Source organism: Coptis chinensis, chromosome 2 (genome assembly GCF_015680905.1).
Source record: "Coptis chinensis isolate HL-2020 chromosome 2, ASM1568090v1, whole genome shotgun sequence".
NCBI lineage: Eukaryota > Viridiplantae > Streptophyta > Magnoliopsida > Ranunculales > Ranunculaceae > Coptis > Coptis chinensis.
The window spans coordinates 100,330,649-100,397,076 of record NC_141457.1 but is presented as its reverse complement, the minus strand read 5'-3'; the positions used below and the strand labels follow the sequence as shown (position 1 = coordinate 100,397,076).

Below are 66,428 nucleotides of genomic sequence, written 5' to 3'. Positions count from 1 at the left end.
ATAGAAACCCACATAACCAATAAATAGACTACTTATAGAAAACATTTAAAACATGCAGGGTTTCCATAAAAGTATTCAAATATCGTGACTATATACATACATCACTAACTAGCAGAAATTATTTCGACATGCTTCGTTAATATTCAAAATATAGTTTTCACAATCATCATACAACTATTGTGGCCGCTGCATCCTATTAGAATGGTGAGGGTGCGGTACGGTACCGGCCCAGATCACGAGCAAATCTCGGTTCAAGATTTTTCGGTGTGAACCATGCACTATTGTTTTCCTGATTTTACCGGCAGGGAGCTGAAATGCCGTTGTTGTGTTCGTACACACAAAATCCCCAAAGCTTTTAGGGCTTAGGTGGGCCCTGTGACCACGACCCCCATACGGGCTGTCACCTAACTTACGGTGGTCAACCGTTCAACGACTATGGTAGACGGGATCCTCGACACATCCCAGGAGTGGACTAAACTCTCACTCCTCGCGTCTAAACCTCATCGAGGTAACATGTAACCTCACACAACCTAAACACCATACAACGTGTCACATACAAGCATGATTATCTAAAAAGTAGAAAGGGAATTCCCGGACTACATCTTGTGATGCATCCTTTTAAAGGTGGCCCACCACCTCGAAAGGTATACCCCACAGTTGGAATCCTAGAAGCGCTGTTTGTCTCCGAAATGCGACAACGGTTCCTTCTTTATAGGAATTCACCAATTCTTTTCCAAATCCTTTAAACATAGTATATATATATATATATATATATATATATATATATATATATATATATATATATATATACTGTATTACGGTTATTTCAAAAATACTATAATTACATATTTAGTTTTCCTTTTAAACTGTTGATTCTGTAGGTGTGAGTTCCTAAATTTCCCACCATCAAGTAAAAGCAACCTATGACTCCCAAACGAGCCAGTCATAGTAAATAACAACCAATGATTCCCAAATGGCGAATCATCCTAAATAACAACAACCATCCCGGGAACAATCCAGGACCTCAAACCTAGTTATAAACAACCGGGTAATCCTTACCCGCATTACAAAATCCATCTCTTTGTCTCCTTACTGAGACAAGAGACGAGAACCCTTCACTCTTTTAACCAAGAAAATAAATCCCCACTACCCCGATTTCGCAAACTCATTTTTCACAAAAAAGCTATATGTATATTTAGTTTATATCGCGGAAAAATACAAATGCAAAACATGAATACCATATATACATGCATGGTTGATACGCAAACTATCTCTTCACAATTTTACCAAATCAAATCATGCATGAAAATAAGCATGCTATATATTGGTATGTAGGTTTCTACCTTAGCAAGCTCCGTTCTCCTCAAGCCCACTTAACCGAATCAAGTCCACTTAACCAAATCCACTCGAATTCACTCCTACAACATCAGATGTATACGTCGGTCATTAGAGTTTATCAAACTAACGAGGAAATTCTTATCTACGAAAGTTGAAAAGAATCTCAACATTAAGAATTTGGTTTTGTAGATAGCATCAAAACCAAATTCTTTCTCAACGTTAATAATACTAACGTTGAATATTACTAAGTGGGTTGAATAATACTAACGTTAATAATACTAACGTTGAATATTAAGTGGGTTGAATAATACTAACGTTAATAATACTAACGTTGAATATTACTAACGTTAATAATAATGCTAACGTTGATAATACTAACGTTAATAATACTAACGTTGAATATTACTAACGTTAATAATACTAACATTACTAATAATGCTAACGTTGATAATACTAACGTTAATAATACTAACGATGAATATTGTAGATAGCGTAGTAATTCTTTCTCGACGTTAATAATACTAAGTGGGTGTTCTTTCTCACTCACTCGATACTCAACGTGATCTTAAACAAGTGTGAACTAGCATCAATGCTCTAAATTAGATTGAATATTTATAATTCTTACCAAATCGGTAGAATAGCTCCTTAGCTTTCGGTTCCACTAATTTTCGCTCACTCTAGCTTCTCCTCCACCAATTTCGCAAGCTTTACTTCTCCAAACAAACTACTGCCGAATACAACACCACCCCATATCAATTATCTCTCATCAATTACAACCAATTAAATCGAAATCGAGTTTACACTATTGATTTGAGAGGAATTAACTCACCTGTCGCTGCGATTTCACTTTGGTACGCTGAAAATTCGAACTCCCATACTTGAGGTTATGGTTTCTAAGGATTGGGTGTGAAGAATTCTTGGTTTGAATCGATGGAATTGGGCGAATTTGGATTTTCTCTCTCTTAGGTTTTGAAATTGGCAAATTGGGGGAAAAAAAATTTGGGTGCGATTTTGTTTTGTTTGGGCCGATATATTAAGGCTCAAGCCCAATATATCCCAATTAGGCTTAAGGTCCTAATTCACTCCTAACCACTAACTCATTTGACGTCGCGTCGTAATTATTTTTCCGGCCCATCCCGCTAAATTTAATCTCCTATATTCTATCTCACTGCAGGCTATAACGATAACCCACTCATGCATGTAAGTTGTTAACTCGTGCTAGCTTCGAACGCAGAAAAGCCGCTAACCGACATTTTCGTCAAATTTTCACATATGAGTTGCTAACCTAACGTGGTTTATGAGTCGGTGTTAAGTTTCATTAAATTACGTACGTTTGAAATATAAACCCGATGACCAATTTACATAAACGACCCTAGATTTGATATGAAATTTACAAAAATACCCTTAACGAGAATTTAAGTCTTTACATTTTCATCAAATAGGCGTGGAGAGATCTAAAGATGTGGGCGACACATTAAATTTTCACCGAACACTTTTATACCGGATTTTAATACAAGAGTTCTCATTTATTATAATATTTTCATTACAAAACAAACATCGCCTCAAACAATAATTCATTACTAAATATTCCAAACATAATAACTAATCAACTCACGTCATTATCAATTATATAAATCATAGATATCAAAAGATTCAATCAAGAATAGCACATTAGTTAAATGTCTCGTGAATACATTTTAAACAACCACAATCACGTACACAATTAAGCACTAACATTGTTCACATATAATTATCACAATAACTAATAACTAATATATAATATATATATATAGTGTAGTGGCTGCACTTTTGCTCAAAACTGCCTACGTATTCAAATATTTCAAGATTGAAATCAAGCCTTCGTAGTTCTTATCAGCCACATAGTCAAAGTCAAAGAACAATAAGAATTCATGTTTTAAGGTTGCACACTTCATTTCCCTTTTATTTCTTAATTATATATATATATAAACACAAACTTTAATGTAACATGTCACGTGATATAACAAAAATCTATACTAACATTTAGTGTATATGCAACAATTGTACTTGGAATATAATACAAATGTAAAATTAAGCAATCACGATTCAAGACACTCGTATGTTTAAGAAAAATCATTTATCTCATTACAATAAGAAAATTAATTAGAGCTCCCCTAAAAAGAAAACATGGTAGGTTATCTAGGTAACTTGCCAAAATAAAAACATTTCCTATAGCCATCCAAATTATACCCTACTTGATTATTTGAAAACTAGGATAGCTATACTTACTTTTTCATGTAGAACTCGAAGTCCCAATGTCATTCTATCTCGGAGTAAAAATAGTTCAAAGTTGGTAAAAATCCTAATTTTTAGCAAACTAGATTTCTGATGGACTATCTTCTGAATGACATAACGCTTTCTATAGGTGTCAAAATGCATCGAGGCTTTTTGCGTTGAAAAGCTAACACACAGAACTTACTTTCTTATGTTTGACAAAAATACTCAATCTTATTCTAAATGTTCAAAAACTAGGCTCGAACTCAGTGCGCAGAAACTGATTTCTGAAGCATTGTTTTCTGCCAGTCAAACTTCCAGACACCATAATTAATTACATGGGCCTTCGAATGCGATGAGGACAATTGTAATAGAAAGCAGACTTCCAAATCTTACTTTTTCATGTCTTCATAAAAATCTAGTTCAAACTCTAACTAAATTAAAACTGGATTTAAACACAGTGCACATAAACTATTTTCTGACGCATTGTTTTCTATCAACCAAACTTCCAGACATCATATCTACCACCACAGACCTCGGAATGCGATGAGGCCAATTGGGTTGGAAAGAAGACTCAGAAAACTTATTTTTCATGTTTTTGCAAGAATGCGGCCAAAACAAACTCTAACCCAAAGCCCATCTAAATTAATAGCCAATTGGGTTGGAATTTGATCTTCAAATTCGCCCAAGCCATTAACAACCCATTCATAGCTTCAACAAAAATCATCCACCAAACCATTAACCCATTCAATAACACCAAAACCATTCAAATCAACAACCAACCAACCAACAGAAACCAACAACCCAAATCAACCCAAACAAATAACCCGACAGTAAACTACCCGGTAGTTCATCACATATTATTATAACCCAAATAATAAATATACATCTACATAGATTGATGACAGTTAAATCGAAGAACAAAGGAATTACATTCAAATCTCTTAAATAGAATTTTAAGAAAAACAAATGATACATTAACTCCATGAATTTAACGAGATCTAAAATTGTTTCTCTGAAGTTGTCTGTATTTAATTGTGATGATAATAAATCATAAGTATACTAATTATAATCGGCAGACACGACAATATATAATCATCCAACATAACATATATATTCACGACAGGCTATAAATATAATGTTTCATCGCTAGTCATGTAGAAATTTACACGTATACAAAATATCTACTCACCTCTGTTATGTTTACGAGCGGCGTGAAGGAATAAAAACTTGAGAACGAATAACGCCCCGTAACAATCGTCAAAAAGCAATCCCCCTAATTTTTCCATTTTTATGTTAAAAATCTCCATGTAAACTCCTATGTAAACTCTTTTTTCTTTTTCTTTTTTTTCAAACCCCCGAAAACAGGGATGAAAGTTTATCTCTTTACCTTTCCTATCTCCACTAGTCTTTATCCTTTTTATTTTTATCTATTTTTATTATTTATTGTACTTGGAAAATAGACCAAAACGGGGTGTTATAGGTACTCTGGAAATTTTGTTAAAACTTGTGTTATTTGTCTTGAAGCAAGCTTTGTTGGGAATGTTATAGACGTTTAAGGATTTAGCATGTTTGCATATAAATTAGAAATACACTTATCTTTTTATGACATTTACATTTTCAAACTGTCCAAGAACTGCTGCATACAAGAATGGCCTGAGCCAATTGTAAGAGTTTCAAACGGTCTGGCCATGTCGTGTATATTGGTCTCGAATGACACCATGAGGCCGATCCAATGTGCAAGGTTTCAAACGGTCTGGCCATGCCATGTATATTGGTCTCGAACGACACCAAGAGGTCGTTCCAATGTGCAAGGTTTCAAACGGTCTGGCCATGTTGTGTATATTGGTCTCGAACGACACCACGAGGTCATTCAAATGTGCAGGATTTCAAACGGTCTAGCCATGCTGTGTATATTGGTCTCGAACGACACCACGAGGTCGTTCCAATGTGCAAGGTTTCAAACGGTCTAGCCATGCCGTGTATATTGGTCTCGAATGACACCAAGAGGTTGTTTGAAGCATCCATATTTAAATCGTTTGTTTTTGAAATACACGTACAAAATTTGATCAAAATTACATTAAATGAAAAATACAAACAAAAAAATTGATTTCATTACATGGGATAATCCGTGAGCGGAGCGAACATTTTGGGAGAAGGGGGGGTTATCGCGGACAAAACCAACTTGGTTGGTTTACATTGATCTCATCTCTTCTCTCTCTTTTTTCTCTTCGCATCTCTCCCTCCTTTTTTTTTCTCCCGACACTCTAAATCTCCACTCCTCCATCTTTTCCCATATATATATATTGGTGTAATTTTATTACTTCAGCCAACATTTTTAAATATATATATATGGTGTAGTGGAGGTTGCAACCCGTGTTAGTGTGTGTGTTTTTTTTTTTGAAAGTGTGGTCTTTTAGGGTAAGGGCAATAGGAGGTTGCAACAAGTTACCTTTGATCAAGTGAGCAAAGCGAACGATCTTGGGCAGGTGGGGGTACGTGGTCCAAAAATGTGTTTGGTTGGTTTTTGTCTGTCCGCATTCTCTCCCTTTCTCTCCACCAAGCTCAAAACTCTTTTCTTCTAAAAAAAAACTCCTCTCTCTCTCTCTCAATCACTCGACCGCCTCAAAACTCCTCTATCTCTCTCTCTCTCTCAATCACTCGACCGCCTCTCCCATCTCTCTCAATTACTAGGGTTTGCTTTGTAAACGCCCCAACATCACAGTTCTTTGCATTGAATTGTTTCACTTTTTGTATAGATGCTTGAAAAATTTGTTGAGGGTTAAATTGGTTGCTTTTCTGTTTGGTGCACAAAGTTATCAATCCGTGGATTCTTAGAGAAGTTGCCTGAACTTTTATTGAAGAAAATCTCACGTGAGTATTTTTTTTTTCCGATTGATTCTGTTATGTTGGATAACTTAAGTTTTCATCCTTTCGTGATATTGTTACTTGTACATGGAATGAAATTGGTTTCTAAGAGATGGGTATGTTTGGTTGGGTTTTTTTTTTTTTTGTTGGAATTTTTATGAGTTCTTAGTGTGATTCATTTTTCGGTTATGTTAAATCACTGTTATTGATTAGTTTGGTTGGGGGTTTTTTTTTCCTGTTGTTTTGATGTTGGAATTTTTATGAGTTCTTAGTGCGATTCATTTTTCGGTTATGTTAAATCACTGTTATTGATTAGTTTGGAAATGGTTTTGGTTTGATACTTTGATTAGTTTATCTGGAATTGTGACTTAAGTTATCAGTATTTCACGATCCAATTATTTATGAGGAGACACAAATGTCTGGTTTTTGTGTGGCAACTTATACTTGTTATGATGTTAACCGAGATTCATTTTGTCACCCTTTAGTGATTAAATACACTATTTACGTTGAGACCATTGGTTGCATTTGTCAGACCACGTTTGATCGTGAGTCGGATTGAGATTGGTATGATTACATTTCTCACCATTGGTTGCATTTGTCAGACCACGTTTGATCGTGAGTCGGATTGAGATTGGTAATATGATTACATTTGTCATTTTTCATTTGCATTTGAGATTGCGTTTGTCATTTTTTTGTTGGGTGAGATTGAGATTGAGATTGAGAATTTTAAATTATGACAGATCGAACACGAGCTGAGAGTGACATTCAATTGAACAACCATGGCATGCTCAGGGGCTTCGCTCACTTCCCACTGCAATGCAATTAGTGTAGGTGGGGGTCCCCAACACAAATTACAATTTTTTTTGTCAATAGTAAATTTGTAAAATAATATTTTTTTGGGGTCCGCCCAATAGAAAATGGGTTGTGCCACAGCGAGTACCAAAATTTATCGACGTGGGAGACGGATATATTTTGCGAAAATTGACCAAAATTTTAATCACCCTAGTCTGCGACAAACCCATTTGCTTCTCTCCCTCTCATTTGATTTTATTATAAAAAAATAAATTTTAATTGGTTAACTGTTATTTCAATTTCAATTCAAATTTTGGGATAAATGATTCATCTCTTTCTTCGTTTGAATAAAGGTGAGAAATTCTCGGCGGTTTTGATTGATTGTTTGATTGTTTGATTTTAGTTGAAGTTCAAAAATGAGTATCTGTTGCTTGATTTTCTGTATGGTAGAAATGTTCACATGTATTCCAGTAAGTGCTATTTGAGTTTTCTGTATAATAGTTTTCCTTGTGAAACTAGACTTTGCTTTGGTATTGATGAAAACATATTTAGAAAAAAAGAAGAATAGTATAACGTTTTAGTTCTCCGAATAAGATGATGGTTTCAATTAAATGTGTAAAAGTGAAACATTGATTCTGTCTTTAAAGAAATAGATTAATCGAAGTAATTACGAAGAGTCAAAAGTAGTAGATGAAAAATGGCATATAATATTTAGTTTTAAATTGGTAACTAATGTCTACTTAATGATATATTCATGCGATGGGCATGTCCTAATTTCTCTATTTGAATACTTCTATATCCTCTTTGTTTTTCCTAAACTAGTTTGATTAGTTTCACCTTTGTTATGAATGTGGGGTGTGGGGATTCAACAGGGAGGCAGATAGGGTGATGTAGAGAACCCGACTAGAACCATTGAAGGAGCAGATGATGGTGTGGGTACAATAGTTGTTCTTGGAGCGGGTTCACTTCTTTGGTGGTGAAGCCATTGGGGGTGTAGCAATTGGTGGTTGGACCTTGTGCTATAACAGATCAAGTCAACATTGCAAAGAGCAAGAATAGACCAATGCTAGAAATCCATCTTGGTGCTTGTGTCGTTGGTGGGGTGTGGTGCGGGTGGTGTATCTTTGTGTGTGTCAGCCCCCATGCAAGTCGTGGTGCCTTGTTGGTTTTGTGTGTTGGAAATGGTGATGTTGAAGGTTTGGAGACTTGTTTGGAAGTGAATAGATTGTTTAGTTGTGTTTGTTTAGTTGTAGTGTAACTGTGTGAAAGTGCTTTTAGTTGTGTTGTTATGTTCCAAGTTAAATTTTGCAGGTGGAGTGGAGTGTGTGTGTTGTGCAGGTATGTGGGGGCTGCTGCTGCTGCTGACAAGTGTTGTTGCTGTGACAAGTGATGTTTCTTTGCTATCTTTGCCAGTCTTTGCGAGTGGTGCTCACGTGTTGGAGGTGTTGGTGGGTGGTGTTAAGGTGTTGCAGGTAGTGCGTGAGTGGTGCTCCTGAGAAATGCGTAAAAGTTTCATAAAGCTCGTGAGAAATTGTTCGAGTATAAACTGTAACTGTGCGACTTTGTTTTGTTCATGCTTTCTGATCCATGCTTGTATTTTGTAGTAGCTGCGCTCCTAGATCCCAACACTGTGAAGTGTTTTTATCTATCTTTTTAATCAACAGAACAAGGATGGGTGCAAAGTAAGAAATGTAATTTTCCTTCATGAGATCACAAGTCAATGTAAAAATATTCAGTGGTTCTTACTTGTAGACACGTTAGAGCATTTGCAATGCAGGTGATAGAGGGGGGGAAGTGATAACTCATCATCTTCAACCAAATCAAAACCTTCAAAGAAACTCATCGCCGTAGTAAAAACCTCTAAAGTTTCATCAAAAGGAACGGCATCTCCATAACCAATTGGGATACCCGTGAGCATTGTGAAATCAAGAGGGGTAATCCCAAGCTCACCCCATGGGAAATGAAATGTGTGGGTAGTTGGCCACCACCGCTCAACTATCCCAAACAACAACGCCTGATCATTTTGTCCCAAATTAGAATTAAAAAAACTCCCAAATGGTGTGGCTGATATAATATCGGGTAACCGTGACAAAATTAGGATCCGTTTTGATTTCATACAACGCCACCACGACATTAACATTTGAAAGTGCACAACGACTTTCCATAAGTGTACTTCCTACATTCAACAAACACGCAATACGATAAAATTCAAACTAAAATAAACTAATATAAACTAATACAAATTCAAACTAAAATAATACGACAAATTCAAACTAAAATAAACTAATATAAACTAATACAAATTCAAACTAAAATAATACGACAAATTCAAACTAAAATAAACTAATATAAACTAATACAAATTCAAACTAAAATAATAATAATGACAAATTCAAACTAAAATAAACTAATATAAACTAATACAAATTCAAACTAAAATAATAATGACAAATTCAAACTAAAATAAACTAATATAAACTAATACAAATTCAAACTAAAATAATACGACAAATTCAAACTAAAATAAACTAATATAAACTAATACAAATTCAAACTAAAATAATAATGACAAATTCAAACTAAAATAAACTAATATAAACTAATACAAATTCAAACTAAAATAATAATGACAAATTCAAACAACAACAAACTTGATATAAACTAACATAAATAATAATAATTAACTTAAAAAAAAAAATCAAAACTTACTTGAGATTCCGCCACTCGATTTGCTCGTGTCGGACCGATGTTGACGCTAATGGTGGGTGGTCCTCGATTTCAATAACGCGGTGGAAAATTAAACCCAAGTTCAATTTAGTCCTCCTAAGCCCACATTACGCCGTTCTCGACGCACGATCCTTTTGCCCCTTTTTTTGAAAATTTTGACATTTCCAAACCATCGGGAATGCTCTTGATGTGGTGAGGTTGGTGGGGATGGGTTGGGGGGTGGAGAAGTCATTATGAATGGAAATTTGTGTTCAAAGGTTGTGAATGGAGGCTACAAAATCGGAATTTTGGCTGGAAATGAAGTGAAAATGGAGCCTGTTCGCGTCTGTTGGTATTGAGCCATCAGACGGGATGTTACATCCCGTCTCGTTATAAAATATCAGACGGGATGTTACATTCCGTCTCGTATAAAAAAACTCCAGACGGAATCTAACATCCCGTCCGAGATGTTTTTTATCACCTTTGCATTGCACAGCTTCACCTTGTTTATCACCGGGTTGGTGATAGAGGGGGTGAAAAGTGAGGAGGTGGCGGTGATAGAGGGGGTGAAAGTTATGACTTGCATTGCAAATGCTCTTACAATTTAACTTTCAATGATATATCACTCTTTCTATCCATATGAACATTGAATAATTTAAAGACATGCACTAGTTGTTATGTGTTTTATCTTTTTAAAATGTATGAACCATTTTAAATACAAAATAATAAATTTTAAAATTTATTTGCCAGTGGAAAGTTGTGTTATCAAGCACTGACAAATGTCATTTGCCAGTTGATGCAAATTGTGCAAACAAGCAACGGCAAAACAAAATTTTCCCACTAGGTATTTGTTTGGCAAATTTTTAAGTGAGAAATTATTTCCCCATTATTTATTTGCCCAACAAATGGGAAAATTTATCAAGCAGCCCTTAAAGTATTTTTCCTACCAGTGTTTATTTTGAAAACCCAAAACAGTTTGCAGAATTTTGGAAATCATAATTTAAACTTTTCTTATCTTCTATGGTTGTTGAAAATTTTAAAATTCGAAGTACAGCTTTAATTTCTTAAGCAATCGGCGGAAGATTCTTATGCTGCCTCCCTCACACCTTGCTTTCTACGAAACACGCCTGCGAGTAAATGAGTACTATGAAACACAGTATGTGAATTTTGATTATCATCTCTCAATATGTAGAGAAGACAAAGAAGAGTCATGGGAAACACAACCAATACCTCTCAGACCTCCACCCTTTACAGAGGTATCCTTGTGGCCGATCAGACAAAACTCTAAACAACAAAATCCTTGTTTTCATTTATATATATATGAAACATACAACTTTACCAGCCAACGCACTGTTCTTGGAGCGTGAAGGGTTTTTTTTTCATGGCTTTACCATCCCATATGCTCTTTCATGCATGGCTATTCATCACTCTGCATTTCGTTTCCTCCTCAGTCCAAAGGTCCACCTATCTTGTCCACATGAACAAGGCAGACATGCCACAGGCATTCTCCAGTCATCAACACTGGTATGCATCAACACTTCAATCACTTGGTGCCACCACTACCACGACTAAGCCTGCTCTTCTGTATTCCTATGACCACGCAATTCACGGTTTTAGTGCCAGCCTCTCTCCCTCTGAGCGAATAAAGCTCAAGGAATTAACTGGTTTTATCTCTGTGCAGCCTGACATTCCTGCTTACATGGAAACGACACATACCTACAAATTTCTCTCACTTAATCCAGACTCTGGCCTTTGGCCAGCATCAGATTACGGAAAGGATGTCATAATTGGTGTTGTTGACACTGGTATATGGCCGGAGAGCAAGAGCTTTAACGATGATGGAATGACTGATGTTCCCATGAGGTGGAAAGGAGAATGTGAGTCAGGAAGTAGTTTTAATTCTTCCATGTGCAACCGCAAGCTCATTGGAGCTCGCTTCTTCAACAAAGGCCTTATTGCAAGCCATCCTGGTATTAGTATCAACATGAACTCTACTAGGGATACAGCAGGGCATGGAACACATACTTCATCCACGGCTTCCGGAAATTATGTTGAAGGTGCATCATTTTTCGGCTATGGCCTTGGCACGGCTAGAGGTATGGCACCTCGTGCAAGGGTGGCCATGTACAAAGCCCTCTGGGATAATGGGGCATATGCATCAGACATACTTGCTGCCATTGACAGTGCAATTAACGATGGCGTTGATGTCATTTCTCTTTCTCTCGGCTTTGGGAGAATCCCTCTTTATCTAGATCCTGTTGCTATAGCTTCTTTTGCGGCAGTGGAAAAAGGTATAATAGTCTCCGTTGCTGCCGGGAACAAAGGGCCAGATTCTGCAACAGTACAGCATGGAGCTCCCTGGCTATTAACCGTTGGCGCAAGCGCCACTGACCGCAAATTTGCAGGAACATTGAGACTTGGAAATGGAGTCACCATTATAGGCATGTCTTTATTTCCAGAGAATGCAATAATTCAGGACATTCCCCTTGTTTACAATGACACCATCTATGATTGTGATTCAACACAGAAATTATCCCAGGCTGCAAAGGACAAGATTGTCTTGTGTGCCAACACAAGAGATCCTACCATTCAAATATTCAATCTTTGTGAATCAGAAGCAGCAGGAGGAATACTAATCACCGATGTCACTCTATTTCTTGAAGCTGGAGACATCCTTTGTCCTGTTGTTGTGCTAAGTCCAAATTCAGATGAGGTGGAGACACTGATGAACTATTTGAACAATAATAGTAGTAACCATAGTGTGAGTATGAAATTTCAACAGACCATATATGGTGGCAGGCCAGCACCTGTTGTTTCTACTTACACATCAAGGGGGCCTTCTATGGATCTTCCAGGTGTGCTGAAGCCTGATCTAATTGCACCAGGGTCAAAAATTTTGGCAGCCTGGCCTCCAAATGTACGTGCTGCTGCACTCAGAACAGGTTTAGCTTTGTCAAGTGACTTTAATCTAGTGACTGGGACTTCAATGGCTTGCCCTCATGCAGCAGGAATTGCGGCACTTTTGAAGGGAGCACACCCTGAGTGGAGCCCTGCTGCCATCAGATCGGCGATGATGACAACAGCAACTACATTGGATAATACTTCTAGTTACATTCGTGACATGGGAAATAATTATGAATTAGCTACTCCTTTAGCTATGGGAGCAGGACATGTGGACCCTAACAAGGCCCTTGATCCAGGTTTGGTTTATGATACAACTTCAATGGATTATGTGAAGTTCCTCTGCAGTATGAACTACACCGAAGAACAGTTCTTGACAATTACTCGTTCCTCGACTTATGACTGTTCAAGTTCCTCTCAGGATCTCAATTACCCATCATTCTTTTTTGCTATTAACTCAAATGATTCTACATCATCCCAGAATGGTATGGTTGCCAGAGAGTTCCAAAGGGAAGTGACCAATGTTGGAGATGGTGCAGCAACTTATAAAGCTAACTTGACACTTATGGACGGATTTTCAGTTAGCGTCACACCAGATGTCCTTGTTTTCGTAGAGAAGTACCAGAAGTTGACCTTCGCCTTGCATATGGAGGGAGGATTAGGTGAAGGAAAAATAGTTTCATATGGATTTCTCACATGGGTGGATGATGGTGAAAAGCATATTGTTAGAAGTCCTATAGTAGCGACAAATATATAACCTGAATTTCGACAGAGAATTTAGTTGACTAATTTCTAAGAGTAGTGCCAGTTTCTGTTCATAATATAATTGTTAAGTAACATAGACTCCAGTCTTTCTTTATGAAGTATAATATTCGAGCCAGCGAAGAACTCAATTTACTTAAATTTGTCACACAGACAGTTCCAGAGACATCCTGTTTATTGTGCTAAGTTTGCATCTCCCAAATTCCAATACCATGCCAAAGAATATAACAATGCAGACTACAAAGCTAAGCTTCACTCTCACCATAAAGGGTCCTACAAGACTAGATGGTCTACATGTTCATGGTTCTCTTACTTGGCTTGGTGTTAAGGGTAAGTATGTAGTGAGAAGTCCTATAGTTGCTACAAGACTGAACTCGTATGACACAGATGACTGACAACCACTACTCAACATCGAGACTGCAGTTTTGTTTCAATGTTCATTCAATTCTAACGGTTTTAATAAGTATAATCAAGCATGTCTATTTAAGATAATGTAATCAATGGAACTGATTCAGTGTAAATGTTCAAACCTCAAGCGCGTGATTATCCTTTTTTTCAAAGAGAGGGGGAGGGGGAACTGGGGAAGAGACAGACACCACACTTCCAGCCAATCACAGACAAACCTTTCCCCGTCTTCCCCATATCATATTCCAACCACTCAACATGGTTTTAGATATTCTGGATATGCCACAATGCCCACATGCTACAATGTAACACACTTCAGCACTCTTGTCCTGATCCACAGAATTGTGGGGACCACCTATGACTTTGAGGTTTGAAGATATGCTGAAAGGTTCATCATTCTTATTGATTCCACTAGTTCACAGTTCACACATGCCGCGTATCTCTGAAAAATAATCTCTCTTCTAGAATAGAATATATGACAAGAATGCTAAGTAGTTTGTAGTGAACATTGTAAAACATAGTTCATTCCTCATTCATGGCTCCTCAAACTCCACTGTGTCTGAGTCTCTTACATGTCACCATTTTAAGCCTTATGTTCAGCTTGGTTCAGTCAGAAACGTATATCATCCACATGGACTTATCCACTATGCCCAAAGTCTTCTCCGATCACAAAAGCTGGTACGCATCAACTCTCTCTTCAATATCCTTTGGCATTCACCAAACAAGTACCACGGCCAACATTCCTGAACTTATCTATACCTACAATAGTGTTACTCATGGCTTTTGTGCAAATTTATCTTCTTCTCAATTACAATTACTTCAAAATTTCCCTGGGTTTATTTATGCGATTCGAGATGTACCTCTTAAGGCCCACACGACCTATACTCCGGAATTCCTTGGCCTCAACTCTAAGTTTGGAGAATGGCCAGAATCCAGTTATGGCAAAGGTGTCATAATTGGGGTGATTGACAGCGGAGTTTGGCCTGAGAGTGAGAGCTTCAGAGACCAGGGGATGACAAAGATTCCTTCAAAATGGAAAGGAAAATGCGTAAGCGACATTGCATTCAATTCGTCCATGTGCAACAAGAAGCTCATTGGAGCCCGGTTTTACAATAAAGGTCTAATTGCTAATAGACCTGATTTAAATATCACATTGAATTCTATCCGTGACACTGATGGACATGGAACTCATACTTCATCCACGGCGGTTGGGAACTATGTTGAAGGTGCATCTTTCTTTGGTTATGGCCAAGGAACTGCCAAAGGCGTGGCACCACAGGCCCATCTAGCCATTTACAGGGCCCTCTGGGATCACCACGCATACGCATCTGATGTTATTGCTGCAATAGATCAAGCAATTGAAGACGGTGTTGACATATTATCTATATCCATGGGTTATGGTGGAGTCCCTTTGTATGAAGATCCAATTGCCATAGCCTCATATGCAGCAGCGCAGAAGGGTATTTTTGTAGCAACTTCAGCTGGAAACGACGGTCCTAGTCTGTATTCTGTTGGTAACGGAGCACCGTGGATACTAACTGTAGGTGCGAGCAGTGTAGACCGCACATTTAGTGGAACTATTACTCTAGGCAATGGAGTTTCAATCATTGGAGAGTCATTGTACCCTGGGAACTCTTCACTGAGCAGTGTACCTTTGGTGTACATGAAGGGATGTGACGATTATGATGCCTTGGAGAAAGTTGGATACAAGATCGTGGTATGTGTAGGAATCGATACTTATAACCTACCGGATAAAATTTTTGAACTAAATCATCATCCAGTAGCTGGAGCAATTTTAGTGGGCATAACCAGTCACGCAGAGGATGATATACAAACAATATTTCCAGCAAGTTTGGTGAATCCTAAGGCTGGCCAACATATCCTACACTACATAAACAAGAGCTCTGATCCAAAAGCGAGATTGGAATTTCACAAGACAAACATTGGTACAAGGCCAGCACCAATAGTGGGAGATTACAGTTCAAGAGGGCCATCTGCAAGCTGTCCTGATGTATTAAAACCAGACCTTATTGCTCCTGGCACCCTGGTGCTAGCAGCATGGCCTCCAAATATTCGAACAACAAACCCTCCATCAGATGTAATGTTGAGTCCCTTCAATATCTTATCGGGGACCTCTATGGCATGCCCACATGCAGCTGGAGTCGCGGCACTCTTGAAAGGCAAACACCCAGAATGGAGCCCTGCGGCCATTCGATCAGCTATGATGACTACTGCCTATACATTAGACAACACTAACAAAATTATCGAACAGCAGGGCGATTTTTTAAGGCCTTCCAATGCACTTCATATAGGAGCTGGCCATATCAACCCCAACAAGGCTCTTAACCCTGGACTTATCTATGATGCGAATGCAGAGGATTATATGAGGTTTCTTTGTTCCATGAACTACACCAAGAATCAGATCAAGATGATAACAAGGTCTTCTTCATTAAATTGTTCAAACCGATCTTCAGATATTAATTACCCATCTTTCATCGCCTTCTTCAATTCTAGTACGCCATCTTCAAGTACCAAAGCTGTGCAAGAGTTCCGAAGGACAGTAACAAATGTTGGAGATAATATGCCAACTTATACTGCCAAGTTGACACATATGGAAGAAGTTAAGGTGAGTGTCGTTCCAAACACATTGGTTTTCGGAAAGAAGTATGAGAAGTTAACCTTCATTCTCACAATAAAAGGTCCAGCAAGGCTCTACAATCAGGTAGTTGATGGTTCTCTTAGTTGGACTCATGATAAAGGTAAATATATTGTGAGAAGCCCTATTGTGGTTACCAGAGCCAACTTGGAGGACTTCAATGAATGAGGATCGATACTCTATCTCAAGGCTTTGTGTTGATTAAGGACTCGAGATCTCTACAACCGGGTACAGAGATCATCTTTGTAACCGTGTTATCTCGCCGTTGATCCGAATCCGAGATGTGTGTGTGTGCCTCGATACTTGTGTGTGTGCTCCGAAATGTGTGTGTGTGGTACAGAGATCAATCTTTGTACCCGGTTATAGAGGAACCGGTCTCTTGATTAAATACGATAGAAAATTCGCTTCTTCCTTTTTCCTTGTGTTATGTTCTTTGATTTCATAAAGGTTGTTCTTCAATAATTGGAATAGATTTGTGGTGAATATAACACTGCGGAAACAACGTTATCCACTACAATAGATCAATCCTACACAAGGATCGATCATTCTTACTAGATAAAACTTCAACACCCTCCAAAGTAATCCCAATACTTCTCAATATCAAATAACAAGGATCTAAAGTAAAACAATTAATATAAAAGAAGAATAAACCATAAGACGAGATATATCGTGCTTCGACAATTTGCCTACGTCCATACTGCGAGTTCCAAACTTTACTAGATGTCCGGAGTAACAGATTACAAGTCTCTCAATTCACTCACAAAGAATGAATACTCAACTCACAAAGAATTGCTCACTTATAATCTCTCTCTTTTTTTGTTTTGGAAAAGTTAGGTTTCTACGAAAAACCTATATTTTTATACAATTTCGTAAAACTTTCGAAAAAGGGCAAATTCGCGGCTTTGAAATAAGGTGGAGTGGGTCGGGTCGCTACCCTGAGAAAAGTTAAGCGCTGGTCGTCAAGAAGAGCATGTAAGTCATCAAAGTCATGAGCGCGGGTCGCGCCTTGACTAGGTGTAAATGGAGCGCGGGTCGCGCCCTTCACATCAGAATGAGAAAACATTTTTTTTTCTCTACAATTCTCCACCTCGGTGAGGTTTTAACACATAAAACCGAGCCGAACACATTCAGCAAGAACACATCCATCCAGAAACTCGCAATCTATCCTCCCCTAAGGGCCATGCCCACAAAGGGCTCTATCAAGCATGTAGGATTCGGAGCAAGTCCAAACAATGTAGGAACTTAACTCCGGTGACAACCTTAGTCAGCATATCAGCAGGATTGTTATGGGTGTCCATTTCTCAAGTGCTACATCACCATCTTCAACGACATCCCGTATAAAATGATAACGGACATCAATATGCTTAGTCCGAGCATGATGAACTTGGTTTTTCGCCAAATGAATAACACTATGACTATCACAATGCAAAGAAACACCGTTCTGCTAAATACCCATATCATCTAGAAGACATCGAAGTCATAATGCCTCTTTCACTGCCTTTGCCACTGCCATATACTCTGCCTCAGTAATAGATAGAGCAACTGTAGCATGTAGCATAGACCTCCAACTAACCGGTGCACCATGCATCATAAATACATAACCAGTAGTTGATCATCGTCTATCTAAATCACCTGCATAATCTGAATCCATATATCCACTGACATAACAAGTGCCTCCACCATAAACTAATCCCACATCTAAGGTACCCTTCAAGTACCTTAATACCCATTTCACTACCTCCCAATGCTGCTTCCTATGATTAGCCATATACCTGCTTACAACACTAACTGCCTGTGAAATGTCTGGGCGTGTGCACACCATACCATACATCAAATTGCCCACTGCATTAGCATAAGGAACATGTGCCATATGCTTTTGTTCCTCCACCGAACTAGGTGAGAACTTAGCTGAAAGCCTAAAATGCTCAGCCAAAGGCGTAGAAACTGACTTTGCATTCTCCATACCAAAATGCGAAAGTATTTTCTGAAGGTATTTCTTCTGAGATACAACTATCTGTCAATTCTACCTATCTCTGTCAATCTCCATGCCCAGTATCTTCTTGGCTCCACCTAAGTCTTTCATCTCAAACTCAGAGCTAAGTTGAGATTTCAACTTTTCTATCTCCACCATGCTTTTGGAAGCAATAAGTATGTCATCCACATAAAGCGGAGATAGATGAAGTCATTACCACGGCTTCGAAAAGTAAACACAACAATCATACTTACTTACGGTGTACTCATGTTGCATCATAAATGTGTCAAAGCGCTTGTACCATTGCTTTCAATTGTTTTAACCCGCATGGTGACCGATTCAATTTGCATACATGATCTTCTTTTCAAAGAACGACAAACCCTTCAGGTTGTCTCATATAAATCTCTTCCTCCAAGTCCTCATGCAAGAAAGCAGTTTTCACATCAAGTTGCTCTAACTCTAAGTCGAAATGAGCAACTAAACTCAATAACACACGAATGGACGTATGTTTGACCACCGGGGAAAATACCTTATTGTAGTCAACTCCTTCATTCTGTGAAAAACTCTTTGCTACCACTCTTGCCTTGTACCCAGTACTGTTGGACTCATGAAGGACCTCTTTCTTTCTGAACACCCATTTACTACCGATAGTCCTTTTGCCCTTTGACAATAAAACAAGGTCCCATGTGTGATTTTTATCAAGAGATTCCATCTCTGCTTGCATAGCTACCAACCAATATCTGTAATGAGCATGTCTAACAACTTTCTTGAAGCTATCTGGCTCATCATCTTCGATATTCAGTGCATATGCCACTAAATTCACTTGACCATAGTGTTTCACCGGCTTCTCATGCCTATACTTGTGTACTTCTTTAACTTGTCTCTTTGGCCTAGGGTCAGCCACTACAAGTTGCGGATGCTCTTGCTCTTCTTTCTCATTTGTGTGGTTCCATGATTTGATACCTCATCATAATCTAACCAAATATCATCACAGATCGAGCAACTCAAGCTCAAGAGCTTGAACTTCTATAGACTCACCATTCTATCCAAATTTCACTTCCGGCTTCTCGAAGATAACACCTAAAGTTTCATCAAAGGTAACATCTCTGACCCGGGAACTTGTGGTCTTCTAGACACCACAATCAGATCTTTTCACCCCATTTCCATGAAACTTTAAGAATATGGCCTTCTTAGCTCTAGCATTTAGCTTGTTTTCCCTCACATGGTAGTAAGCTGTCGATCCAAACACTCGCAAAATACTATAATCAGTTGGGTTACCTAACCACACCTCATAAGGTGTCCTGCAATCTATAGTTGGTACTGGTGACCTATTGTACAGGTAACATGCCATGGACACTGCATCTGCGCAATACTCTTTGCCTAGACTGGCATTAGACAACAAACATCTCGCTATTTCAAGCAAGGTTCTATTCATCCTCTTTGTTATTCCATTCTCGTTTGTATGCGTGCCCCTTGATCGATTCAAATGTTTCACAATTCCCTCATTGCAAGACAAAAAACTCTTGAAAAGGTCCATAGGTATACTCAAGCACTACCATTTAATCGGGAATGTCTTTACCTTTTATATCGTATGCGATTCTCAACCATTGTCTTCCACTTCTTAAATGTCTCAAACACTTCATCTTTCGATTTCATCATATACACCCACACATAGCGAGTATGATCATCAATGAAAGAGACATAATAGTGGTTAATTACCTCCCTTTGAAGCCACCCTGGAGGATCCCCAAACATCCGTATACACATAGTCAAGGATGCCTGTTGTCGTGTGCTTGCTTGACTTGAACTTGACTCGCGATCGCTTCCCATAGACGCAATGCTCACAGGGAACCCAATACTTGGCTTCTTCAAATTCTTCAAGAACCCTCGTTATGCACAACTCAGACAAACCCTTTTCACTCATATGCCCTAAACGCATATGTCATATCTTAGTGCACTCAGAATAATTACTACATGCACCCACTGCTATATCGCCTATCACCGTACTACCTATCAGAGTATATAAGGTTCCATGTTTTTTACCCTTCATAACAACTAAAGAGCCATTAACAATATTTAGGACTCCACCTTCGCCCACAAACTTGTGGCCTTTGGAATCCAAGGTACCAAGAGAAATAAGACTTTTCTTTAGCTCAGGAACATGTCACACATCGGTTAAAGTCCTCACTACACCATCATACATTTTGACCCGTATAGTTCCAATTCCTACCGTCATACAAGCAACATCATTACCCATCAAAATGGAACCACCATCAATGCTCTCATAAGAAGTAAACCACTTTCTATTCGAGCACATATGATAGAAACATCCGGAATCAAGAATCCACCTTTCGGTCATATAGTTTTGTGTGGACACACAAAGACTGAACTCATCCCCTTCAGAGCCTAAAGCATAACTTGCCTCAATTTTTGCCTTACCTTTCTTTTGACCATCTCTCTTGTTCTCTTTCTTAGGGTGAAGACAATTACTTGCGTAATGTCCATTTTCATTGCAATTGTAGCACTGCACATGTTTTAAAGGATTCTTTGACTTGGACCTAGAATTCTCATTGGTTGTAGAATTTTGTTCATATGAATTTCCTCTTGCCACTAGCCCCTGTCCTCCATCAATGTTATTCTCAACTCGTGTCTTCTTCATCAACTCATAAGAAAGAAGCGCATTTTGAACTTCGTCAAGATCTACATCTTCTCTGTTCATAAAGTTAGTCATTAGATGCTCATAGCTTTCTGGAAAAGAGAATATTAAACATGTTGCTTGATCCTCATCATCCATCTTCATGCCAACATTCAAATAATCCGCTAGGCGTCAACGGAACTCACTAACATGTTTTTGCATCGTTAAACCATCCACCATCATGTATCGATAAAGACGCTTCTTAAGGTACATCTTATTAGTCATGCTCTTGGTCATATACATAAACTCTAACTTGAGCCAAATATTGGCGGCGATATCTTCTCCCATCACACTATACATAACCTCATTAGCAAGACGTAACCGGATTGATGAACAAGCCTGTAGATCGAACTCTTCTCAATTATCATCACTCATACTTGCCGCCTTAGATTTAATCCTCTTTAAAGCCTTATGCAAACCTTGTTGGATGAGGATGTCCCTTATTTGGATTCTCCAAATCCCAAAATTATTCTTCCCATTAAACTTCTCTACTTCAAACTTAGCATTTGACATCTTAGGAGCCATTTTTTCAAGTTACACACAATAACCCAAAAAAAAAAACTTTAACTCAGGAATTTAATCGAACACCTTGTCTACACAAATTCCTAGGTTGTAAACCTACGCTCCGATACCAATTGTTATGAATATAACACTGCGGAAACAACGTTACCCACTACAATAGATCAATCCTACACAAGGACTGATCCTTCTTACTAGACAAGACTTCAACACCCTCCAAAGTAATCCCAACACTTCTCAATATCAAATAACAAGTATCTAAAGTAAAACAATTAATATAAAAGAAGAACAAACCACAAGACGAGATATATCGTGCTTTGGCAATTTGCCTACGTCCACACTGCAAGTTCCAAGCTTTACTAGATGTCCGGAGTAACATATTACAAGTCTCTCAATTCACTCATAAAGAATGAACACTTAACTCACAAAGAATTGCTTACTTATAATCTCTCTCTTTCTTTGTTTTGGAAAAGTTAGGTTTCTACAAAAAAAACCTATATTTATACTATTTCAGAAAACTTCTGAAAAATGGCAAATTCATGCTGAAATAAGGTGGAGCGCGGGTCGCGCCCTCGACCAGGCAAAGTTGAGCACGGGTCGCGCTGAAGAGCCTGTAAGTCATCAAAGTCATGAGCGCGGGTCGCGCCTTGCCCAGGTGTAAATGGAGCGTGGGTCGTGCCCTTCACATCAGAATGAGAAAACATCTTTTTTCTCTACAAGATTCAATCTTGTGAATAACTAACAGTGGAAACAATGATATTCACTACAAATAAATCAACCTTACACAAAGATTGATCCTTCTCTCTAGACAAGACTTCAATATCCTCCAAGTACTATCTCAACACTTCTCAATGTTAATTAAACAAGCATATAAAGTAAAATAATTAATGTAAAAGATAACAAACCATAAGACACTGATATATCATGGTTCGGCAATTTGCCTACGTCCACACAGCGAGTTCCAAGCTTTACTAGATGTCCAGAGTAACAGATTACAAGAGCTCTCAATTCACTCACAAAGAATGAACACTCAACTCACTAAGAATTGCTCTCTTACAATCTTTCTCTTTCTTGGTTTTAGTTAGGTTAAGTTTTTTAGAAAAAAAAACTTATATTTATATTGTTTCCAAAAAAGATCGAAGTCTGAGTGAAAACGGTGGAGCGCGGGCGCGCCTTGAGCCAGGCATAGTTTGAGCACGTGCGCGCCTAACAACCTGTTCACCAGAGAAAAAAAACTCATTTTTCTTTACATTCTCCATCTCGGTGAGGTTTTAACACATAAAACCAAGCCGAACACATTCAACAAGAAGCACAAGTCCCGGAACTCGCCATCAACTGCCCCGAAGGGCCATGCCCACAAAGAGCTCTTTCAAACATGTAGATTTGGAGTAAGTCCAAACAATATTGGAACATAACTCCGGTGACAACCTTCATCAACATATCAGCAGGATTGTCATGGGTGTCAACTTTCTTAAGTGCTATATCACCATCCTCAATGACATCCTGTACAAAGTGATAACGGACATTAATATGTTTGGTCCGAGCATGATGAACCTGGTTCTTTGCCAAATGAATAGCACTCTGACTATCACAATACAAAACAACACTATTCTGCTCAATACCCATATCATCCAGAAGACCTCGAAGCCATAATGCCTCTTTCACTGCCTCTGCCACTGCCATATACTCTACCTCTGTAGTAGATAGAGCAATTGTAGTCTGTAGTATATACCTCCAACCAACCGGTGACCATACATCATAAACACATAACCAGTAGTCGATCGTCATCTATCTAGATCACCAACATAATCTGAATCCACATAACCATTGACATAACAAGTACCTCCACCATAAACTAATCCCACATCCAAGGTACCCTTCAAGCACCTCAATACCCATTTCACTGCCTCCCAATGTTGCTTCCCAGGATTTGCCATATAGCTACTAACAACACTGACTGCCTGTGAAATGTCTAGACGTGTGCACACCATAACATACAACAAACTGGCCACTGCACTAGCATAAGGAACATGAGCCATATGCTTTTGTTCCTCCATTGAACTAAGAGAGAACTTAGCTGAAAGCCTAAAATTCCCAGCCAAAGGAGTAGAAACCGACTTTGCATTCTCTATACCAAATCGAGAAATTACTTTTTAAAGGTATTTCTTTTGAGATACAACTATCCGTCGCTTCTTACTATCTCTGTCAATCTCCATTGCCAATATTTTCTTGGCTCCATCCAAATCCTTCATCTCAAACTCAGAGCTAAGTTAAGATTTCAATTTGTCTATCTCCACCATGCTTTTGGAAGCAATAAGCATGTCATCCACATAAAGCAAGAGATAGATGAAGTCATTACCACGAAGCTTACGAAAGTAAACACAACAGTCATACTTCGGGTATACTCATGTTGCATTATGAACGTGTCAAGTGTTTGTACCATTGCCTTGGCAATTGCTTTAAACTATACAATGACCGATTCAACTTGCACACATGATCTTCTTTCTTAGCAACAACAAAACCTTCAGGTTGTCTCATATAGATCTCTTCTTCCAAGTCTCCATGCAAGAAAACAATTTTCACATCAATTCAAATTGCTCTAACTCCAAGTCGAAGTGAGCAACTAAACTAATAACACATGAATGGAAGTATGTTTGACTACCGGGGAAAATACCTCATTGTAGTCGACTCCTTCATTTTATGAGAAACCCTTTTCTACCACTCTTGTCTTGTATCCAGTACTGTCAGACTAAAAAAGGACCTCTTTCTTTATGAACAGCCATTTACTGTCGATAGTCCTTTTGCCCTTTAGCAATAAAACAAGGTCCCATGTGTGATTTTTATCAAGAGATTTCATCTCTTCTTACATAGCAACCAACCAATCTATGTAATGATCATCTCTAACAGCTTCTTTGAAGTTATCTGGCTCATCATCTTCAATATTCAGTGCATATATCACTAAATCCACCTGACCACAGTGTTTCACCGGCTTATCGTGCTCATACTTGTGCACTTCCTTCACTTGTCTCTTTGGCCTAGGGTCAGCCATTACAAGTTGCGGATGCTCATGCTCTTCTTTCTGTTGTTGCGTGGTTTCATGATCTGGTACCTCATCATGAACCAACCAGTCATCTGTTGCATCAGACAACTTAAGCTCAGTAGCTTGAACTTCTATAGACTCACCATTCTGCCAAGCTTTTTCCGGCTTAATGAAAGATAACATGGAAGTCTCATAAAAGGTTACATCTCTGCTGACTAGGAACTTGTGGTCTTCTAGACACCACAATCTGTATCTCTTTACCCTATTTATGAAGCCCAAGAATATTGTCTTCTTAGTTCTAGGATCTAGCTTGCTTTCTCTCACATGGTAGTAAGCAGTCGATCTAAACACTTGCAAAATACTATAATCAGCTAGGTTACCTGACCACACCTTATAAGGCGTCTTGCAATCTATAACTGGAACTGGTGACCATTGTACAGGTAACACGCCATGGACATTGTATCTACCTAATACTCTTTGCTTAGACTGGCATTAGACAAGAAACATCTCACTCTTTCAACCAAGGTTCTATTCATCCTCTCTGCCATTCCATTTTGTTGAGGCGTGCCCCTGACTGTCTAGTGTCTGGCTATTCTCTGTTACGCACAAAACTCTTGGAAAGGCCCATAGGTATACTCAGTATCATTGTCAGACCTTAGTGTCTTTACCTTTCTATCTGTGCGATCCTCAACCCTTGCCTTCCACTTCTTAAATATCTCAAATACTCCATCTTTCGTTTTCATCATATACACCCACACATGGCGAGTATGATCATCAATGAATGAGACATAATAGCGGTTACCTCCTTTTGAAGCCACTCTGGAGGGTCCCCAAACATTCATATGCACATAATCAAGGATGTCTATTGTCGTGTGCTTGCTTGAACTTAACTTGACTCTACACTACTTTCCATAGACACAATGCTCACAGACCCCATACTTGGCTTCTTCAAGAACTCTCGCTTACACAACTCAGATAAACCCTTTTCACTCATATGCCCTAGACGCATATGCCACATCTTAGTACACTCAGAATCATCACTACATGCACCCACTGCTACATTACCAGTCACCGTACTACCCATCAAAGTATACAAGGTTTCATGTCTTTGACCCTTCATATCAACTAAAAAGCCACTAACAATCTTTAAGACTCCACCTTCTCCCACAAACTTGTGGCCTTTGGAATTCAAAGTACCAAGAGAAATAAGGTTCTTCTTTAGCTCAGGGACATGCCTCACATTAGTTAAAGCTAGTCCTCACTACACCATCATGCATCTTGACCCGTATAGTTCCAATTCCTACCGTCTTACAAGCAACGTCATTACCCATCAAAACGGAACCACCATCAATGCTCTCATAAGAAGTAAACCACTTTATATTCGGACACATATGGTAGGAACACCCAGTATCAAGAATCTACCTTTCGGCCATATAGTCTTGTGTGGACACACAGAGACTCACATCGTCCCCTTCAGAGCCTGAAGCAAAACTTGCCTCAACTTTAGCCTTACTTTTCTTCTTACCATTGTTCTTGTTATTCTTCTTCGGGTGAGAACAATTACTTGAGTAATGTCCATTTTCTTCACAATTGTAACACTTCACATGTTTTAGTGGTTTCTTTGACTTGGACTTAGACCTCTCATTGCTTGTAGAGGCCTGTTCATACGACCTTCCTCTTACCACTAGCCCTTGTCCTGCATCAATGCTATTCTCAACTTGTGTCTTCTTCATCAACTCATAAGAAAGAATAACACTTTGAACTTTGTCAAGATCAACATCTTTTCTGTTCATAAAGTCATTAGATACTCATAGCTTTCGGGTAAAGAGAATATTAAACATGCCGCTTGATCCTCATCATCCATCTTTATACCAACATTCAAAAAATTTGCTAGGCGTCGACGGAACTCACTAACATGTTATTGCATCGTTGAACCATCCACAATCATGTACCGATAAAGACGATTCTTAAGGTACATCTTGTTCGTCATGCTCTTGGTCATATACATATATTCTAGCTTGAGCTAAATATCGGCAGCGGTATTTTCTTCCCATTATATTATACATGACCTCATTAGCAAGACACAACTGGATTGATGAACAAACATGTAGATCGAACTCTTCCCAATCATCATCACTCATACTCGCCGCCTTTGATTTAATCTCCTTTAAAGCCTTGTGCAAACCTTGTTGGATGAGGATGTCCTTTACTTGGACTTGTCAAATTCCAAAGTTATTCTTCCCATTAAATTTCTCTACTTCAAATCTAACATTTGACATCTTGGGAGCCATTTTTCAAGTCACACACAATAACCCAAAAAATATCTCACTCAGAAATTTTATCGAACACCTTGTCTACGCAAATTCCGAGCACTATAGTTATTCATCAAAACTCAAAATCCTAGATCGAAACCTAGCTCCGATACCAATTATTATGAATAACTAACAGTGAAAACAATGTTATTCACTACAAATAGATCAACTCTACACAAAGATTGATCCTTCTCTATAGACAAGACTTCAACACTCTCCAAATACTATTCCAACATTTCTCAATGTCAATTAAACAAACATATAAAATAAAACAATTAATATAAAAGATAACAAACCACAAGACACGGATATATCGTAGTTCGGCAATTTGCTTACGTCCACACAGCGAGTTCCAAGCTTTACTAGATGTCCAGAGTAGCAGATTACAAGAGCTCTCAATTCACTCACAAAGAATGAACACTCAATTCACTAAGAATTGCTCTATTACAATCTATCTCTTTCTTGGTTTTGGTTAGGTTAAGTTTTTTTAGAAAAAAAAATTTATATTTATACTGTTTCCGAAAAAAATTGAAGTCTAAGTGAAAACGGTGGAGTGCGGGCGCGCATTGAGATAGGCATAGTTCTAGCACATGCGCGCCTGACAACCTGTTCGTCAGAGGGAAAAAAAAAACTCATTTTTCTCTACATTCAATGTTCATGCCCAATCCTAGATGTTTTTACAATATTAATCAAGCATGCTCTGTTAGTATTATGTGAGCATTGGAACGGATTTAATGTAAACGCACAAATAAGCCTTAAGTATTGATTTTATTTGCGGATGGTGATCCTTTCACCCTCGCGTTAAAGCTTCTACAACTGAACGGAAAAAATAGATAGAACGGTAACTGAAACAGACAATCTTTTGTTGTTTCAAGTATGAACACAAGGCTCTCGTGAGCTCGCAATTCAGTATTATCTGCTCTCGTGAGCTTGTACAAAATGTATACTTTAAAGTTTAAACCTCAATGGGGAGTTCAAATATGCCACTGAACAGTAAAGGTAAAATAGACCCTATACCCCAATACCAATAAATAAATAAATGAATGAATGAATATTTCTCGTTTGTTACTACACATTTACAAAATTCTAAGAAGAAATCAGGACCACCACTTGGTGTATTTACTGGTCACTTGGTTTTCTTCTGATATTTCTCTACATCTACTCCTCAAGGTAATTAAGAACCAGAAAAGGTCTATTGCCTTACAGGGATCCAACTATGAGAAGTAGACCAACTTGGTTGTTTTGCCACTGTCAGCTGTCCAATTCGATCAGCAGGGGAAGCGATAGCAAACTCTTCCACTTCTCCTTCAAAACAGTTAGAGGAAGTCGACATTGAAGTCCATTCAGGGAAATCAAAAGCACTTTTTGGAGATGAAGTTAAATATGCTTTGTCGAATTCGGGCAATGAGACCGTGTCTTCAGTTATTACGAAAGGATGACTCAAGAGCATCTCAGCTGTCCATCTCTTTGTAGGATCTCTTACAAGACACTTTCTCAAGAAATCCTTCCCTTCTGCTGAAATTTCTTCAGGAATTTCAGGCAATTCGTCACTGAAACCGATTCGAAACAACAAAGCACTAACATCAGTATCAACCCCACATCTCCATGCAGGTTTTCCAGTAATCATCTCCAATACAACACAACCAAGAGCCCATATATCAGACGGGGTTTCATGTTCGTCTCGCGCAATTGATTCTGGAGACATATAAAGAGGAGTTCCACTCAAACCAAAACTTTTCTTCTCTCCAACCTTCTTTGCTAGTCCAAAATCACCAATCTTAATATCTGAACAAGAACAAACAAGGATGTTTTGCAACTTAATGTCACAATGAACATAATTTCTCTCATGAATATAACATAGACCTTCGAGTATCGATTTCGTATAATGTCCAACATATGATTCTTTCATTTTTCCTCCAGACTTCTTAACCAACTCAGCTAAATTCCCTCTTGAAGCAAGCTCAAGAAAAACATTATAAACCATTTCCCCGTTTTCCAAAGTCGTATCGTCTCCCAAACAACGTAGAATTCTCGGGCTATCGCTAAGATCACATAGTATTTCTCTTTCTTTTTGAAGCATAGATGATTTAGCTTGTGATGCTGATTTCACAGCCATTAATGAAGGAGTTTCAGTACAATCATTTCTTGGGGTAGCTAAGTTTATGGTGCTAAAGCTACCTCTACCAATAACTTCACCTCTAATCCACTCCATAACCTTGATTTAGATTCAAAGCCTTTTTTCTTGGTTGTTGGTGTTATATGTTCTTCAAATGGAACAGAGAAAACAGAGTAGTTTGAAGAACTAACTGCCTAACTACTTTGTCTGCAGTCTTCTATATATAGTGATTGTTGTTGTGTGTTAGTGTTTTAAAGCACGTGAGACTAGTCAATGGGAAAGGTGGTTTCTTATCCCTTTCTTCTCCACAAAACTTTGAAACAACGTTCTTCAATCTACACACGTGTTATTTGTGTAAGTTGTGCAAATTAGAATGATGAATATCTTCTCTTCTCAGAATCCTACTATCTTTCCCCCTTGGGGAAAAAGCCAACAAATTAGTGACCCAGTCCTAATCTTTTTACTAAACAATTTTCATGTTTAGTTGATAAACAAAAAGTAGAAAAAGAAGATATAATAAACTTTTTAGCTTGCATCATTCAGTTCATCACGAAATATTTCCTAGATTCATCGTATTATATTGTGCAAAGTTTATTATCTTGAGTTAGATATTCGGTAAATCGACGCCTGTATCAGCAGATTACAAAATTTAGATATTATGTAGACAATTTATGACATACAAAAAGATCGACAGCTGAATATTTTGGCAGACAGCGCAATATGAGAGGCGTTTTGCAGCTCAAACAGACATGAAGAATATCAAAAATAAATAAAAAACATGAAAATACTAAGTTGATAAACTATCCCTCTAAATTAAGACTCGATATTTCTCGAGTTATTGAAGGCAGCCTACGGTGCCAACCCCAAATTAAGAGTCAAGCTTATCTTATCTATTTCAAAGATAAAACTCAGCGACCATCACGTCATGTGCTCATGTAGCAATAGTACACATTGGGATCTCACTTGTTTCAAAGATTATTAATGGATTTCTGATTCCAAGATTTTAGTGCCTAGTCAACCGACAAACTAAATTATCTAACGTTCTTCTAACTTCAGAGCACAATGTGTGGAAAGTGGAAACATTATCCCCAGTTAGAGCATTCCCAATGGGAGTAGACTATTATTCACCTCTGTGTAGACAAAATTTCTCCTATTTTTCACCGTTTTGGTGAAAAGCAAAATGAAACTACCCAATACAAATGTGAATGTTAATCTCGGGATGTTAGATTCTGTTAGTAAAAATCGAAAAAACGCTCCGGACAGAATGAAACATTCCATATGAATTTTTTTAAAAAAAACCGAAAAAATTTGAAAAATCACAGGAGACAGAATGTTTCACTTTCGTTTTGACTTGGGAAAATAATCACTACCATATTCACCTTTGCATTGGACAAAGGTTTTGAACAAAAAAAAGATGAATAAAGTCACAAACCTACCATATCCACCTGCATTGGGAATGCTCTTAAAAACAGTTTATTTCTAGAAGCCACAAATCTAACTTGTAAAACCGCATATGTAATAATATTTTAGAAGTCCCTTTTCACTGAAGGAAAGTAATTTGATTATAGATTCTTGCAATTACGATTTTAAAGTTGTAAAGATTTATGAAGAAAGGATTAGTGCGAAAAACTAAAATAGTTGTTGGATTTCCTCACCAATTGCCTGTGCAAATGAAATAAAACAGTTCTTGCCACATAACAGTACTATTTGGTCAAGCAGGCACCGAAAGTAGCCTCAACAAAGAGATTGGGCACGTAACAGTTGACAATGAGATTGCTGACTCAATCTCCCAAGGAAAACGAAAGTACAGAGTTGGTCCGGGTCAAAAAAAAACAGGAGATGCACTTAGACTGGTGTTGGTGTTCTAGTCACTTGAAAAGATCCTGTCAAGGTAATATACCAAGAATGAAATGGCTGCTGCAATAAGTTCAATGACTCAATCAGCTGGCCTCATGTATGACACAAGCGTGATAATTGTTGCCCACATAACACGCATAACCATAGGAGGATCAGAATTTCAGGTTTCTATCACATGATGTCATGATCCTCTCAAAAATGTGACCAGAAACATCGAAAACTTCCACACAAACATCTCTAGACCAGCTTATGGTGAAAAATTGGGCCTACTAAACGATCATCTTGTTGATTTTAGGATTCTATTTGTCAAACCCATGATATAGGTGAGTACTCCAATAGTCCAATGTGCCAATGTGCCAATGTAATAGGTAAATAGATAACACTTTGGGACGCAAATAAGAATTAAGCTACGAGGTGAAGGCTCATACTCATCTAGACATCTAGTGATTTTAGATAGAATGTAGTCTGAGTAATCTATTAGGGGGTCAGTGGGATTGCATTCATTTGTGTGAGTTGGAGTGTTGGACATAGATTACAAAATAGAAAATGTGCACGTTTCTGTCCTGGCAGGAGTGGCAGCTACTGTGAAGCACATGTTGATTGCCCAAGTGAGGACTTCGGCCGGTTACATCACGCGCACAAGATTGTCATTGAAGTGGCCTTGCATGCATAACGTGCGAGTGTGTGACTGTTGGCATTTTTACAAACGAGAAAAGACTGAAAGAAAACAGTAGGTGGTGGTTCTATCCGTCTACATCAAACCGTTTGGGTTGTTCACTGACCATCCAACAAACAAGTGGAGAACACAGAAAAAGGCCCCATGCAATGCAGTCAAAATTATTTATGTCTCCTCGGCTCCTAGCTTCACTAAAATCATATGCAATAGACTCCCACGAATCATAAATTTGAAGCTTATGCTTTTATATATATAGTAAACAAAAGGGTGGGGAAACATCTACTAGATCAACGAAACAAACAGGATCAGCACAGGAACTCGTGGCAGAAAAAGTAGAATGGTGACTCAGAATGAATAACCTGGTGAAACATTCTGATTGTGCTATGGCACCTTTCACTCTAAGTTGTCTACCCCGAGAATGTCCTCATAGGGATGAGGTCCGCAACTGTTGGATCACGGTCTGGAAATGCAACATCCTCTCATCCTCTTTGTTCTTATTTTCAGACCGTTGGATCACACATTCCAACGGTCCGCGGACCCTTATCCCTATGAGGATATCCTCGGGGTAGATGGAGCCCTTTCATTATCAATAAAGACTACTTATCAAAAATAAACCTAGTGAAACATTCACGGCATCTAGCATGTATGCAAGAGATGTGTGAAGAACTAGATATCACAAGTGTCTCCATTGTGACAGTCCATACTAAAGAGTAAAGATAACAACATGATTTTGAACTTTTCAATTGGATATGTCCATAAAGTACAATGAAATTAGTGTTGGGATGTGTTCCGACGGTTTGGTACACCAATAAACATCATGCAGAATAAAGCTTTGCTGCAGTCACTTTGCCTCCATAGGGTGGGTTTGGCATGAAATTTATATGAGACGTGTAAAAACCTAACTCAAGATGTGAGACAGAGATGCAATCTTAAACTCTCAGTGAAAAACCAAGCAAACAAAGAAGCAAAACAATAACACAATTATATTAGTGTCTGAAGATAATGACCCATATTTCTAGCTGCACAATCTTAAGGGTTAACAAAAAACCAATCCAACGACAAATTGATCAGCATGAGGATTGATTAGGTTTCAGATAACAAACAAATCAATTCTGCAGTTTGTTTCAGTATAATAGCAGATAATGGAAGAGTCGACCACACGTTTACATTATATACAAGGTATGAGATGATCACACCACTTTAAAATTGTGATGTACAATATACTTGAAATTTAACATCAGCTGACCTATCAATAAAAGCAGATCAGATCAACTCCCTAACAAGTGTAAGGAAGGTAGGAGGTGGTCACCGGCTGAAAGGTGTACCAGAAGGTATGCAAAATGTATAAATGGCAGTTGCAACTAGCCAAAAACTGGATAGAACCAACGGACCTGACAGGTTAACATCTATTTTAGTTACCACAGATGAAATAGTGGACCACCTTACGCAGTAAGAAGCTTCTCGATGGCCGCCGTGTAAACATAGTTGGGCATAGTACCAGTCACAGAGTCGCGTTTCTCACCATTCTTAAACAGTACAACCACTGGTACAACCTTGATATCATACTTGTCTGCAATTTCAATATGCTCATCTGCTTTGAGCATATAACAATTGATCTTCCCAGTGTACTCTTTAGCAATTTCCTCCACCTCCCGGTGAACCATCCTGCAAGGTCCACACCAAGCAGCCCAAAATTCAACGAGGACTGGAATATCGCTATTTAGCACATACTCGTCCCAGGTACCTCCAGTAACCACAGGCACTGCAAAACCCAACATAAAACGGGTACATAGTTACTTAATTGTTAATCAAATCTCTTCCAATGGAACATCACACTTATTCTCTTTCCATTAATGTTATAACAGAGAAATGCAATGTCTCACTTCATCAGCTCTTATCATTCAACAATACATACAACTTGTTACCCTTGGATTATATTGCCAAGTTTGAACTACGCAGGAAACTGCAATTCTGCAAAAGCTAAAGGGATACGTCTTATTCTATGTTACATGGGCACGCCATACTTTGAAAATAATCCGTACATAGGCAAGCGAAAAAAGAAGATGTTTTTATGTGAGGTAAGGGGAGAGAAACATGTTATTACCAATTCAGACTAGCATAATGTACATTAAAATCGAATAAGACTCGATTCAAATTAAATAAAATCTAATAGAAACATTAATAAATCCTAAAAAAAAAAATGATATTCAATACAAAACTTACAATCTCCATGTCGAACACAGCCCGTCTTTACAGAACGAGATGATTTCTTACTCCCATAACAAAATGAGAAACGTATAACAGAATTCTTCTGGACCCGAACCGAGCTTGGTGATTGCAAATGTAAAGCAGCAAATTTTCTGTAACAAGATCGGTGTGATTGAATAGGTACACGGTGCATAGCCATTAAACGCGCGCAAGATAATGAACACGGCGCATGATAGACGGATGCCATTCTTTCTTTAAACTGAGAAGAGAAGTTTTTTTGGATCAGAGAAGAAAACCGGACTTTTATATTGGTGAGTGTTAGGAGAGACAATATCGATATTGTCCTTTACTTGGATGACGTATTACCTTAGTGTTGTTTGGTAGGTTTATGTCTGTCTGTCCTCACTCTCAATCCTCTTCTTCTTCGCCCCAAACTCACCTTCCCTCTTCGTCTCTCTCATTTACTTGTCCCCAGTAAGACTTAACTTCCACCGTCTTTTTCTTGGACGAGTGTTTTATAATCCGTGAATTCATGAAAAAAATGGATTTGGGGCATGTGGAATAGGTGTCACTCAATTCCCCTCTTTCTTCTCTTTGAAATATTATAGACAAGTCTTGCAAACGGCACGAGATCTAAAGAAGGAGAAGAAACCCAATATTTTGAAAAAGTATATGCTTATATTATTTTATTTCGTTCATGTATCTAATCACGTGCTTCTCTTGTTATTGGGATTTTTATTGTTGATTTTTTTTTTCTTTTCAATAATGCTTTTCCCATAGAAACGATTTGGTTTGTTTGTTTGAGCAGAGGTTTATATAATCATATTCAACATATTTTGTTTCAATTTGGATGATGAGTCTTGATTGATGTATCTTTTTCTACTTGTTATGGGTCAATAGTCAATACAAATATTCTTAGATCTGCACTTATGAGCAATGATTTATAAATTCAGGATGGTTGTTTGGTTGTTGACCTGGAATATACTAAAGTTTGTGAGTTTTACTCTTTCTTAATTAGTTTGTAACGATCTCTGTGATTGGTTAATAATTTTTCTCCAATTAAGACTTCACAATTTATGATAATCACCAAATGTTTTATTGCATTAAAATTTGTGTGTTTGATTGTTCATCGTTTGAGTTTGGTGTCTGATTATAAGTTTATAACTTATGTTGAATCGATGCTTTATTATGTGATTATACTCTTTTGTATTATGCAGATCATTTATGTGTTCTTCATGTCTATATTTTATTTAGTTGGGACATTTTCTCAATCTTCTCATAGTAACATCACTCCCCACTGCTATACAGTTATATTTACTACCACTGTTGCTATACAGTTATACTAGTAGTATGGAACTAGTATGGGCAGTTTAGTAAATCTCAGGTGTCAATCATCATTTAGCAAATAGTTGAGGGACTATTTTGCTGAATAAGATAAATATCCAAGGACATATTTGTCTCTCCAGAGTCTTCCCTAAAAATTTCAGACCATGACTATGTCTCAGCAGCATCTCCAACTACAACTGCAACACCATTACCATCAACATCAACATCAACAACAAGAATCCAAACCCTTTAGGTAAGTTAATTTTACACACAATTCAAAACCCTAGAATCATTTCTCATTATTTTTTTTTAATGTTACAGAAATTTGTTGACCGTGGATGGTCAAATGTCGGCACCAATCGCATATCATCAAAATATCCCTGATCAATCTACTCAACAATTTGCTCCCCCCTGTAATTATTCTCTCTCTCCTTTTCTCTCTCATGTAACATTTTATTTGTATTAATTTAATATTGTTTTATTGTTATCTGGTAGTTCACGTTGTAGGATTTGCACCTGGTCCAGTTGCTGCATCGGACGGTGGTGGTTTGGGATGGAATAATAATGGGTCTGAAATGAAAAGAAGGAGATTGAAAGAAGAAGATTTTTTAGACACTAATAATAATATGAATACGAATTCGCAAATTTCGTCAGTGGATTTCTTTCAGACGAGGTCGGTTTCGACTGGGTTGGGGTTATCTCTTGATGATAGAAGGATTGTTTCGTCAGGTGACTCGCCTGTTTTTTCTCTTCTTGACAATGAGATTGATCGTGAGTTGCAGAGGCAGGAAGCTGAAATGGATCGATTTATTAAAGTTCAGGTATTTTGTTGCATTTACTCAATTTGACTGATAATGAGTAAAATGCATGAATATTGAGAAGCGTAGTTAATTATATTGGTGTTGCCATGTCTTGCTGTTTGAGAAAATAGGGTTTTGTTTCGATACATTTCCCTAGACGAACTTTTCTTGCTATTACAAGTAATGCTCATTGTTCAAAAAGTTCAGTTTTCGTTTTTTTTGTGTTAATGCGAAATTGTTTTTTAGTTAATTGTTTATTTACTTGGTGGGCATTGAGCAATATTACTCTTTGTTGGATATTAACCAGGAAGAATTGTTTTCATGATAATAGGGTGAACAGTTGAGGCAATCAATCCTCAAGAAGGTTCAGGCAAACCAGCTGCAAACTCTCACACTCGCAGAAGAAAGAATTCTCCAAAAGCTCCATGAGAAAGAAGCAGAGGTTGAAGATATAAATAAGAAAAACACGGAACTTGAGGAACGAATGAGACAATTGACTGTTGAGGCGGGGTCTTGGCAACATCGAGCCAAGTACAATGAGAGCATGATAACTGCTCTTAAGATTAATCTACAGCAAGTCTTTGCACAGGGAAGGGATAGCAAGGAAGGATGTGGTGACAGTGAGGTGGATGATACAGCCTCTTGTTGTAATGGAGGAGCTCTTGATTTCCAACTTGCTTACAAGGAGAACAAGGATATGAAGGAGTTGATGACTTGTAGGGTTTGCAAAGTTAGTGAAGTGTGCATGCTGTTGTTGCCTTGTAGACATCTCTGTCTGTGTAAGGATTGTGAGAGTAAGCTCAGCTTCTGTCCGCTGTGTCAGTCCTCAAAGTTTATTGGTATGGAAGTGTATATGTAATGGGGCGTCTTGGACATGATACTAAACTTATACGCATCAATCTTCTCTATCTCGATGAGAGCTGCATCAATCAAATTCTTCATGCTCGGGAATCGAAACAATTGCTTGGTAAAAAATCACTCACTAATTGAAAATGTTGTTTATTTGTTATAATGTCATATTGTCATATTGTCTTCTTGTTAGATACTAGATTGCTGTGGGCATTTTAAGTTAATTGACTTATTCTGATTGGGTGGTTTTTTCCCTATTTTGATGAAAATGCTGATCGCGCGTCAGTTTATTCAAGCTGGATGTCACAAGTAATTTTGTGGTTGTTAGGTACTACAGGTCTAGTTTTTGTATGTTTTCTAAATCCTAGAATGTTCCGAGTTTGAGTTTGTTTGCTCCATATCATTCTGTAGTTCGGATTTTTATAAAACTTGAATGGTATTTCTTTTACAAGTAGTTGCTTGTTTTACCTATTCTGTTAAGCACAAGTATTGTGCCATATAGATGTTGATGAAAAACCTACTTCTAGTTGATTAACGGAAACATAATCTAAATGTGGAAATTGGTTGTCGTAATCGTGTACAAGCGGAGGTCAGTAGTTCTATTGTACTAAGTCACCTAGTAGAGGTTTTGGTTTGCACAACAGGATCCAAACGATCTTCTTATATGGAGTCGGTGTTGGGAACATAATTTAGATCTAGAGCTATCTAGGAATATAGTGAGGTGATTATAGAGGAAGTTGGCTAGTTGGAAATGCCTCAACTATTTTACTAATAAACACTTTGGCAAGCTGCCTTGTCTGTTATCTTTTTTCGACCTGAGTGAGTTTGCCAGAAATTTGGAATTTGAATAGTTGAGATTATGGTATTGGTAGCGATTAGAAGAAAGAAAGAAAGATACAAGATTTTTGTTGTATGGGAAAAGTTTCGGATGGGAACACAACACGGGTATTAGATTATTGAAGCAGACATGAGGATGGATCTGTGGTAAGAGAAAATAGTGGAAATGATGGAAATAGGAAGGGCTGTTTCCAGGATAAATAGAACTGTATAGTTTTGCCACGTGCAGTTTAGGTCACTAACAATCCAACTCAACTTCATGCAAGAACAGAGAAACAGAAAGATTAAAGAGGAACAACAAGTGCAGATTTGGGGTGACCTGAGTTGTTGGAAGCTACAGGTATGCTGATTAAGCAAATCTCAAAGCTCAAAAGTGAAAGTACATCCTTAAACTGTTGCTCTTTGAATCATTGCTTGAGCTCAATAGGGCTAGAGTTCTTGGACCAAGATAATTGGGAAATCCAAATGTGACCGCCCCAATTCTTCATATGAGGGTCTTAGTTTTTCTTTTAAGACCATTCAGTTTTAATTTTTAAGGCAGTGAGTTCTTTATATATGTAGAAAGGTGAAGGACACTCATAATGTATCCGACGACATAGAATTTAATTTATTATCTAAGCCAGAAAAGATATAGAAATTAGTTGGATAATAAAGGAAACATAGGTAGTCTTAAGTTGCAGAGACAACTATAAACAACAAACATCATGATGCCTGGGTGTAATAAATCTAAGTGAAGAGAAAGATAAAGATGTTCATTTTTGAACCTCTTTAACTGAGGATTTACTCAAACAATATCTACTGTACACCTTCTTTCTGTTAAATACTTGTAATATGAAGAGCTAAAATGACATGATAGCCGTGATTGTTTATTAGCCTAATATTGATTGTGATTGTGATTGTGATTGTAATTGCTCTTACTGCCACAGGCCTTGATTTTTTGAGGGGAATATGGTAGGATATTATTTTCTAAATTTTGTTCCGTTTTGGTCATCTCATTAGTCTTTAATACTCAGCATCTTTTCAAAATGGTGTACATTTTTAGAACAAGTCCAATAGGGTGCTATATGGACTGTTAAATCTCTATATAGCACTCTAACCACCAAAATGTTATTCCAATGGGGCTGCTAAAAGGGTCTTAAATTTGGAAGTTATTATAAACCCAGCCAAAGTTAAGACATTCGTTAGCAGCGGCCATAATAAGTTGTCGGGAGACGGGACGACATAGTTTTTGCTGTCTGTTGATAATTTATAGATAGACAGCAGAGTCTGTCTCTCATTTTAATTAAATGGACGGACGGCAGAAACTCTGCCGTTTGTACCTGGCGGACGCAAAAACTAAGAAATCTTGTTCTTCTTTTCATATACAAATTCCCTGAAAATTCATATCCATTCCACTCCTTTCATTCCATTCCACTCGCTCCACAATCAGTTACCATTCATTCCACAACTCAACAATCCACATATCCATTCAACAAACCAAAATTTATTTATTAAACAAAATCTATACAAACATCAATCAATACAAACATAAAAAAAGAATAATTAATAAACTAACTTCGACTTGAACTCTCACCATGTTGTCTCTTCTTTGATTTATTCCCTCGTCATAATTCTCGCAATGTCATTTCTATCATCTGCGCTTTTAACTCTGCGACTCTATCATGTGACTTTTGCTTCTCTTCTCGTTCGACCACTAAGTAATGATAGTATTCGTCGATTGTAGTTATAAACGAATCGCGCATCCCATGCATCATTAGCTGCGACTCGACATATCGCACTCTAAGTATAGCTTACAAAAAAATCAATAATTTAAAGAAAAATCATCACTATAAATCAAATATAATTCAAGTTTTAAAATATAAACTAAATACTAACCTCATCTAGAGTGTCAAAATCCGGGACAAGGTTCGGAAGATAATTTTGATCAACATAAGGTATAGGCATAGCGACATGCAATCCCTGAGATGTAACCATGCCATAACTCCATTGGTTATCCGGATCGGAAGGAGCTAGAGCAAAAGCCTCGTAAAGACCTTGAGATGAAGAGTAGGGCTCAACAGGGTGTGGGATACGCAAATCACTTCTAATAGCCTTATGTCCCACAAAGTCCATATTAGCAACTCTGTACATGTTAGCAGGCAATATAGGACCCTTGAAACGCAATCCCAGTAACTATTGTAGTCACTATTTACATCTAAATATAGAGAAGCTTGTGGCCACAAATCTTCATTCATTCTAAGATAGAACCTCTACTGACTAGCTTTTCCCAATGGGCACATATTCTACGGAGGAGGGTGTGGGATAAAAGGTGTCCCAATGATTTGGTGCCAACACCTATCGCCCAGGTACCACACGATGATACTTCCAAACTCAAAGATGATTCGGCGCATTGTAAAATCATACGAACGACATACACGGTGAATCACCTCACGTAACCAAACATCATCCATGGTATCTTCTTCCACATCATCAACATTTAATTACATATATCGAGTAGTAAACCATAGTGTCCACTGTATCGCCAATGCCAACCTAGTCTCGAGTTGGTTACGGTCTAAGTGAATGTTGTGGCGTTCTTGACCACTTTGGCGATCTTTAAAGTTATTCATCCATGCTCTAATCTGTGGGACGATATCACAGTCCATGTTCGGTCTCAGAAGAGGAGTCATGGTAGGTACGTACTCATGCTATCAATACTATCATAAAAACAAATATCAAAATCAAACTTGTACGTAATTTAATATAAAGTTATAATACTAAAAATTTAAAACTTACTTGTAAAAGAGGAGTGAGGCCACCACATTGATCATCCGCAACATTAGCTGTGACTCGGTACGCTTGATCCAACACGTAAATCAAAGCTCCAAACATAGTACCACCCCAATCATACTGATTGATGTATTCTAACTAATCCAAACACCCTATCCAACCTAATCTCAGTGAAATTATCACTCGTAGTGAAGAAACATTGGGTGATTAAGTAAAAATAGAATGCTCGCAAATTTCGAGCCCAATTTGTACCCGTCAAGCACCAACTTTCGTCACTCTCTTTCGTCTTCTCCATAAACTCATTCACAAAAAAGGATGGTTTTATACCCCTTTTAGCCCAATGCTTCAGCTTTATATTCGACCAACAGTGCTGTGCATAATCAAAAGTCGCGAACTTACCTTCTCCAAACGTAACGGTCTTTTCCTTTTCTACGCTCATTCCCGTGAGCATAGTAACATCTATTGGAGTGATGCCTATCTCGCCTTGTGGAAAGTGGAAAGTGTGAGTTGTGTCCCACCACCGCTCGATCAAATCGTATATCAAACCACGGTCGGCGTTTTGATAACCATATCGAAACAATGACCCAAACGGAGATTGTAAAATTTCACTTCTTATGCCTTCAAAACAATCTTCTTTGGCAAACATTATCTTCCACCAATTATTCATGGATGCCCAACAACACCGCAATTTCATCTCCCCCCCATCTCTACATTTATTTAAAACACTTCATTAAAATTAAAGAAAATATAAATTATGATGTTAAAGAAATCAAATTTAACGATCAAATACTTACCATATTTACACGATGAAATATGTGAGTTTTCGGGTTTTTAGCCAATGTAGCATGTGTTAGTGGATCGATTAGGTCCGGAAATTGAATTATTTGAGGGTTTTGCAAACTATACCCTTCGTTTTCTTCATCGATGTTTAGTGCTGACGTCGACTCTTTTGTCAATCTAGTAACTGATTTTCGACCGAAAAATCGTTTACCTTTGTTACTCATTTTGCGTAGCACCTGCAATTCAATCAACAATATTCTCTTAATTTCAATTCAAACAACACTTCTAACATTCCAATATCAATTTCAATCACGTTTAATTTCAAACCATTTGAAACTAACATTCTAACATCAATTCCAATTCAATTAACAAATTAAGAGTGCGCCTTTGAGTTCAATTAACAATTAACAATTTAAGAATGAAAATTGTCATTTTAATGTTACTTTTGAGTAAGGAGACCGAGTGAGTGAGAGAGAGAGATTTGTTTAAGTGGAGGAGTTAGAGGAGTGAGGAGCCCGAGAGAAAAGAAGAGAATTGTGCGTTTTTAGTAACTGCCATATACAAATAGTATAGTGGCCGTCGTCTGTTGCAAGTTAACAGACGGATGGCATAGTTTCTGCCGTCCGTATCCCGAACTTAACAGTTGCTAAAAAGTGTGATTGGATTTTTTTTTTTTTTTGTTTTGGGCTGCCAAATATGGCTAAGCATGTTAAAAGGCCTATGTGTCACTTTTTAGCTGCCCTCCATTGGACTTGCTCTTAGTGTATTATTAACCGAGTATCATTTAAATTGAGCTGCTGTGGACTTGATCGAACAAACTGCAGCACATGGTTTAGTATGTGTAGTTCTTCTGTTTCAGTTCATGGATTCTGCTTCTTATCCGTGATAATGTACTCTAATAAGTTATATATGTGTGCTTCCTGTCCAATCATGAAACACTTTTTCTTTTGGGCACCCAATTTTGTTTTTGAAAGAAAGTGGAACTGCATATGTTCTTTCCCCTTAGGGAATGTTATTCTAAGAAATAACTTCCAATATCTGCTGGGATTTGATTTTTCTTCATTTCTTTTATGGGGAATGTGTCAGATACCATCTATTCTGTTCATTTTTAAAATGTACAATTTCAAATTTTCTAAATGGTCACTTGATCTCTCTTCCTCGTAGAGATGACTGATGACCCTCCGTCCCAGATATGTTATATCTTCTCTTTTCCTTCCCCTTTCTGACTCTTCCTATTTTCATGGAAACTTTTTTTCACATTTCCTTGATGGGAATATGGGATCCCTTCCTTGATTAATCCGTTTTCTAATGTGCCATAATCTTACGGTCTTACCCATCGAATTTGACATGGGAACATTAGACTCAGATAATATCCATTGTTCATTTGCTATTATTTTGGGATGAATGTAATCCAACTCAAAATATGAAGTGGGGGTCCCATTATCACATCCCATTTACTGTCACCAGTTTGTTCAATACCTTACATTTATCGAACCTTGGCAACCAAGTTATGCTTTAAATATTGAGTATTATTATTCAAGTCAATACCTTTGTTCGTTAAGCTCCGAGGTTTGACCTTGTGGATGCCAACACATTCACCACATATATAAAAGAGGGACTGCAAAGAGGGTCACTGATCAGTAGAATGTTTCCCGGTAAATGATTCTTTCATGTTCTGACAAGGTAATGACAAAGAGGAAAGCTGAGTAAATATTCTTCCATCATTTAACCATCTTCTTCAGATTGTTCCTTTCTATCCCCCACCACTTCAACATCTCCACCTTCTAGCACCAAACCCAAACACCTTTTTCTACATGCTACTTTTTCAAAGTGCCCGCTTTAGGCTTCTAAGTGCTGAGCCAGAAACATACTCATTACTGATATATCATAGATAGCAATAATAGTGTAATTGAATGTAATTGAATATCAAGCTACTTCAATCATCCACAGCCTCCTAATCTTCAGTTTGCATATATATAACTTTTCAAGTGGATCTTCACCCACTTATCTAATTGTACATCCTTTTCATCAATACATATTGTACAACAATGGATTATGTTTGGATTCTGAATGATTTACGCTCTTCTGTCATTTGGTAATGAAAGCATTTGGATTTGAATACTACCATGTAAATCCTTTTTTTCTTTGTTTTTTGTAGGAATCTTACCATATCAGGTCATTATATTGTTAGTTATATCACATCTCCCTTTTCATCATTGTTTAACATGAAATTATAAAGTCTTCTATATCACTATACCCGGATTACTGTATTGGCGTGTACAGCTTTAACTTTCTTAAGATCTATTTTATATGATTATGAACTTAACCTTACGTTGCATGAAATGAGAGAAAACCAGAAACTCTCCTTCCCCTACTTGAGAGTTGAGACTATCAGCATCTGCATAAGACATACCAAGTTGATACAGTTCTCGATGTATAGCGAATGAAGACAATAAAAGAGCTATCCCCTTCCAAGATAAAAGTTTTCTGGAGCGCCTAAACCACAATCAAGCAGAATTTTTAATACTGTGTGATTTAGTTTGGATGACTGTGGAATGAGATTTGTACAAGGAACGCTGGAATTCTAACTCGGATTACCATATTTTCTTTTCAAAATTTGCAGAGCAAATGCTTAATTTTTCAAATATGAGTTCTTTCTAGTGTTTATTTACTTCACATGCTGACCTGTTGGCAGTATCAAAATGACAACGAAAAAGTTTTGATTTTAACCAAGTTTGGAGTCTTGGAGAAGTGGACGTGGGACTCAAAAATGTGGGCCTTACCTGCATGAAAATGATGATGATAATAAAGATGATTGCTTCAGTGGGCCAAAGCCCAAAATTTGAGTTTGATCAACTCTTGGACCAGATTGGAGAATATCACAGCAGCGCTGATGCTTTGAAAGATGGGTCCTTTTCTTTCTGTTAGCTTTCTTTAACGTTATTGCACTCAACATGAAAAGAAGAGAGGAGAAGAAGAAAAGAAGGTGATGTGCATGTGATCACACAGCCTTTATGTCTCCCCTCAACATAAAACTAATCTGCAATCACCATCTCTTTCCTTTGTTTTGTTTTCCCATCTTTGTTGACATTGGCCACTTAATTCACTTTCTGTTTAACCATGCATGCTCGAGTCTTATATAGCAGGTATCGGAAAGAAATATTGATCGTGTATGTTTTAACTTTTAAGTTGAATGAGTAAATTAGGTTGTCAATTATAACTTAATCCCCTGGAAAGAACTTGCAGTATCTGATAGTAGGAATGAAGGGATCGAGAAAATCTGGAATGGTATGAGATAATAGTGTATTTGTTAATGTTGTTGTACATTCCTCATGTTTGGGTTTGGAGGTGCTTTACAGTAGTTGAGACTTGAGACTACAAAAGTACAAACAAAGTCTTCTGTTCACGTAGACATGAAAATGGATGTCTTTAAGAAAAGTTTGGAAAGGAAAAGAAAGAACAAACATAAGAAGGAAATTAAAGTAGGATTTTTAAGAAAAGACTTTCCTTGTTCTTCTCCTTTTAAAAGAGATTTGATTTGAAATCAATTTGCTTTTTCTTGATGGGAAAAAATAGGTCACTAGTCTCTAAACTAGGCTACTGAAGCTGGCCAAAAAACATATAAGAAACTAAGAAACTAAAGATTAAAAAGGGTATAGGAGTTCTTTTGGACCTTTGCCAACCATTCTTTAAGGTGCCTTTCATTTCATGTCGATAAAATAAAACTTTTGCATGTCCCCAAGCCCTCTGTTTTGATTTTTTCTTTGTTGATTCTTCTCCCAATCATTGTTGAATTAGCTAAGTTACTAAATTGAATTGATGAGAAAATATAGCTTAATAATTCAATTGTATTCATAGTACAAAATATCTTGATATATTACGATATTTGGAGATATCTATTTAGATTTCAGAGAAAGATATATAAATATCACGATATGTTCAGAGATATATACGACTATAAATATTAGTGATATTTCAATGATATTTACAATATTTGTGATATTTGGCGATATTTTGTGTATATAACAATTTTATTTAATATTTATCATTATATTTTAAATAAATATAAATAATATATCATGATATGTCAAGAAATATTTACAATATCTATAATATTTTAGATATTTTAGATATATCTACGATATTTGCTTGTGAAACAATGTCAAATATCCTAAAAAAAAAGATATATCCACGATACATATTTAGAAATTGAATATCGATAAATACCCATATTCACTCATATTCTGATATTTTGTACTATGATTATATCTATATTTGTCATTTACATTACATAAATCTTGAGCTACTAATTAAATCAAAATCTATCACTTGATCTCACGGAGTCACAGCAAGACGGCCTTTGATTTCACATTCTTTAAATCTTTTATGGTGAAAGTCCACATAATAAGCCATAGAAGTAACCAAAAACCTGGAGAGAGAAAAGAGAGCGTGAAATCAAAGGTACAATATATTGTACAAACAGTGAAACAGGTATCTTAATTTATTTAAGATAAATTAAGTATGTCAGCTTCAAGTTCCGAAATTGAATATTTCAACTACAACTATTTGTGGAAAACCTACTGAATCTTCCTTCTTCTTCGCCATTCATTTCTCTAGTGCTTATTACAACAGGTGCAGCTGCTGACACCTGAACAGCGTCCATGCATGGGTTCATTGTTTAATTACCACGCTCGTGATCCTTGTTGTTTATATCAAGGTTCAAAATATCGCCGATATATCCGATATATCGCCGATATATATCGGTATTTTGGTACACCGACATCGATATTTCCGACATATATCCACCGAATATAGTATCCTTTTTTTCCCGATATATATCGTAATTTCCTTTATATCGATATATCCGATATTTACGATATATATCGATTGACTTTTTGACCATTTTTTAATATAAATCCGATATTTCCAATATATTTCCGATATATTTCCGATATTTCCGATATTATATTTCCTATATATCCGATATTTCCGATATTTTAAATAGTTTGGATTGGTCATCAAAATAATGGATATATCCGATATATCCGATATTTCCGATATATATCGGTTTTTGGGTACACCGATATATTGATCGATATCGATATTTTGAACCTTGGTTTATATTAACTCCCACACAGCCCCACTACTCGGCTGTTTTGAAAGCCACGTGCAGTGAAGTCCAAAATTCGGTATATCTCATCATCGCTTTCTTTTAATTTCAGCCTGAGAACGAATTACAACATTTATAAGAGTAAATACTACATTGTAAAGAATTCTGGGGTGACCGAGTAATACTAGACTGACAAACGGAAAATAATACAGTCAAGACACAATGACATGACATATTACAACATCAATGTTGCAGTGGTGAAAACAAGAGCAAAAAATATCTTTTCTCTCACTCAAAATATTTATTCTTTTTTCATTATTATTTTTCTATTCTCATATTTTCTTCATAGCAAACCATTCATTCTATCGATTTTTCGTAGTGCAATATTGATGTTGCAGTAATTTTCATGATATTGCAGTGATATTTCTCGGTGTAACATTAACGTTACAATACGTGGTTTTTATGGTGCAACATTGATATTATAGTGGTATTTCTCGGTGCAACATAAATGTTGCAGTAGTAGTTTTTCCTGGTGCAACTACGTCACTGTGTCGATCAACTGTGTCAAATTTTCAGTGTATGTGTAAAATTATTGATTAGTGACCACATTTCGTATTTTGAAGTGTATATGTTTTAGACTAGAGAATATTTTCTCTTCTCTTATTTTCAAGTGTGCAAAACTACATATGTATGTAGGTAACTAGGCTTGACCTCCATCTCTGATCATGTACTGAGTAGCATATCCTCTGTCTCCGATCCTAGAAATACAGGATAGGGTTAGTTAGTGTTCCCTCCTAGATGAGCCAACGAGGATCCCCCCTTAGATGGCCAATTAGGGTATCCTTCCCTCAATGCACACAAAAAAAACATAATCAATCTAAGTTGACTTTTTTTTTTATGTGTACTTGAGGGAGAGGGGATATTTTAATTTCACCATCTAGTAGGAGAGAAATCCTAATTGGCCCATCTAGTAGGGGGTAATACTAGTTAACCCTACAGGATATATACTCTCAAGTCAAACGACGTGTCTACCCATGAAAGTGGTACCAAAGACATTATGCACTCCCTAATCCCTGGTCATATCTTGAGGATGTTCCTTCCCCACTAGAGGTAGGGGTGCAAACGGATAGGTTCAGATTCGGATATGCCTGTATCCGAATCCGAATCTGAAAATTTATACCGATATCCGAATCCAAATCCGATGGATATTAAAAAATTTATCCGAAAATTAATTTTAATAAAATTTTATTTGATTTGAAAATATATATATTATATATAAATATTTATATATATATATTATATATATATATATATATATTTTTGTTATTATAGTTTTATATTATTAGTTTATGATTTTATACAACAATAAATAAATAAATAAATTATATATAATAACTATTAATTTTTTAAATCGGATCGGATATTTTCGGATGCGGATATGACAGTATCTGAATCTGTATTCGAAACCAGTTTGGACATAAAAAATTATTCGAATCCGAATCCGATATCCGAAATTTTCGAATAATATCTGATTTTTCAGATACAAATTCGGATTTGAATATTTGGATATCCACTTGCACCCTAGCTGAAGAGAAGAAAGAAAAAGTGAAAAAACACAAGGGTGCCTTAATTTTCAACTTGGGAGGTAGCATTTCACATACCCAATGCACTTTATAGCATGGCCCAAAATATCGCCGAGATATCCGATATCTCACCGATATATCTCGGTAAATTGGTACACCGATATCGATATTTCCAATATATATCCACCGAATATTGAACCCCTTTTTTTCCGAGATATATCGGAATTTCCGATATGAAAGTTTATATCGCCGATATAATCGATATTTCCGAGATAATCGATATATATCAGTTGACTTTTTGACCAATTGTTAATAACTTAATATTGAAATTTCCGAAATATCCGATATATCGGCGAGATATCCGATATTTTAGAAACTTTGGACTGGTCACCAAAAAAACCGAGATATCCGATATATCCGATATATTTCGGTTTTTGGGTACACCGATATATTAACCGATATCGAAATTTTGGGCCTTGCTTTATAGTTAACGTCTTTATTTGAATGAGAGTGCATTTGAATATCCACATTCTTTCTGTATTCAGGGGTCAGAACCAGGACTTTAAGTCAAGGGGAACTGCTAAGTTTATCTTGGAACTATATAGTAATATAGTTGTCAAATAGTATATAGCCCCTGTTAGCCGTGCCCCGTGCCGTACTGTAGGTATTTTTCCCGTGTGTTTTGGATATGCTTGTAATCCTTGTATGATTGCATCAAACATCCAATACTTACTCTTGTCTAAACGTACTATAATTTACAGTACAGTACTTACTGTTGTCTAAATGTAGAAGGAGCTAGTAGCAAACTTTGGAGAAGTTCATGTACATTAACATGAAAGGGGGAGTGGGGGACCCGACGCAACTACCTTGGTAATAGACTCGAGAAAGAGAGATAAAACCACCCTCCCTCACACACATTGTCAGCAATCAACATCACTACAGATTCTACAGAGAAAAAACAGAACCCCACCACCACAAACAACAAAACGTAACACGCTGAGAGAGGAGCAACGAAGATTCTGTTCTAATTTTAAAAACAAGACCAGAGAGAAAAGAGTGTGAAAAATGTACAGTCCCCCCTCACATGACCACCGTCTATCTACAATATTTTCATTTTTATAACACAAACACGTACACTACATAACAAATGGGAGTTTCAAGGAGAAGCAGAAAGAAACAGGACGAATACGGATGAAAAAGAAACAAAAACTCTGGTATGAAGACATAAACAATTAATGTCCAAAGATATCACTGGAATGGAATCAAAGTCGTATTTGAATTTGCTTTCTCTCTCTCTCTTTCTTTCTTATGACAACTTACAAAGGTTCTTTCTTGTGTCTCTTCTTCCACTCTCTTTGTCTCTTTCTATGCTCGTAGAGAAACACGGCACTTTAAATACTTAATTTGCTTGTTTAATTAATAATAGATAGACTATACTTTGAAACTATAAGAGCAAATCTAATGAAGAGATAGACTACACTTTAAATACATGGTTGCCAAAGCCATATAACACTCAAAAACCAAAATGTCATTTCAATCATAGTTCGGAATTTTTGGAATTCCGATGAATCATAAATCTGAAATTTATTAAATTTCGACCCCTATTACATTTGGAATTTCAAATGATTTTGAAATTTTGTATATTTCAATGATATATTTGGAATTTTATTTTTTTGAAAAATCGAAATTCCAGACGGAATTCCGAAGTTTCGTTCGGAATCACAAACTATGATTTCAATAGGGTTGTTAGAAGGCTCTCAAAATTAGTTGGTGTTGTGGCCTTATCTAGATGATACAATTTCTAGATGTTTGTGTGTTAAATTTCGATAGATGGTAGAAATTGTATTGTTCGCCTAAAAAAATTTCAACTTAAATTATAAACTAATGGATGAACAGCAGAAACTATGCCGTCCGTATGACCATATCCATTTAGCAGTTCAAAACACAAATGAACGATTAGAATGAAATTCAAATTTTGGTCTATCATATTTGGTCGGGCAAAATAAAAACCCTAAAAATATTATGTGGCAAGAGTTTAATAGTATTCCATTAGACTTGCTCTAAAGCAAGCATCCATCACCATCACCATCACCTTCACATGCATATAGGAGCACGGTCTGTTTATTATTTGGAAGTATATTAAAAATCACGAGGACATCAATTTGGTTAAAGCAATTCCAATAGAAGACCGCTAAACTCGACTGCTAAAAGGGTGCCATGTAGAAAATTTAGCCGTTTAAGTAGGCAATTCAAATTTGAGAGATGAAAAACTCAAAAATAGTTTCAATTGAGGTATTGAAGATGGAAGTGATAGAGAGATGCAAACATCACAATTTTTGCCATCCATCTATTAGTTGCAAATATACGTTGATTTTTTTATGTTGACTAATTTAACTGAGTTGATCACACCAGCCAAATTTAAGACCTTTCAAACAGTCCTATTAGAATGACATTTTGGTGTCAAATTTAATGCAATATAGCACCCATTAGACTTGCTTTTATAATAAGTTGGACAATAGAGGTGTTTGTCTTTCTCCTGTATTACTGGCGCCCTCTTTCTATACCACGCCCTCAACAAACTTGGTTCACTGTATATTTGGAAATTTCTAAAGATTCTATATTGAGCTTTACGCCTTTACTCGTGTTCTGGAAATCTACAGGTTTATATGATCTACATTGCTCAAAAAAATACTATACGAAAAGTTGAATTTTTTTTTCAACAATCAGCGAAAAGTTGAATTGATCTTATGAGAATGCCATTTTCTGAGATAGATATAGATTACCACATGTAGTTTTCAACTTTTCCATCCATCAAGAAAATCAAGACACACCAATACACCATATGCATGTCTTATTTTGAGAGTCCTCTTGTATAGTTGCATCCAAATTGTTCATTCAAATCATGTTTCACCTTTCAAGATATTCTTCTCTTTTAAAAGTTCCTTTTTTCTCAAAGCCAGCTGTAACAGTAAAAGTAAAGTCTTCCATGCGAGAGTTTTTAAATTAACATTGTGAGTGCGTGGGCGAACGAAGGGGAAGTGTACACTGTACAGTAAAGTTCTTTTACTTTTAAAATACTTATGATAGCATTATCAATTGGGCATATTTGGGGACTAATTACTTATCATTTTCATATAATTTCACTTTGGGATCTCATGTCCCTACTTCCTATGAAAATTGTTCACGACAAATAAACCCCTTCATTTATTAATCATTAATTCTCGAGACCAATCCTGTGTTTATTCATTGTTCCATTGGATTATGTGTACTTTAGAGTTTAGATACCTAATATTTTTTTTTGGTAACTAATACAACTTGTATATTTTCATTTCAGAAAATAACTTTTTAACTTTTAAGATCAATAATTCAGCACGTGAGACACGTCAGCAGTCAAGTCAAACCAAATACTAAGTGCCATGAAACAAGTAATTAAGAAGCTATATTGGTCAGTACTCAGTACTAATCAGTATAGATATATACAGTGTAGATATATATAGATAAGGTGCTATACGCCTATACTAGCTAAGCCTTGAAGTTTGGAACAAAAGATGAGGCAAGAGAAGAAAGAAAGAAATAGAAGAAAAAAGTAGAAAAAGGGAAAGAAGAAGAAGAAGAAAATGTAGTCATTGCAGCCTTTAAAGCATCTCACGTAATTCAATGTATTGTTGTATCTGAAACCAAGGTTCAAAATATCGATATCGATCAATATATATTGTATATATCGTATATATCGATATATCCATTATTTTGATGACCAATCCAAACTATTTAAAATATCGGAAATATCGGATATATAGGAAATATAATATCGAAAATATCGAAATATATCAAATATATTGGAAATATCGATTTATATTAAAAATGGTCAAAAGTCAATCGATATATATCAGAAATATCGGATATATCGATTATATCGGCGATATAAACTTTTATATCGGAAATTACGATATATATCGGGAAAAAAAGGATACTATATTCGGTGGATATATGTCGGAAATATCGATGTCGGTGTACCAAAATACCGATATATATCGGCGATATATCGGATATATCGGCGATATTTTGAACCTTGTCTGAAACTGCAGGAGTAGAAAATGATGCATAGTGGGTGTGTCATGAGTGCTACAAGGATTAAAGGATTAACAAAGAAAAGAGTATACTCGTTTGACGTGAAACCATCCAAAATGTTTCGTTCTGCGTTTTCTGCTTCTTTTTACTTACTTTAACATAAAATGTGGGTTGATACTCGTGTGTTTTGGAAATTTATTCTCACATTATTAATTGGAACTTCAAAAACTAATAGTTAAATATTGTGAAAAAACAATATAAGACAAATAGATGGAAACTTGGAACTTCAACTTTGTTTGGTAACACTCTAGTTTCTATAAAAGAGATGAGTGAGCCCAAGGAGATAATATTTAATTATTTGAAGCAAAAATCACAAAAAATTGATCATCATTAGCTCGAAATGGATCAATTGATCCACTTGAATAAAGTCTATCCACCATTGGAAAAGAATTAGGAAAGCTTTTGAAGCTTTCTACAAGTCCAAACTTTCGAAGAATTGGAAAAGACTTGAGGGTTACAACTTACAAGGATTCCTTGTACACAAACCTCACAAGGCCCCATACCCGTAAATACTAATCCTGTATTCTTGTGCACACGAAATAACACACTAATTCTGAAATTACCAGGATACCAGCCAAAGTACACAGCTGGCCTAAATTGATAAATCAGACAGACTACAGAGGCAAACATTTGAGCGATTTAATGATGGAACAAACATATCCAATCGTAAATCAAAATTGAAAAAAAAACACACACACACACAAGAAAACTCACTCGCTCCACTTGTGATTTTGTGATGTGTCCGATTTTCAAATGGGATACAGTCAAGAGTCAAGACCCAAGAGTCGAGCCATAAAACTATACAAGGAAGGGTTGAGAGTTGAGAGTTGAGAGTTGAGAGAGAGAGAGTCACGGGTTTGTCTTGAATTTCCCCTTAATTTACAGAGCCCAGACAGACAGACAGACACATATTCCCTTCCATCTCTCTACTTCTCTACAAAACCGAGGAACTTTCTCACACTTTTTCTTCACTCTCAAGTCTCTATCTCTATCTCTCTCTCACACTCCCACATCAAAACCTTCTTCTTCTTCTTCTTCTTCTTCTTCTAGCTAATCACATTATTTCTTCACTAGAAACTTCTTTTTCAGCACTCTTTTTTACTTCAAATTTCCAAACTTCATACTCTCTAATATGGCTCTTATGTTGGACAACTGTGAAGGCATTTTACTGTCATTAGACTCTCACAAAGCAGTTCCAGCTCCTTTTCTCACCAAAACTTACCAACTTGTGGATGATCCAAACACTGATCATATTGTTTCTTGGGGTGAAGATGATACTACCTTTGTTGTTTGGCGTCCTCCTGAATTTGCTCGTGATCTTCTTCCCAACTATTTCAAGCACAATAACTTCTCCAGCTTTGTTAGACAACTCAACACCTATGTAAGCATTTTTTTCCTTGATTCCTTTGATTGTTTTAAAATCATGATCTCATTGGTGGGTAAGTCTTAGTTTTTAGTTTCTTGTGAGTTAAAAATTGATTTTTTGATGAATTGTCTTTTTTTTTTTTTTTTTTTTTTGTTTAGGGTTTCAGGAAAATTGTACCAGATAGATGGGAATTTGCAAATGAGTACTTCAAAAGAGGAGAGAAGCATTTGTTATGTGAGATTCACAGAAGAAAAACTTCGCAGCCTCAAATCCCCCAGTCACCTATAAATGGTGTTGGTGGACCGAGTTTCTTTCAGTACCCAAACAGGCTTAGTATCTCTCCTGATTCAGATGAACAGGCAAATTGGTGTGACTCACCACCATTATCTTCTCCAAGAGGTATTGGATGTAACAACTCTATATCTGCTTTGTCAGAAGACAATGAGAGATTGAGAAGAAGCAACTCAATGTTGATATCTGAACTTGCACACATGAAGAAGCTTTACAATGATATTATCTATTTTGTTCAAAACCATGTTAGACCTGTTACTCCTAGTAATTCTTTTCCATCCTCCCTTCTGGTTGCTAATAACCCATCAACACCAACAACTCCACTTTCTAATACCATGTTTCATAAGCCTCAAAACCATGTTCTTGGCTACTATCAGTCTCAACCTAAACAACAAGCTCCTCATCAGCATATCAATGGCTCATTCAACTCCCACTATCAGATGCCTGAAGAACCCAACAACAACAATAACAGTAAAACAAAGTTGTTTGGAGTTTCTCTTTTTTCCAAAAAGAGATTGCACCCAGAACCTACATCAAATGTGGAGACCAACAAAGCAAGATTAGTATTGAGTAATGATGATTTAGGCTTGAATCTCATGCCTCCTTCATGTTAGCTAAATTAGAAAATAATTGACTGTTTTTTGTCTTTGTTTTGTATTTTTTATCTTCTCGAGTAGTTTTTACTTGTTGAATTGTGTTTGAGCCCATGAATAGAATCTGATAACCTTGCGTGTGTCAGTGAGTTTGGTCGTATATATAAGTTTGTGCAATATTATCTTGTTCTCAGCCCTTGGCCATGAATGCAGAAGGGGTATATGGTCAGAAACTCGGAATGAGGTGAAAAACTAGCTTCTTCTAGTCTCTTGCCATCTTTTCATCAGTACTCAATTTATTACTTTCTTCTCCTTCTTGCCTTTCTTTCAGTTAGCATTTATGTATATCATCAAAGATGACACACACATACACATGGAGAGAGAGAATTCAATTGAAAAAGCTGATAAGGAAGATTTCAGAATCAGGCTTCTCATTGACTATTTCTCTTGACTTTCCTTCATTTGTACAGAACCCAATTAAATGTAGACTGATAAGTGGAGAGTACTACAGGAGTACAGGCACATACAAGGCTACATACGTTCTGATCTTACTGTTTGTGAATTAGAACAAGAAAGGAAAAGTTGGAAAAAGTTTCATCTTACTGACACTCATATGATAATTAGTATCAAAATCTGTATTTATCGGTTTTTGTCAAAAAGGTAATGCTAAGGTTTGGGTAGAATAGGGTTGCTTGCTAAAAAGGTTATAACCTCAATTATTTCTCGACTACAGTGTCAGCTAAGAGGGAGAGATTCTTCACTTTCTTGAGTGACAGTGAAATCAAATAAATCTGAGTGTGACTAAATGTGGCTGGCGTGTGTTTGAATTTTGAAACGTTTCTATCAATGCCATTCTATTTTTAATTATCAAGATAGATAAACCCAAGTCTTTCCTACTTTAAGTATCTCTGATCAAACGCTTCGATACCAAATCTTTGGATCCAAACCTACACTCTGTTACTTTCACATGTTCCAACCTTGCTTTCCTTCCATAACCAAGTTCTGAAGAGAGTAGTAGGACAAAAGTTCATCCATAACTCCACAAAGACCAAAACCTAAAAATAGCTCATTGACTATCGCATACTTGCATAGGTTATTGCATGGACTCCAAATTAAACAGTATATCTCTTTATACTTTTGCTTGTGTTTGTATCCAACATACTCTAGAAGAAAGTTTGACCAAGTCTACTGATTGCTTCTTCTTTCAACTGTGTCTATAATTCTCTATTCTCGTGCACATATACAGGCTCTAATGTGTTTCCTTTTCAAGCAACATATCTATATTTTCAAGTTATTTCCTATTTTTCCCACCCGAGACTAGTCACTAGAGTCACATTGTTGCATTTTCGGAACATTAAGTCGAGACTCGAGAGCAAAAGAAAAGTGGTCTTGATTGTTTCCTTAATAACATAATTATAAATGTGCCAAATATAAAAGCAAATCAGATAGTATCATAGTAGGGGCATAGGGAAAGGAAAGAAAAGTGTAAAGTTTTTTGGCAAAAGGAAGAAAAATAAAGCTAGGGAAAGAGGATAAAAATAGAATATGTTTGGAATGAAACTATAAAGTGAAGTCATACAATCCCCTTCATACTACCACATTAAACATTTTTGTATTCTAAGTTAGTACTTTATGCTAGGGATATTAAACCCTAGTTTTGGCACCTTTAAAGACCTACAATATGTCGATATGTACCTTGTCTTATATGGAGGGCTGCACGTGATCAGGTGAATGCACGTGCAGTAATGAGAAAATCCAGTCAAAACTGGCCATGAAAGGGACGTACAAATCTAAAGCCTTGACGAGTCTGTACTGCGGAACAAGATACACTAGACACTAGACTGTATGCAATTTATTAAGACCTTCGGCCAATCATCAATAATATCTACATCCCTTTGGGTCGGAATCATCGTATATAGTTCAGCAAGCATAAATCACTGAGTTTCCAGTTTCCACCCTATGTGGCCTCTTTGCGAGGTCGTCCGAAGGTCGGAGTTTTTTGTCAGGTTTAGCTTGAATCTAAAATCTCGGCCTTGTTTGAAGCCCACGGGCCAAGCTTGGACGTTCGTCCATTTTGACAACCCAGGCTACCAACCCAGTATCTCTTAAACTTTTTGGTGGGCCTTGCCGGAAAATTAAACACAAAATTAGGCCCAATCCCACAAATTGAAAAATAATTATGGTTGTATTACATGTTATTTTTATGAGTCCGATTTTGTGGACAGACTTGTCCACAAACAACACTTTTCTATTGGTCAAAACCATTTTTGGGCAGTTTAACCATTTTTTTGGACAGTAAAACAATATTTTTGGGCAGTCACTCCACCAATCACCAACTGAGGTCTTGTGGACAGCAAACAGTTGCTTGTCCACAAACATATTTTCTACTTTTATTTATGGTTCCAGGACAAATCAACGGGCCAATGTTAGTAATTATGGTTCCAGGACAAAAAATTTTATTTTTAATTTTTGTCTTATTTTTTTTTTCCAATAATAACTAGCTTCTCCTCCTAACATAATAGAAATTGAAATTTTTTTGGACCCAACCCAATTTTCATGTGAGTGAACTCTTATTCCCCAAGTCTCTATTCCACTTTTATTGATTAATTTACCTTATTCTCTCATGACAAACATCTATTTTATTCTCCATCTAGAAAAAAAACTTCAACTATAAACTTGTAATTTTTTTTTAGATATAGTTGTTTCCATGTTTGAGTTAGTTGATTTGTATGTAGTGATTAGAGATTTAAAATGTGAGAAAATATTTTATTCTCTCATGATAAACACTCTTCTCATTTTGCAATCTATTTAAACACTTTTCAATTTTACGTTATTGTTGATTGAAGAATATTTGGGTCGATGTCAACATTGGTTCGACAACCAATTGAATTTCCTTTTCAAATGTTCGAATCTTATGTTAATTAATCGTGTGATTTATCTCGATTTTAATATTATTGTCGTCGATGATATTTTTAAGTTGGGACTTGAGAGTAATAGTCTGATATACATGCACACACCATTATGCATTATTTGTATAACATACATGCAAATATGTACTACTATGCATGTGCATATCACACATGCACACACATTATGCATGTGTATAACAGACATGCAAACATGTACTATGATAAGATCCCAAAACTGTAGTTTTAACCCTGTAACAGTCATACCTTTAGACCAATTATGTGAGTAATAATTAAGAGTTAATACTGATTACGTGTTTTTATGCATTTCGGGCTTCAAAGTCCATTATGTGCGAAAATGTGCCACTTTAAGCGAGATAAAGGAGCAAAGGTCGGTTCTTAAGGAGTTAAATGATTAAAGGCCAAGATTCTGAAGATAAAGCCTTTCTAAAAGCCCGTTCAAAAGTTGAAAAGTCGAGCGGGTAAAAATACACAAAAGTTAAGCGAGAACTTCCGAAGGCCGTATCTTTGGACTCAGACCTTGGAATTGGGCCTACCTTATGTCAAAACGACCGGCTCGGAAAGAGCTTTCCAATGGTCTAAGCCTTGACCCAATCAGAGGAGCAGAAATGGACGAAAAGTCTGTTGAAGCCAACTGCAGCTGAAGAGGCCTTTTTAGACTGAAAGAATTGGGTTTTGGGCCTGATTCTCTGGCCCAAAACATGGCTCCAAGCCCATGCACGATTTTTAGATCTGAAAGTATAAAAACAAAAGCTTAGCTCTTTGTTAATGGTGGATAGTTAGACCTAGATTAGTTAGCCTCCATTAATTAGTTTTAGAACTTAGTTTTAGAATTTCAATTAGTTAATTAATTAGTTTTTCATATCTTGTTTTAGATTTAGTTTCATGTTTAATTAATTACTTAAGAACAAAGTAGATTATTAATTTAGTATTTGAATAATTGTTTTATTATTCATTAGATTAATAAAATAGTGTTCTTGGTAATCTAGTTTCATTTTCCATTTACTTCTTTAGTTCAATTCTTAGATTCAATTATTTGTCCTTATTAGATTGAATAGATTTTTGCATGAGTAGTTTTGAATTGAGTTTAAACAAGTAAAGTTCAAATCTTTATATCATGTCTTGTTCGAATTTGATTGGGAATGATAGCGTGATGATTCTCGGCTAAACCTCCATTAGAGGGGGTTGCGAAGCCTTGATGAAGACTTGATTCGTGTTAATGTTGAATAGTCGTAATTTTCTTTCCACTCTAGAAATGATTAGTTCACCATGAGAATGGGTGTAATCGTTCACATGCTAGTTATGAATTGGTAGAAATGCCATGTGTAATTAGGGATTAGGAATAACCAGATTGTTCCGCGAAGCAGTTCAATTCGATTCTGACGATTAAATGCGTTAGTGGATTAAGTTGAGCTAAGGTGGAATCAATCCCCCTCTAACTCCTTATCATAGAATCGACGTAGTATTCCCATAGTTGTTTAAATAGTCGACTAGTTGCATCTTGTGGGTAGTTGCATCGTAGTCTAGTTATCATTTTATAAATCTCTCATTAGACTTAGAGTAGAGTAATTAGACTAGAAAACACAGCATGCAGAAGGACTAGGAGTGGAACGAACTTTCTACTCCACTATATCTGTTCAATAGATCGAGAGTAGAACAATCTTTGATAGCTTTAGGCACGTAATTACGTTTTAGTTTACTTACGTTTTGAGTTTCATCGTTCATTTCGTAGGTAAACTTTATCTTTTTACATTTATCAAATGGCGCCGCTGCCATCTTAGTTTCACTTTCGCATTGTTTTCGTAGTATAAATACTTTTCTTAAAGTCCCATTTCACCCACCCACCCTTGTTCGATTCTAACTGTGGTTGTCTTTTTCAGCATTAAACTTCCTCGAACAATATAAAAAAAAAAATTACGCGGAAGCGCACCCAAGCAAAAAGGAGCGACTGACACTGCGCTAAAGTTCTTGAGCCTTTGGTAGCGACCAAAACCGAAAGCGACCCGTGCTCAAACATCAGAACTTCGAAGTTACACCGAGCACCACACCCGAAAGTGGTGAGCGACCACCGAAATGAATTTTGCCGGATTTCCACGGGTTTGATTCGAACCCGATTTTTCAAGTTTTTCGGTGTTCTAACTTGTTATATACAATCGAACACGCGTAAACAAGATGCTATTCATAAAAGCGAAGCAAGGGCCTTGTCGGGTATTCCTTTCTTCCACACCTCGCATCTCCTCGTTAGAGGTTTATACTAGTATATCAAGATTGTTTGGAGGTTGTGTTTTTAGTTAAGTTTGGTTTTAACCTTGTATGAGATTAAGGTGCGGTCGAACAAAACACCTAACATAATTACCGCGGCAACATCAACAAACACGCCTATCTAGTATACCACTCATTGCACCTCTAGCTACTATTTCACACACACCACCACGATATAATGCGATGAAGGAGAGACTCCTCTCTCGACTTCTACAAAGCCTTGAAGCGGTTTGCCCCAAATCTTGCATCGTTCGCCATGACCGATGGGGATTTCGAATCCCCCAAATATTTTTAATTTGTTACCCGTTTTCATGGTTTAGACCATGAAAAACCTTATCGGCTACATCGTAGGATTGAACAAGTTATAACAACATTCCACCATCCTACGGTTGGTGCGGAACAAATTAAACCGGGGTATTCCCTTTCACCTTAGCCGATAAAAATACAGTTAACTGCCCAAAGCGCCTAATTCGTGGACTTGTGGGCTAAACTTGTTCAAATTTGTTTATGGAACATTTTTACCCACCCCTAAAGACGGATGAGATGCTTTCCAAGATTCATTTCTTTTCGACAAAATCCTCATGAATCATTTTCGAGGGCTTGGAATCGTTTCACCGATCTCCTTATAGAGTGTCCACATCATAACTTAGAGAAAGACACGTTAGTCCATGCCTTTTTCAAAGGACTTCTACACCACCATAAAGAAGTCCTTGACATAATGAATGGGGGTAGTTTCTTAAGTAAAGGAGCCTCGGGAGCTTATAAATTTATAGAGGATCAAACTAAGCAAAATAACAACTGGGGTAGTGACGATATCCACATCTCCGCTAGTTCTTCTAATACTGATTAAGGCCGCCCGGTATGTTTGAAATTAAACACGATCCCCGAGCTTAAAACTCTAATCGAATCACTCACTAAAAGGTAGAGGCCATTTCGTTCAACAAAAGCATATCCCCGTCATGATTGTAAATTCAAATCCATGTAATTTCGTTGGAGTCCCGAAAGCATCCCGACTCCCAATTGTCTTATAGCCTATGAACCGAGGCTTGTTCCATTAATAGTGAACCTAACGCCCGGAGACAAAATCCCAACTTCGGTTGGAGAAATAACCAACACGCCACACCTCCAGTGGTACAATAATCAATATGTTAGGCCAACGCGCATTTATAACCAAGCTCCACCACGACAAGGGCGAAGTCGGGATAATTATAATAATTATAACAACCAAGTGCAACCTCGACAAGGTCAAAACAAGGTCAAGGAAGTTATAATAATTATAATGCTAATAGAGGTATCGTTCGGTAAATAATAACTATTAAAATCCATCCCCATAAATAATTCACGCGAGATAGTTCCATCCGCGACACCACCCGTGACTACTACACCCACACAACCGGATCGTCTTTGACACCTTCATATAAGTGAGCCAAAAACTTTTCCAAACCATGGCTTAATCTAACCAACATCTTCTACAATCCGTTAATAATTTAAGCCAACAAATGGCCCAAGATAAAGCCCAACCCAAAGGTATGTTTCGTGTCACGCAATACCTAATCCTAAAACAACAAACACAGCCTTTGAGGTAACCGATAATACTAGTAATGAATATGAAAATGTAGGTGAGCTAAATGCCATCACCACTCTCGCTCTCGGCAGAGTGGTTGATAACAAAGTAACTATGCCTATAGTTACCCCACCAAGATAACCCTACATCCGCTATTTTACTAGATACGAAATAGAAACTCAAGAGCCTACCACCGTAGAGGTACAAGTTACAACATAACCTAAGAAACGAAAAGCCAAGGTTAAACATCCAGGTGATACCATTGCTAAATATAGAGAGAAACCACCGTTTCCACAAAAATTAGCCATGTTAACTAGGGATACAAATTATGAGGAGATTAGGGACATTTTCAAGAATCTAACTATAAACCTTCCCTTCTCGAAGCTATTAAAAAGCTACCACACCATGCTAAGTTTCTTAAGGAGTTGTGTACTACTAGGCGTAAGACCAATATACCAAAAGATGCCTTTTTAACATAACAATTTCCAACTCTATCTGAACATAATGGAATTGTTAAGTACAAGGACCACGGTCGCCCCATCAGTATAATGCACCTTAGGAGATTCCTATCTGACGACAGTTATTAGACACGGGGGCTAGTGTTAACTTACTCCCCGCTTTTATTTATATAGACAAATAGGTCTAGACGAGATGCAACCCACTAAAATGACGTTGCAATTAGCTGATCGGTCTATTAAGTATCCTAAGGGTGTGGTCGAAAATGTGCTGGTAAAAGTTCAGGATTTCTACTATCCGGCTGATTTTGTCATCCTCGATACAGAAGTCGCTAACGACTCTGTCCCGATCATCTTAGGGCGTCCTTTCTTGGCAACTGCCAATGCGCTCATTAATTGCCACGATGGTTCGATGTCCATGTCTTTTGGCCATCTTGCTGTTGAAGTAAATGTTTTTAAAACAAAGAGCATGGATGGAGAGGTTTGATCGAGAGCTTTGCTCGAGATTATTTCAACAACACGTTCCCTGATAATCATATGCCCAAATTTCTTTCCTTTGGAAGTTCAGACTCTAACATTTTCATCCCTACACTAGTCGATACACATATTATGGATGAAGACGAGATAGATGACTTTCTCAAAGATATAGAGGACTACCATAGTAATGTGGATATGACCAATTTAGATGAGGAATTCGATGAGTTTCTTAGAGCAGGTGATGATTCACCCTATCAAGAACTACTTTGCACAACATCCACCTCGACTCCCCTCCTTCCACCCTTTCAAAGGAATCTCGAGTTTGCACTCGATCCTTTTGTTTCTCCTGTGCTTCATAATTTTTTAAATCCACCTAGTAAACAAATACTTCAGAAGGACAAACCATTTGACACCTTCATTTTTAGACTTGAGACAGTCCTTATCTACACCATGAATGAGTTTTGTACTAAACCCATATCCTCATTGTTTACATGTTTTCCTTCTACAACTTATCCATATCCACCATATCTTCCACAACCATTCACTTTTCCACACTTATTCACTAGGACACCCTCTCATTCAAAGATGAAAAAGAAGGCGCATGCTAGGTTACGTTATAGGTCTATCCGACTTCGCTTTCATTTCACTAGGTTGCGTCATAGGAAATCTTGGTGCTTGATTGTGTTTGAGTATGTTTTCTGTGATATTTATTTATGGAATGATCTACAACTATTTCGGTTGTTGATATATGATAAACTGCATGTTCATACATATGTTTAGATAAAGTCTCGAGTATCTGACTATAAACGACTCAGTTTTTGTGTTTGGTGCATTTCCTTTCATTTTTAGATATTGGTGAGTGCACCACTAAGGTAACCGGGCCCTCCCTAGGGAGTGTGTGGCTGTAAGTACCGGATCCTAAGTCCACGGTTAACATAATTCACGTTTTCCACTCTTGCATGTTTTCTCGAATTTTTGAGTCATGTTTCTCTATGGGGTGAATCATGTCCTTATTGCTTATTGTTTTTCCTTATAAAAGTAAAAAAATATTAAATAATAAACATAGTAATCTAGGAAGTCTCGAAATCGACTTTAAAAGAGACCCAAAAAAAAAAAAAAAATTTTCTAAACTCTGTTGTAAAAAATTTGTTTGGGGGTGGGGTGTTTGTGTTTCCGTCCTAGAATGTTTTATGTCCCATTAGAGTTGCTTAGGCCGTTTAATTGTATTCTGATTCGGGTTGACATAATCTATGAATTTAGAGTTCATTCGTTCGCATAACTTACGTCATGCACGCACTTTGAGGCATTTTCCACTATCTTATATGTCATCCATAGTCAGAATAGAGTGTTTTATGGATCATTGGATTGGAAATTCTCTCTTAATCATTTCCATTTCTCATTCGTAAAAATCAGACCGGTAACGAAGCGGCAATGTTAGTTTGAAGTCGCGCTAAAAATCGACAAAAATTCGAATTGGGCTTGGGCCCAACTCGGGCGCACCTGCGCCCCTTACCTTCACACTAACAGTCGCGATCTTCATCCTTCCAAACCGCCATTAATGACCAACAAAGCTTCAAAACCTAAAAAAAAAAAAAAAAAATTAAAAGAAACCTAATTAAACCCACGCCCACAGTTCAAATCAACTTCAAATCTTCTCTAAAATCTTTCCACCAACACCTCCACCAATTTAAATCATAAAAAACCACCGAAAAATAAAAAAAAATTCAAGCTGCCGTGCCACCACACCACCACCACCATCGTTTTTTTTTGTGAGGTTGTTCCTCATTGCTTCCTACACCTTCTACAAACCCCAAATCAGTTCAAACTCCAATGGCTCAACAACGTCGAATTTTGCCGGAGCAAGCATTTACTGGCGACCACTTCGCGCCGTTTTACGGTGACGAAATGATTAGTAGAGATTGGAATAGCTTGTGGTACTCCACCAACGCCTTCTACCACGAAGAGTTAGTCCGACGGTTTTACAACACGAAGGAGTTGGATGGGAGTAGAATTTTTGTTACGGTGGCGAAGAGGAGGAAGAAAGTAACTGCTGGGTTGTTGGCTGAGATTCTAGGCATTCCGCCTAGAATCCATCTGGATGCCACGTTACAGGAGTCCCAATATAATGGGGTCGAGTCGTTGATGAACGCGACTATTGCCGAAGGGAACTACAATGCAAGCTCGCATTGTGTTTGCCAGGCATCCCTCAGAACCAACCAGCTGGCTACAGCTCAGTGGATTGGTTGGAACGTCCTAGGGAAGGAGAAGGTCAGCGACATTAGTCTGAACTGCCTCCACATTCTATGGATACTCTAGGAGCAGAAGTACGAGTTTTGCATTTTGGAGTTTTTGCTTAGCATGATTAGGGGAGTGGGAAAGTCTATTGCACCTCTCCCTGTTTTGATAACCATGATCATGCTAAAGTTGAGAGCGACTCCGACGTCTGATAGGATTTACCTCACCCTACACCGAAATCCTCGTATTTATAAGGATTGTGTCCAACGAGTTTGGAGGTTGCCTAAGGATAGGGTAGAGGACGAAGAGGATGGTGGAAATGAGAATGACTCGGAGGATGAAGAGGACTTGACTTGTTTTGATGCTGATGCCTTGGAGAGGTGTTAGTCAGATGCAGAACGCATGGCTATGATTCATCGTGGCATGCGTTCACTCAACACTATCTGCGAAGACCTCCGGACTCGACAGGCTAATATCCACCATAACTTCGAGATCCGTGCCCAGCGAAAGGATGAGCGGTGGGAACAGATGAGGACTGAGCTAGAAGCTCAGCGCCAGTTCCGGGGCGATATGCTTGCACGCTTCCCACCTCATGGGGATTCTCCTTCTGAGGATACATCATCGAGGCACGAAGCGTCGCGCCGAAAAAGCGAATGGTCTGGCCTCCATAAGGAGCTCGGGAGCCATCTCCTCGAAGCGTGTGCCCTCGCCGACCGAAGTGTTTAGGGATAGTATAGCTTGATGGTTTTTATTTGTAGTTTTATTATTGTTAGTTATTTTAATGTAAGTTTTAATTCCGTAATTTGAATTTTGTAGTGAAATGTACTTCGAATGAAAATTTTAATATAATGCGGTTATTTTCATTGTGCGTGGTTGTTTAATATTGATCCCACCTTCCCAAATTGTTTGGGGGTGGTGTTATCTATTCCAGCATGATTTTTATATGACCCTCGTTTTTAGAAGTTATTTCGGAGTCAGGGTGAGAATATGGCCGATTAGGCATATCTATGAATAAATATCATGGTAGGATGAAATCTCGATAAAATAGGTAGATTCTATCCTAAATTCAACCTAAAAGATACTAGGGTTGTTTTAGAATCAAGAATATGAGTTGTTTCCGTTTTCAGGTTTGGAAATTTTAGTATTTCCGGAAACTGCCGTAAAAACTTTTTGGCAACTTCCCTATCCGTTTTAGCAACTTAAAACCTATATAAACTTCATTCATTCTACACTCACAACCCACACTACACCTAACTTCCATCACTCACCTTTCACTCCCACGCTTCCACGCTTTAGCCTCATTTTTCAATCATCCGAACCTCGAGCGCACTGCGCCTGTTCGAGCTTCGCTCTCACTCATTTTCATTTGTCACAAATTTTGCACAACAACTCAAAAATCATCGACTCGCGCAAACACCTAACTCAAAAATCATCGAGAGCGCTGCTCGACCTCCTCCGTAAACACAAAATTTCCAGTTTTGTGGGTTGTTCCCCGGATCATTTGTAGTCGTTCGAGAGCATCGTTTTGAGATGACATCTCCTACAATAATATCGGAACAGTCTTTCAAGATTTGTTCCAAAGCACTACTTATGGTGCTTGGTTTTGTGAGGCGATCACATAAATTTTGGGGAACCGCTTATGGTAAGACCTGCTGAACATTATTCTCCAATACTAGCATCTTATTTTTACGATAACTGCATTTTCTTTGAGAGACCAGATAGAGAATAAGTGTTCTCCATCAACATTAATGATGAACCAATGGAAATTACCAGGTTCTTGCTAGCATTTGTTCTTGGACTTGCTATGCCCGCTGAAATACAAGACCCATGGTGCTATTGGGTAGATAATATGCATGTCTACACTTATGAGTTTTTCCATGAGTCGTATGGGGCAGGCATTTTCCGTATCGAGGACCAAGGGGACTATAACGTCGCTTTTGGTAGCCTGTCCATGAACATAGGAACTGTTATGTTTTGGATCATGCTAAACATTTTAGGGG

General features: G+C 37.3%; 4 protein-coding genes, 1 long non-coding RNA gene and 2 pseudogenes across 7 annotated transcripts; 5 read left to right on the top strand and 2 right to left on the bottom strand.

Annotated features, from left to right (window-relative positions):
- The first annotated feature begins 6,210 nt into the window (after positions 1-6,210).
- On the top strand, positions 6,211-8,998 carry LOC147519620 (uncharacterized). The gene is made up of 2 exons (XR_015214264.1): positions 6,211-6,465; positions 8,563-8,998. It is a non-coding gene; the product is annotated as an uncharacterized LOC147519620 (long non-coding RNA).
- Positions 8,999-11,128: 2,130 nt separating this feature from the next.
- Positions 11,129-13,701, top strand: LOC147519619 (subtilisin-like protease SBT3 pseudogene; annotated as a pseudogene). The gene has a single exon (XR_015212302.1). The product of XR_015212302.1 is annotated as a subtilisin-like protease SBT3 pseudogene (transcript).
- Positions 13,702-14,440: 739 nt separating this feature from the next.
- Positions 14,441-17,095, top strand: LOC147519618 (subtilisin-like protease SBT3 pseudogene; annotated as a pseudogene). Its single transcript, XR_015212301.1, has one exon. The product of XR_015212301.1 is annotated as a subtilisin-like protease SBT3 pseudogene (transcript).
- An 11,156-nt stretch (positions 17,096-28,251) lies between these two features.
- Positions 28,252-29,555, bottom strand: LOC147519617 (mitogen-activated protein kinase kinase kinase 20-like). Its single transcript, XM_086591185.1, has one exon. It carries the CDS (start codon positions 29,429-29,431, stop codon positions 28,412-28,414), a length of 1,020 nt encoding a protein of 339 aa, XP_086447311.1. The 5' UTR covers positions 29,432-29,555; the 3' UTR covers positions 28,252-28,411.
- Positions 29,556-32,956: 3,401 nt separating this feature from the next.
- Positions 32,957-34,409, bottom strand: LOC147519616 (uncharacterized). The gene is made up of 2 exons (XM_086591183.1): positions 34,092-34,409; positions 32,957-33,630 (listed from the first exon to the last, which is right to left on the bottom strand). Exons 1-2 carry the CDS (start codon positions 34,321-34,323, stop codon positions 33,311-33,313), a joined length of 552 nt encoding a protein of 183 aa, XP_086447309.1. The 5' UTR covers positions 34,324-34,409; the 3' UTR covers positions 32,957-33,310.
- A 216-nt stretch (positions 34,410-34,625) lies between these two features.
- SBP1 (S-ribonuclease binding protein 1) lies at positions 34,626-37,289 on the top strand. The gene is made up of 4 exons (XM_086591182.1): positions 34,626-35,655; positions 35,724-35,815; positions 35,898-36,223; positions 36,534-37,289. Exons 1-4 carry the CDS (start codon positions 35,567-35,569, stop codon positions 37,059-37,061), a joined length of 1,035 nt encoding a protein of 344 aa, XP_086447308.1. The 5' UTR covers positions 34,626-35,566; the 3' UTR covers positions 37,062-37,289.
- Positions 37,290-52,914: 15,625 nt separating this feature from the next.
- LOC147519614 (heat stress transcription factor B-4-like) lies at positions 52,915-54,653 on the top strand. The gene is made up of 2 exons (XM_086591181.1): positions 52,915-53,639; positions 53,783-54,653. The coding sequence occupies exons 1-2, from the start codon at positions 53,391-53,393 to the stop codon at positions 54,527-54,529; spliced, it is 996 nt and encodes a 331-aa protein (XP_086447307.1). The 5' UTR covers positions 52,915-53,390; the 3' UTR covers positions 54,530-54,653.
- Positions 54,654-66,428: the final 11,775 nt, after the last annotated feature.

Coding starts and splice junctions, on each gene's coding strand:
- LOC147519617 (XM_086591185.1), bottom strand. CDS start 29,431: ATGGAGTGGATTAGAGGTGAAGTTATTGGTAGAGGTAGCTTTAGCACC.
- LOC147519616 (XM_086591183.1), bottom strand. CDS start 34,323: ATGGCATCCGTCTATCATGCGCCGTGTTCATTATCTTGCGCGCGTTTA. Junction 33,631..34,091: donor CTGTGTTCGACATGGAGATT/GTAAGTTTTGTA, acceptor TGGGTTTTGCAG/TGCCTGTGGTTACTGGAGGT.
- SBP1 (XM_086591182.1), top strand. CDS start 35,567: ATGACTATGTCTCAGCAGCATCTCCAACTACAACTGCAACACCATTAC. Junction 35,816..35,897: donor TCAACAATTTGCTCCCCCCT/GTAATTATTCTC, acceptor GTTATCTGGTAG/TTCACGTTGTAGGATTTGCA. Junction 36,224..36,533: donor ATCGATTTATTAAAGTTCAG/GTATTTTGTTGC, acceptor TCATGATAATAG/GGTGAACAGTTGAGGCAATC.
- LOC147519614 (XM_086591181.1), top strand. CDS start 53,391: ATGGCTCTTATGTTGGACAACTGTGAAGGCATTTTACTGTCATTAGAC. Junction 53,640..53,782: donor TTAGACAACTCAACACCTAT/GTAAGCATTTTT, acceptor TTTTTTGTTTAG/GGTTTCAGGAAAATTGTACC.